The 60,948-nt window shown below is 34.3% G+C and overlaps 1 protein-coding gene across 1 annotated transcript; it reads right to left on the reverse strand.

The window, feature by feature from the left end:
* Positions 1–7,674: 7,674 nt before the first annotated feature.
* On the reverse strand, positions 7,675–57,571 carry DICER1 (dicer 1, ribonuclease III). The gene is made up of 29 exons (XM_070931537.1): positions 57,483–57,571; positions 50,520–50,624; positions 46,817–46,880; positions 44,539–44,728; positions 42,296–42,458; positions 41,618–41,748; positions 40,588–40,722; positions 38,485–38,645; positions 38,053–38,221; positions 36,520–36,992; positions 34,502–34,634; positions 31,673–31,915; positions 29,984–30,138; positions 28,421–28,553; positions 27,337–27,412; positions 25,873–26,012; positions 24,220–24,399; positions 22,687–22,900; positions 21,783–21,936; positions 19,977–20,159; positions 18,974–19,079; positions 18,702–18,877; positions 17,342–18,119; positions 15,921–16,076; positions 10,089–10,968; positions 9,689–9,957; positions 8,926–9,088; positions 8,767–8,842; positions 7,675–7,918 (listed from the first exon to the last, which is right to left on the reverse strand). Exons 4-29 carry the CDS (start codon positions 44,680–44,682, stop codon positions 7,753–7,755), a joined length of 5,757 nt encoding a protein of 1,918 aa, XP_070787638.1. The 5' UTR covers positions 44,683–44,728; positions 46,817–46,880; positions 50,520–50,624; positions 57,483–57,571; the 3' UTR covers positions 7,675–7,752.
* Between the last annotated feature and the right edge of the window lie 3,377 nt (positions 57,572–60,948).

Consider the following 60,948-nt stretch of genomic DNA (forward strand, 5'->3'; position numbering starts at 1 on the left):
ACTGCTGCTGCTCCTAGTCTTCGATTGAGGGGGTTTTCTGAGTCAAGAAGGGGAGATGCAGCTCCCCTCAACCTGCAAGGCGGTCCCCCTTTGCTTCACCACCCCTCCAGGGTGGCTATGGCTTCGAATGAAGCCCCCAACAGGGAGAGCTCGGAACAGGGCCACGGAGCTCGCGGTCCTTGCTTCCGAAGGTGCCAGAAATTCAACCGGAAGTCCAACCAACACCCAAATTTTGATCACATGACCATAGGGGCACTGCAACAGGGATAACCCTTGAGGACTGATTGCAGCTGTCATTTGTTCAGTGCCATTGTAACTTCAAATGGATGTTGAATGATTGGTGAGAATTACCTGTATGACTGTTTCTACCTAGAAATGCATCCAATTTATAAGATGTGGTGGTAAGAATTTTAGCTTCTGTCCACACATCTGCAGTGTATTGTTTACAATAGTAATAATAATAAAAGTAATCATTGTTGGTGCAGGTACACATTTGTATGTAACAGAGTATATAATAAAGCCTGGCATTTTTTTCAGCCTTCTAATTCATTATATTAAGGATTGTTATATGCCACTTTGAAAATCCAATAAAAATATTATAACATTCAGAGTATAAATTCAGCAACTCTTCTTCCTGTAAGCAGTTGAAAGGCTGCATTTTGTATAAAAAAATAATCACAAAATCAAGTCATAAACATGTATCATTAACTAAACTGTGGTGTGTCATCACTCAAAACTATACACAGAATGCTCAGAGTATTCATTAGCTATGAATGGAATTGCATTTTTTTTAAAAAAAGTCTGCATCATTCTACAAAACACGTACTCTTTTTCTCTTGTACATCGATTACTCAAATAGTTTTATGTCCCATTTCAAGTCACCCGAAGTGCCAGAGAATTCAAGCAAGAACTATTTACAGTGCATTCAGAAAGTATTCAGACCCCCTTCACCTTAGTCAATTTTGTTAAGCTGCAGCCTGATTCTACAGTTGTTGAAATTCTTTTTTTCTCACACTATCTACACTCAGTACCACATAATGTCTAAGTGAAAGCAGAATTTTAGAAATGTCTGTAAATTTATTAAAATGAAAAAACTGAAATATCACATTGACATAAGTATTCAGACCCTTCACTCAGTACTTTGTTGAAGCACCTTTAGCAGCAATTACAACCTTGAGCCTTTTTGGGTATGACGAGACAAGATTTGCAACCCTGGATTGGGGGATTTTCTGTCATTCTTCCTTGCAAATCCTCTCAAACTCAGTCCGGTTGGATGGCAAACAGCAGTAGACAGCCATTTTCAGGGCCCTCCAGAGATGTTTAATAGGGTTCAAGTCAGGGCTCTGGCTGGGCCACTCTAGGACATTCAGAGTTGTCCCGTAAGCCACTTCTGTGTTGTCTTGGCTGTATGTTTGGGATTGTTGTCATGTTGGAAAGTGAACATTCAGCCCAGTCTGAGGTCCTGGGTGCTGTGGAACAGGTTTTCATTGAGGATATCCCTGTACTTTGCTCCATTCAGCTTTCCTTCACCCCAGTTTCCCAGTTCCTGCTGCTGAAAAACACTTCGACAGCATGCTTCACTGTTGGGATGATATCGGGTAGGTGATGAACAGTGCTTGGTTTCCTCCAGACATAATGTTTAGAATTGAGGCCAAACAGTTCAATCTTGGTTTCATCAGACCAGAGAATCTTGTCCCTCAACCTGAGTCCTTCAGGTGCTTTTTTGCAAACTCCAAGAGTGCTTCCATGTATTTTGCATTTAGGAGAGGCTTCTGTCTAGCTAGTCTGACCAACCCTTCTCCTAGGCTAGGAGAATGAAATATTCTAGGAAATATTAGAAAGGCAGAATATTATATTTCCCTGGATATAGAAATGGAGAAACATGTTTTTTTTAGGCAGGAAGCAGACTCACTCTTAATAGCCCCCACCCTCCTCAATAGCCCACAGCAGATGTCAGCACTTAAGAGATAAAGAGATGGCTAGGTCTATTCATAAGCAAATACCCTCACCCAAGATCCAACAAAGGAATTGCTCTTCATTACATCATCACCTAGCAAGATTCAACCAAGTCTGAGACTCAAGATAACCTACAAAGTTACCCCTGCATGGCCCCATGGGAGTCTGACAACCAATCAGAACACATTTCTTTCACAGGAACAGGAAGCAAGTTCAAAGTCCGAGAGAGGGCATAAATATCTTTCTCTTTCTTCCATGTGCTCGATTGCCCAGGACCTCAAACCATGTGGTTCTGTCCACCACTAAACCATCTTTCCAAACAGCTTCCATGTTTCCAGTGTCTTTCTCCCCACTTGGAACTGAACCCAGATGGGCATTTCTTCCAACAGTCATTCCTAAATGGGGAGTAGTTCTGATTACTATAGAAAGTAAAGATATTTTTTACAACTATGCTTTGTGAGTTAAACTGAGGACAAAATATTGCTACTGTGGAAATGGGGTACTCTAGTATACAGATTAAGACATTGGACACTCAAGATTTTCATTGTAGTGAAGACAGCTCATCTATCAGTTTTGATCTTTTAGTCACAAGTGATAATTTTTAGAGATCAAACAGTGTTGCACTGTATTTAAACAGAAAAGTTTATGAAGAATTATCAATTAGATTACCCTGCTTCCAAATCAAATTATTTATTAGCAGACAAATTCTGGGGTAAAATTAGGCTTAAGAGCTTTGCTAGCTCAGGCTGAAGTCTCATCTATTCCAGGACTGCAGGTTAGTTTATCTTTATTCTTAGAATTTTATCCTAAAATCTCAGTTTCTGATAAGGTAGATGAAAGTGTCTCATAGAGAAGGCTATTTTTGTGGGTGAACTATCTGTCCTATATTCTCATGATGATTTAGGAAGAAGACTTAGTTCCTGGATAGATAAAAAATTCATATACTATTTATTGTTCAAATGTATGTGTGAAATCAGAAACTTATTTGTGTATGCTAGACTCTTGAAGTAAAGGCAGTATGTTTAATGAACAATAATCCAATTTGATATACTCATTGCTGTGTTAAATACAGAAAAAACACAAGAATGAACAGAACATAACTTTATTGGGGATAGATTCAGCTACAATTTTACAAAAAAAAATATTAAAGGTAACTGTGATCCATAAGGTGCAGACTGCAAATTCCTGCAGCATGATTACAGTATGAATGAATTACATTTTATGTCCCTTAAGACAGCTGCAGCATGTGACGGGAATCTTTTATTGTCCATAAAATTATGTTATTCATTCTACTTGATTTTAACCATTTTCAAGTCAAACTGTTAACAGTTTAAAAGCCTGCAATTTTCAACTTTTTTCCAACTTCTGTTTCTCCATATAACTTCCTTTTATAGTAAACCAGTTACATGAATGACATCAGTTTAAACAGTCTATGGTTATCCAAATTATAAAACACAAACAAGTAGAGGAAACCTATAAGCAGACTTGGAGACAAACAGATATATGTAGAATTATTCTTTAAATACATTGTGGCTACTGTTTTGTATTCTACACTGACCCCCTGGAGATCTGTTATCAGATTTCTGCTGGTAAATGCTGTTAGGTTTCGGTTATATTTTATCGCTGTAAATTATACATTTTTAAATAAAAATTATATAATTATCAAATCTTTCCTTACTGAACATGACATTTGCCATCAATATGATTGATTCAACTTTGATTCAACCTTGTGTTCATTAGTCACATACAACTAATTCTACTATGTTCATTGAAGAATATAGAAGAATAGTGCATGGCTTTAGTATGGTCAAATAACTTCCAATTTGAAAAGGCCTTTACCATTACTTTATACCACTTATAGATGTGGGCCTATTTAGAGCAGAACAGAACCAAGAGTTACACTGAGAAGAACTTTTATAAAAAGTTACCAGATCCTTTCACATCCAAAATGAAGGAGAAATGTAAGTGACCATCATGTAGACAAGTGAATTTACATCAAGGAGAGTAAATCAAAGTTAAATGTAACATTCAACCGTTTTATCAAAAATAAAAATGTGGTATAAGAAATAAAAAAAATAAGTGATATAGAGGGAAGCATTTAGCAAGATTCTGTTCATGCAAAGGTACTCCTCTCAACTCCTTTCCGTTGCAGCCTCCTGTATCAACCGAAATATATACTCCTATGGAGATGAGAAACTTCCAAAAACTATGGCATAAAGCATCACCAGCTGCAACTGAAAGAAATCTTATAAAATGCAGGAGCACACTTGAGGCAGTATCTTCTAATCATACAAAGGGCTCCATGGAAATTTTTCACTAGTCAGTCATTTAAATGAAACAAAAATACTAACATGCCATAGGAAACCAACACCAAATGGCCTTTTTCATTTCTGTAAGTTAACTGACATACTGCAAACACTCTAGTGTTCTTATTCAAATTCAGTAAACCAAAACAGCAGCAAGCCCCAAACCATATTTTCTGTTTAAAGGGTATTTCTCCTTGAAATGAGGTAAAGCATGGTACCAAGTGCAATGATTACTTGTGCTACATGAACAGAATAGCACAAAACAAAGCCATAATAAAAATTTAAAAATGCAACATAGTTAGGAGGACCGTAAGCAAGACAGTTTAACATATAGGCAAACATCTGAAAATACATTTATGCCATTTAACCCCTCAGTTGTCTACATGACGAATCTGTGTTATACAATTTGAAGACAGGTTTGCAACAGTCCCTTTCATCTCATGCTTGCGGTGTATAAAAAAATATCGGTCCTAATTTTCAAATTTAGGTTTCAAAAATGCCACCCAAATACCCAATTGTATTTTCTAGGAAAGGAAAAACAGTTGTACAAGATCAAAATTTTGAGTGTGGGTTTTGTGTTAAATGTAACACGATGAACTAAAAGACAGAACAGAGACATTGCGGTACTGTACACAGACATGCACAGCAGCAGGACCCAAAATTATAATTGGTCTCTACTCAGTAATTTCAATTACATGGCTTGTTGCATTATGGAGGCACTGAATAGCTTTAGATTAGGGAATTTAATTATCAGACTTCAATTGCCATCATGTAAATATCCTATTCTTTGAAAGTATTCAAGTATGAAATGTGTTTATTGAATATATTTGGATTGTATTTTGGGTATGGCATTTTACAAAACCGCAAAAGTTTATATATGTGATTGGGATAATACATGTTATTTTTTTTAAAAAAAACTGTATGAATATTTTTAAAAGCTAATCTGGAAAAAACCAGGAAAAAGATTCCTGGAAAAAACCATTTTAGTAACAATTATTTACTACTGTTATGTTTACTCTGAGCCACAATGGTGAATTTAACAATATTTATTTTAAAATCATCTTTACAGTGTTATTGTTCCATAAAGAGATCTTATATGAAACCCTTCATTGAAAGGGGAAATATGATACATGAATATGGATATAACCAACTAGAGAGTCAGAGGCAGTGGGGGAATTAAGTCTTGTTTCAATGCCATAGCATATATCCATAATCCAATATACAGTCTCACTCTCTCTCTCTCTGGGGAGGGAGAGGGAGGGAGGGAGGGAGGGAGGGAGGGAGGGAGGGAGGGAGAGAGAGAGAGAGAGAGAGAGAGAGAGAGAGAGAGAGAGAGAGAGAGAGAGAGAGGGAGAGATTTAACTTTTTGAACAAAGTCAATGGTAACCATTCATGCTGAAATGAAGAACAGACTATTATACAGCTGAAAAAAACCCTGCTTCTTCATCTGTCTGAAATGGTTGTGCTGTACACATACTAAAACTTGTATGAACTTCCATGCATTTTATTCTCTCATTGAATTAAGCTGCACACAAATATTATTTTGATTCATTATTATGAATTTAAACAAGGTATCTGTCACTCAAAATTAAATCCTGAAATTTAATTTAATTTTTTTTCTCACTAAGTTATGATTCTATTCTTCACAAAGATAAGCCAGATGTTTCTCCTCTTTACAGTTTGAATGAATATGCTTGTGTGGAAAGGGGTGTGTGTGTCTTTAAATGTGGAGAATAGGATTATCTGTAATTTAGCACTTAAAATAGTGTCAAGAGTAAACCACCGTGCTGGAAAACATTAAAAACTCTGCTCAGTTTTCTCAAACTTCAAGCATAATTAACAGGGATAAAATTGCAGCAAACCTCTATTGATATTGGTGGGAGTGCAAGATGACCCACAGCTTTTTATAAAGGTAAATTAAGAGGTATTATAGTTACAGTGCAAAAATTAAAATTTCAAGCATAATACATACACATAGCACCAAAAACAAACAAACAAAAAACGATGCATGCAAAAAAGGAGAAAAAAGACATAAAAAGAACAAAGAACTGAGGTATTTAAGTGAAGGGTGCCTACAAATGTATAAAGAAATTGAGGCATAGCCTAACAATTTACGATTTCATATCAACTTAAACAACAATAATAAGCTAGTCACTCTACATTAAAGAACCTAAGTCCCAGATGTATCAAAAGTATGGCAGTTTCTCTCACACAACAACTTCCATGGCATTTTAACAGCACAGCTTTGGTAGGTGAAATATGCATGCAACTCTGAAAAGTACAGTAAGAATTATGTGGAAATTGCTTTTAAAGGTGTAAAGGTGCTCTATTTGTTAAATAGGTATCCAATAAAAAACTGCAGCATATTTTAGGTGCGATATGTCAAAGGTTCTTATTTCTTTTTTAAAAAAGCAACAGTTCACACTGTGCAATTATCATTACTAAGTTCCAGTAAATCATGGCAGTAATCCACCAAGAAAATCTCCTGCATAAGCCCCTTGAAGTGAAAGGAAGTTCTACAAGAGTAATGGACACTGCTCAGTCTAGACTCTGGTTTCTTAACAATGTAAATTAAGAAGAAACATTTCCTTTGCAATATCAAATAAACTCTGTACTAATAATTTCCTTTGAAATGTTAAAAATAACCTCACTACGTATATATGAATACAATTCTATTACTTGCGTAATAAGTTAAGTCACAGCTAAACTAACAAGTACTGTAAATACAGAGATTTATCATTGCAAAATGCATTCTAAAAGTGGAGGAAATATAATACAGTTTGTTCCAAAGAGATTAAAAAACTGAAAGTTTTCTAATTTTGAGGGTGTATGTATTTTTAAGGCAAGAACCTTTAATGCAAGACTATGTGGCATCAATTTAAAATTCTATTGAATGCAAGACATTTCAATTAAAAACCTGTCCCTAAGAAATAAGTGCAATAATGATTAGGAATGCCATCTTAATGCAAAGATGACATGGAAAAGAACAAGGACAATACTGGCACACTTATTTTTACACCATATTATCCAGCACAGTTTATAACTGCTTTGTGACTGGCACTAGTGCACAGATTAAAGGAATTTCAAGATATATCTATATTTCTAGATAGAAGTAGAGATACAGATATTTATCTCACAAGAGACATGGCTCCCTGGCCTTTAAGCTAAGCAAAGCAAACCTGTACTGTAGTGGAAAAGTAAACCAAAGGACCTGACAATTGATTTGAACATTTGCTAAATATTAAAGCACTCTTGTGATTAAACAAAGCAGAAGTGAGGAAAGAAGACAAGATTGTGTTTGCGCAAAAAAAAAAAAACAAAAAAACCCCACCTTATAACTACAATTAGTTCCAAAATTATGTATACATGTTAATGTTGTTAACTACTTTATTACCAAAATTTAATTGCTGTCTTCAGTTTTTTCCTCTCAACACATATATATATTTTAAAAATTTCTCTTTATGGTATATTTGTTTTTTAAGAAGATGTCTCAGCTATTCGGAACCTGAGGTTGATTTGCTTTGAGGCTTCGTAGAGCTCTTCTTGCTGCTGCTGATTTGGCAATCCGATAGCTTCTTCCAACACCTTTGAACTTCCCCTTTCCTACAACTTCCACTGTTACTCTAACCTTTCCATCATAAGTTCTTTCGGCAGGACTACATGAGTAGAAATTAGAACAAAAACAAAAAATCAAATTACAATGAAAATAGTAAACATGAAATTAATTCCAAAGAATAGTAGTAAAAGAATAACAATACAAGGAGTTGAGTTCAACTCAAGAGAATATTTAGCAGTCCTGGTAAATACAGATATATCTATTTAGTCTTCTTGGCAATAATATGATAACTGTAGGAGATGATCTGGCAGAGCTCGAAGGCAGGGTCAAACATGTCATTGGTTTGGAGTCGCTATACTCCCACAAGAGACCAAAAGCCACCCCTCCCCCGATGAATTCTGTTGACTTTTATCTAGCATTAATTTGCCTTGACCATTAGTAGATCAGTCTTGTGTAAAGCTAGCATGTAATTTAGAAGGCCAGATCCTGAAGATGAAACTGAAATACTTTGGTCACTTAATGAAAAGGAAGGACTCACTGGAAAAGAGCCTAATGCTGGGAACGATTCAGGGCAAAAGAAAAAGGGGATGGCAGAGAATGAGATGGCTGGATGGAGTCACTGAAGCAGTCGGTGTGAGCTTAAATGGACTCTGGGGGATGGTAGAGGACAGGAAGGTCTGGAGGAACATTGTCCAAGGGGTTGAGATGGTCAGACACGACTTTGTCACTAACAACAACAAAATAAATTTCTGTTTCTGGTTATTTGTGCCTGACAATAACCAATTAAAATCATGGACCTTATATATAATTGTTAGTTAGTTATACATATAAACTAGTATCTGGAATAGGAAAAAAGAACTCACGTTTACCCCCCCCCTCTCTCTCATACAAAGTCAGCATAAAATTATTATATGGGTTTATATAGATATGGAAGATGGGAATTCTTACCTAAATTTGGCTGTCTCTGGCTCCATTTCCAACAGCTCTCTTACTGGCGAACGGGGCACATTTGCCGAGAATTTTTCTATAATAAAATATATAGAAAATTGTGATCTTCCTGATCAAAATAATAAGCAGAATCTTTTTTTCTGAAAACAATTACATTACCTATTAATGGCCTCATCATTGGATAGTACACTTGCCAAACCATTTCCAGAGACATTTCACTATCCATGTAAATTGCACCAGCAAGGGACTCAAATATATCTCCCATAGCCTTTGGTACTTCTATATCTTCTTCTTTTTCTTCATCCTCTTCAGATCTTCGAAGCTAAAAGTCATCAGAAAGAGTTCCTCAATAAATGCCATTGCAAAGTTTATATTAAAAACACAAGTGTATTGTATCCTAGTTTGTTTGACTGTGATAAAACTGGTTTACTTGGCTACTTGCACAGAACTAGGGAGTTCTGTGGGAAGAAAAGTTTTGGCAGTGGCATTATCAGTATCATTACTAAGAAGACTGCTAGGTGAGACATGATAAGATAGGAAGCAGCAGCAGTGAAGGAAAGCAAAAGTTTTAGTGAATTTGCCTTCTTCTCATGGGTAGAATCCAAGCCTCCTTGTAGTACAAAGAGTAGCTCAATTTTCTGTTGCCTGGGAAGTGAAATTTCTGTTTTATTTTTTACAAGGGGTTATTTGTAGCCATATGCATACAAGTGAGAGATTATCTGCTTTTATGATCTGTGGATTTGTGTATGAATGATTTATTTGAACACATATTCATGTAATTTGTAAATATATATTACAAATGGTACCTTTGAATTATGGAAGATTGTTTATTCTTTTGTTGCTATTTTTCATGTCCTATGCACGAATCCATATATTTTAAATGATACTCAACATCAAAATTATTAGCATTTTTGCTACTAACCTCAGAATCCATTCCTTGCATTTCATTCTTTTCCATTTGAAACTGTACAAAATCATCAATAACATGAAACAGCTCAGGAGAAACAGCTTTGAAATATTTGTGGTAGTCATATTTTACAGCCAGTGAGGCAAAGATGGTGTTGTTAACGAGAGCCGATCTCAGGTCTGTTAGGACTCCTGGTGAATGCTGTCGTGGGTCTTCGTAAAGGTGCTTAGTTATGAGGTAGTCCAAAATTGCATCTCCCAGAAATTCTAACCGCTGGTAACAATCTTGATGAATAAGGATTGAGGGATAAGAGAGAATTATATAACAATACAATACAATTAACACCTCTTTCAAATGATTTCCATTCCTTCAAGTACACAAGCTTAGAGAAAAGGAAATATTTTATGTGACTCACCAGTAATGGTGTTGTAATGATACGAGGCATGAGTAAATGCCTGAAGTAGATAAGCCTTGTTCTTAAAACTGTAGTTAATCTTTTTCTCAAAGTTTTCAAAGCCTGATATAAGATGATTTAAAGTTGTCTCGGCATCTGGATGATCAAACATGCATCTTGGAGGAATCTTTAAACAGCCATATACCAAGTCTTTATAGTGAGAAGATTCTTGATTAGCTAAAGAGGCAGAAATGCAGTTTGCTGAAGAATGCTTCTGTTGGCTATTAAAATGATCTCTGTAAGAGTACAGAACATTGTCCCACTCAGTTTTTTTAATAACTGGAAGCACTTTCAGACCCAATGAACAGAGGAAAAGCTGGGCAGCTCTTTCCCCACAGCTGGTCAGATAACATCCCAAAAGGGCTTCTACACAGTCTGCAATGCTTTTGTCAGCAATGCACTGTTCTGTATGCAAATCATATGAGATAGATTGTTTTCCAGCATCAATACCACAGTTTTCCTCTGATGGATTCCAGAAACCTACAACAAAATCATCCTCTTCAACAGCTTTGCTAGGATCTAAGTAGCACATTGCATCCCATGAGCTATAGTCAAAATCATCAAAATCTGATGAAAATTGAACATTAGTCAAAGATGATTTTTTGGGTGCTTTCCATTCGTAACTGCTATCAGCAGGTGAAAATGGAGACAGTGATATTTTCTTCACAAATGCTCCAGAACCCATTAACATATTGTCAATAAATTTGATATGCTCCTGATCATATTCCAAAAAGTCATCTTCAAACTCAGTTTCTTCCTTGGGTACTCGCCACATTAAGTCATCGTCATCGTCGTCATCATCATAATCATGTTTTCCATTAGACAGTAAGCCCTCTTTTGTCTAAAAGTAGAAAAAAAAAACCTTTTGTTAAAAAGTTTGCAATAATTTTGTAATTTCATGTAAAATAGCTATAGATAAAATTTAAATGCATTAAATGTCTTGTCAATCAATATAGAAATATTCTTGGGCAGTGTTTCTGATTCCTCTTAGAAAGTAGATCTTGGAACAAACATTTCTCCCACATAGTCTTTGCTGCATGATTTGCTGTTAAATTCCATAATTTCATCCATGTTTTTAACATCTAAATAAATCTACTGGTAAAATATCCCGGGTATTTTTGATTTGGGAATCATTAGGATATAGACTATGCTTATTTTTGTCTCATTTCTAATGCCCAACTTTGAGGAAGAAATAAAAACTCTAAACTGATGACAGTTTTAGCTGGATGAAAAAAAAGACAAGAAAAAAAGTACTATATAGGTAGTCCTCGACTTATAACCACAATTTTGTGCCCAAAATTTATGTTGCTAAGTGACAAATTTGTTAAGCGAATTTTGCCTCATTTTACAATCTTTCTTGCCACATTTAAGTGAATCACTGCAGTTGTGAAATTAGTAACACAGTTGTTAAGTGAATTGACTTTCCTATTGATTTTGCTTGTCAAGTCAAGAAAGGGGATCACATGATCCTGGGACACTGAAACAGTCATAAACATGAGTCAGCTGTCAAGTATCCGAATGTAAATCACATGACCACGGGGATGATGCAATGGTCGTAAGTGTGACAAATGGTCATAAATCACTTGTTTCAGTGGTGTTGTAACTTCAAATGGTCACTAAATAAACTGTTGTAAGTTGCGGACTACCTATATATCAAAACATTTAATTATCAAACTGGACTCCTACAAGTTATTTACACTCCGTAAATTCTAAGATGGCAACCTTTTCAGATACCATCACAAGATCCCAGAAGGAGATATGGGTACAAAATAAATAAATAAAAATGGCTAAAATATTTGAGATTTCTATGATTTTGCAAATATGCAAAAATATTTCATCAGACTTTGGTAATTCAAATGTTTTAAGTGTTAATTAAGTAGTTTTCAGTATGCTTTAATATCTACAGACATAAAAAAGTGCAGAGTTTATGTGGTCTATGGTGCTATCTACCTAAAGAAGGCTAAAAAATGGTAACAAACTCCACATCCATGGTTTTAGATTTGGAAATTTACATAGAAAGAAGACTTCAGTTTGTTTTTGCTGGGCTATATTTTCCATTCTATGACTGATGCCACATAGAAATTGAAATTACCTCCAAAAGAAACCAAGTGCCCTGTTGGTTTCTTTTCTGCATTTTCTCTCCTGCCACAATAAAGGAAACTTTGTATATCATCCAAGATAAAAAATGAGGAATTCAAACAGAGGATACATATATTTTTCTTGTCCTTTTCCTAACTAGCTTTGAAAAGATTTAGCTTGTAATCCAGTACTACCCTGTACCAGATAAGACCTTATCTGCTCAGCTGGAGGTTCTATCAATGGATCTATGAATACAACTCTGTACCTACAGTGCTCCACTGTCATTTTCCAACCACAATTTTATGTAATGAAAACTTCTGAGAAAGCTGAAAATTTACAATTCTTAAAAAAACTATAGCTTGTGATTTTAGATTTTATTTCCCTCTAACATAAAGTAAAACAATCATGACAAAGTAGTCATTGATTTGTCTAATTCCCTTTTAACGCCATGCATAGCATTACAGTCTGATGAAGCATTTCTTTTACACAACCACAAGTCTTCTATGATTGAACTTAATTGGAATTTTTTCTATTCCAGACTAATAAAAATGAAGTCCTTTTAATTTTAACTAAAAATCCTTGAATACAACCTCATAGAAGAAATGGTTAATAATTTTGATTATCTTTAGGCACTTTTTTCAGCCGTACAATATCAATTATGTGGTGTGGTAACCAAAATTGTTCACAAGTTCAGACCCCAACAGATATTGTCTAGAAATGTTGAAGTATCAGCAGCGTTTCCAAAATTATTACCAGAAACTTTGCCATACGCTAAATAAAATAAATAACCAGAAATATAAAAGTGCATAATTTTGCACATTTACATTGTTCATATGAAGGCATTTATTCAGTTTAAAAAGTTCAGGACTTCTATACTTTTTACTCAACTTAAATAATTAGGTATCAGCAGCTAACTTTGTCTTTTAAATTCACTTAATATTAATTCCTTTTTTTAAAAAATTGGCCATGATATAGTTTTTGAGGTATTCTGATGCTTTCAAAATTTTATTAGGGTAATTATCCATTGATGCTTTCAGGCTAGTCAATAATGCTGTTAGCAAATTCATTTTTAATTACTTCCTTTTTTTGTATAAATTTAGGCAATCCTTTAAATATTTTATGCTACAATAATGTTACATTGTAATATTTTTATTGTGCCCTCTAGTGGTTTTGTAGTCAAAGTATGAATCTCAGAAAACGGATACACACAAAAAAATTCCTTCTGATCAATCTCATCACTTTTTAATGGAGAAATACTAATTCTAAACCTAAAAGACCACTGTGGACTTCTGTTGTAATTATTGCAGATAAATTCAAGGGAAAGTAAGTACAACAGTATCATTCTGTTTTATTCCACCCAGAAGTCTGGTAATAAAGCTTTTTGGCAAACAATATTCTTTATTATACCGTAAAGCAATTCATAGTAATATAAGAATCCAGAACTTGGTCTAAAATAATCTGCACTGAAGAGCTATAAATAAGCATTTTAAGATTCCATTACATTTATTTTTACAACAAATATTCTGAGAAAGCAGGGGAAATATTAGTTCAAAGTTGTGATTTTAGGAATTCAGATTCTGTAAGGCAATATAACAACCTGTGGTTAAATAGTAAACTATCAGAAAACTTTGTCAAGATCTGGTTCTATTCTGGAATAGTAAAAACAGAATCCTTATTACAATAACGCTGAAATATTTTTCTTAAATTACAGCTTCAGCTGTAAATTCAGGAATTTGGGGCTAGTTATTAAAGAACCTTAGGACTAAAAGGACATCTGATTCCAATACTATCAAATATATTAATTTTTCTTGCTATGCATTTGGATATTCCATAAGAAAGGAAATCCTACGTGTAAAATTTGCATACATATAATACAGAATGAAATAGATCTCCAAGAAAAAGCATTTCGTCACAAAACAAAGCAAAAAGTTACTGAGAAGTAAGAGCTAAAAATTAGTGTGATAAAAGCCAACCTGTATTTCTTATACTAACTCTTACCCTTGTTTTTTGGGACACTTTATCAGCGAAACTGAAGAGCCAGGAAAGATGATAAAATAAGGAGTCATAAATTCCTTTTTACATTTTTATATTGGCAGATTAATAGAAAAAAAATTGTTACACAAGACACTGCACTTATATCAAGAGTATAATTTTTATATATATAAATCCATCTCAGAGATGACTCAATGAAAACACATACACGAAAAATAACGATTAAGAAGTCTGACATAATTCAGAAGATAAGATGATATTACTTTAGGTTATCTGCTCATAAATATTTTTGAAACATTATAGATGAACAATTGAATATAATGGTTAGGAAAAAAATAAATTATGCTGAAGACATTTAAGCTACTGGTATCGGAAATGAACTGCTCAGATTTTTTAAAAATTTGCATATGGTTCAGACAGATGTGTTTTTTTTTTTCTTCAGGCACCGATAAAGCAAATTTGATTGTGTGAATATTGTGCCACATTTAACTAGCTCTGCAATATAGAACTACTTTATTCTATAGCCTGTAGTGTTTCTTTGAAACATATTTTTATTCATTTATGATTCCAAAAAGCAGAGTATGTCCTCAAGGAAGTTAGTATTCAACACAGAAGGAAATAAACAAAAATCTCTGTACACCCAATAATTCTTTGGCTAATAGTTGAAAGCTGGGGATGTAAATAATTTTTTTCATAATGTTCTTTGAGATTATACAAATACTAAACTTTATTTATCACAATATATCTATAATATAAGATGGGGTGGATAGGGAGGAGATAAATTTCCAGCAGTGTTTCAGCTATAATTGGCAATCTTACGTTTAAAAGGCAAGGAATTTAGACACTGTCTTGTTTATGGGGGGAGGGGGTGGCTTATCTTAAAATAAGATTCATATTCTTTCAGCTAAATAAGGTTTTAACACACAATTATAATTCTTGCATGAAGCAAATATTTGCGAATACTAATATGCATTCAAGTTGAGTTATTTCTGAAGAGAATATTTGCATTTTCATATAGTGTCACATAGAAATTAATGGTCACGAGATGAAGAGGCTCCTAATTGCTATTTTGTGTCTGATTCAACTCTCCAAAACCAGAACCGCTTATGACTTTCACTAAAAACTAAATAGGCGCAGCTTACACACCTTCAATACTGAATTATTCATTCCTCTACGCTTACAGGTAGAGGGAGGAAAAAATCTTTTCAAGATAGGGCAAAGGATTTTTTTCCCCATTTCCATAAAATGGAAATGCTTATTTCCATTTTATTATTTAAAACATTTTCTTTCATAAGTCTTCCAATATAATGTTTCATCCTTTTATTACAGAGGCTGTTTTAAGAGAAATAAAAAAGTAGCAGGCAATATTTTGGTAGTACAGTGGTCTAAGGCACCCTGTTATTAAGCTGGTTATTAAGACCAGCTGCCTGCAATTACTGCAGGTTCGAATCTCGCCAAGGCTCAAGGTTGACTCAGCCTTCCATCCTTTCTAAGGTAGGTAAATTGAGGACCCAGTTGTGGGGGCAATAAGCTGACTTTGTATAAATATACAAAAGGATGAAGGCTATTGCTGAGCACATTGTAAGCCGCCCTGAGTCTCCGGAGAAGGGTGGCATATAAATCAAATTAAAAAAAAAAATATATGGAAGATTGCAAGGGCTTCTTGTTTGGCTTGCAACAACACATTTGTAATGAAAACATGTAATATTTCAAAAGACTTACCATTTCATCTTTTCCCCATTTGTCTGCATTACTCTTGTCTTGGTTTACTATGTAACCAGGAGGAAGCCAGTTCACCGGAGGATCAAATATAGACACTACCATGCGACTAGGAAGCCCTTTCTTTTTTCCAAGACGATACAGGTTACAATTGCTGACCTTTTTTTTTGGGGGGGGGGGAGGAGTTTATCATAAACAAAATATTCAAAAATTCAAAGCATGCATTTACAAAGGTAGATAGCAAAATCTGCCTCCATTAAATTTGTAAATTTTGAAAACACAGCTGAAATCCATCAGATAAGCTCAGTATAGGTAGCCCTCACTTAAGAACCCAAATTAGGATTGGAATTTCTGTGGCTCAGAGAAGCAGTTGTTAAACATCAAATGACCACACCACTTAGCAACAGTAGTTCTGGTAGTCCCTGTTGCAGTTGTTACAACCACATCATCATTAGGTGAGGACCTCATGCTTCTCCTGCTCTGTGTAAAGTCTGAGGTTCATCCTGCTGCCTCCTCCCCAACTGGGTCCAGCGAGCCCCCCCCCCCCCCCAAGCATATGAGGCTTTGTCATCCTGCTATGCTCACGCCTACTTCAATTCTCCCCACCCGCTGATCTTCCCATCTCTGCACTCTGGCCAACCACCCAGTATTTGAATTTTGATCATGTGACCATGGGGTCACTGCAACGATGTAACTTCAAGGACCAGTCATAACTACCATTTATTTAGCACCACCATAGCTTTGTTGTAACTTTGGTCATTGCACTAATGGTCATTAAGTGAGTAGTACTTGTACATTATAATACCGTTTCCAAAGTGACAAAAAGGCAAATAAAGCTATTCTTCAGTTACTCAAATTACTTCTGCGAGCACATACAGCACACAGGGTACAGACAAAAGTCAGTACAGGTAATCCTCACTTTCTGATCACAGTTGGGACTGGCAACTCCTTCACTAAGTGATGTGGGCATTAAGTGAAACTTCATACCACTGTGCCAGTTATGGCATGTCTGCTGCGGTTATTAAACAAATCACTATAGTTTCTTAAGCACAACATCTTGTGACTGACTTGCAACTTCCTGCCAGCTTACCCATTGACACTGCTTGTCAGAAGCAGCTGTGAAGGTTGCATATGACAATCCCATGACAGTAAGATGTTGTGATCGGCACAATGTGTGCCGGTAACAAAGCAATTGAATCACAAACATGCAATCAAAAGAACACTGTGATGATCACAAGTTTGAGGACTGGTTGTAAATCTATTTTGTCAGCACTGTTGTAACTTTCAGTGGTCAGTGAACAAGGCAGCAGGCAGTGGGAACTATGAGTACATACTCCCAACAACACTGCTACATGTCACTGGATTCGCTGGTTTATACACAAACCCAAACTCACAGAGTTGAAAATCATGGATATACTACTTACTTTTTTGCTTCTCATATACGACAGGCGTCCCTCATGAGCATCAGGATAAGTGCAAAACAAGTATGTAGTGATGGCATGTTTTAAAAATGAATCACCAAGCATTTCAAGCCGTTCCAGATTAAATCCATCACTAGCATTTGAAAGAGTCAATGCCTGAAGAATGAGACCAGGGTTTGGACCAAGGGTTCTTGAGGAATAACCACTGGAAGAGCTTGTTACAGAATCCATGCTTTCTTCTGAAGGCTTGCAACATTCCGAAGCATTGGTGGTCACTGCCATTTTGGGACAATCATCTGAGGTAGATTTGTTAGCATTTCCATCAAGATATTTATTACTCAGAGTACATTCATTGCTGAACTTGAGCTGGTTCTCATTGTTGTATAAATTTTGAATAGGATACGAGGTAGTTGATTGTACAGGTATTTCTTGCCTGCAGTAATTTAGCTGATTTTCTTGGCAAATCTCTCTGTTAGGTATGTCACAATTGCCGTTGGCAAGTTTTTTATTGTAAGAAACACCGTTAGTTGTTGTCAGTTCTACTGAGACATCCTTTTGGAGTTTGCTAGGTGACTCTATCAATGCTCTATAGTTCACAGACATTTGGTCATGCTTATCTGCGGAGGAGGTTTGAATAGCACCTTGATGTGCAGCATTTTCAGGGACTATAATTGCACTGTGCTTACAATAATTTTCATTCTCTTCTAGAGAGGAATTAGGAGCAGAGATGAAGGATTTGCTATCAATTGATTTTTTCCATCCAAAGTCCAGGTTAGGATATCTGAAAAATAAATTATTATGTAATTAAAAACTGTCTAATTGATACAAGTACAGAAGGCTTAGTCTATAATGCTGATACTTGATTTTCAATATAACCCTCTCCCATGGCACTATAACTATATTGCTTTGCAAGCTGCTTTTAGACCTCATAAAATCCAAATCAATTAACAACTGTTTGATAGAATTAAAAGATGGGAGTCCTGCTATTCTGTGAATTCTGGATGTTATTCATAATATTAGCAGCAATATAAACCTGAGAACAAAATGAACTGATTTTAAAAAATAAACAAAGAATATCCTATCACTGTTCTGCAATATTTATGTAGGTATAATTTTAATAATTTGTACTGTGAAAAGTTATCTATTCTTATCCAAGTTAACATCAGCAAGTAAATCATTAACTTCATTTTAATTCTTGGAAAATATACTAGTAAAATGTAAACATCTTTTTTCTGTAAACTGAAAAACACAAATTTCTGATGGGGCATTTATGGAACTACTGAGAAACTATGTGAAAACATGTTAAATTGGCCTAGCTCCAGACTAGTGTTCCTACATAGTTAAACTATAATGTATTTAATACCTGAAATCCATAGGAAGTGACTTGACTCCTACACCAGCATCAATAGCTGTTTGAGATCTGAGTTCCTCAGCTGTCAAAAGGCAGTGAAGACGATAAAGAATACTAGGGAGACAAACTGCTTTTCTCCACAGTGATGCTGGAATAGGATGTATAGCGCAGAGTTCTGGAACCAAAATCTTTAATAGAAAACAAGACAAAGCTCAATTTTAAAATCTTACAAATTTTAGAGTTAGCAAGGTGCTGAGCCTCTAAAATAGAAAATATACTATTACCTGCTTATTTTGCAGACTTTCCCACTTTGCTTTCCGTTTCTCTGCACTGCTTAATGGAAGAGCTTTCCCCTTCTGATTCAAATGCCGAGGAGTCAAAAGATTAAGTCTAGAACAAAATGAACAGCCTTCTTTAAAAGGCTTACTATAATATTTCAAATTCCATCTTGAAAGATGGAAACAAGAAAAAAATTTGATTTACAAGATTTAGTAGTAGGGATGTGATTTGTCCCTCGTAGGCTTTTTTAGCTTCTTTTGAATTTTGTTCATGTATATCGTAAACTGAAAAATATGGAGATTTTTCTGTAGGAAAAAAATCTAGCCATATAATTGATTTTTTCCCCTGAGTCATTGATTTGTGCATTAATTCTATTCAGGAGGTGATTAGAAAAAGTAAATAGAGGAACCATCTTATTTAGGTGGGAAAATCTAATTCAAACTCCTTTGACTTTACCCAGCTTTTATTTTAATTCTATTTTAATATTTTCTGCTTATTGTACTCCCCAAAAGATAGAATAAACATGTTTCTGTTTATGGACTATGAAGGAAGGGGACCACAGCCCCTCCCCAATAAGTTTTTAATCTTCTCTTATACAGTAGGTTTTATATCAGAACAACCTATATATATGTGTGTGTGTGTGTGTGTGTGTGTATGTATGTATGTATGTATGTATGTGTATATATATATATACATATATATATATTGCTCCTGGAAGCACGAAGCCGAGAACACCAGCCTGAAAATGACGAATGAGACTTCGTCGAAACGTCGCCAAGACACTTCCAATTTTACGTGGGAGAAGACCCAAATAACCAAACACCTACATACACACACACACACGTATTGTTCCATTATATATATATATATATATATATATATTTCTTTTTGAAAAAAGTAACTTTAAATGTGTCTAAAATCACCATCTATATGGAAACCTGATGCCATATGTTTATAAATCACCACCACAAGGGGAAAAAATGTGTAAATTCTGATAGTTGACTTTACCTTGAAGATGTGTGGTCCACATCCAGCAATGGCTGGTTGAGATTGGTCAGATCAAGGTTGTACTTTGTTTTATAATATTCAGCAAATGTTTCATATTCTGGTGAAGGAAATTTGCTCAACGGTGTAAGATCTGTGTAGACATCAGCAACATAGAATCGATGAGGCTGGTCAAAATTTCGATACCTGGATAGAAACAGATATTTTGATGCCAATGTCAAACACTGTGCCAAATAAATTTTCTACCATTTCCAGATGTGGGATTTAATTACAAACCAGTCTGAAATAAAATATAATTTTATTTAATTTTATTTTCAAAATAATTACTGATCAAAAACAATGAGCTATATCTTCCAGTAAGATTTTCCGCAAGATGTTGATATTCCCAGATATTAAAATACAATACAAATACCCTTCCTTTCAATAGGTAGAACAAAATTAACTGAATAGTTATTTTGATCTTGGCTATTGCAACTTTAGTGAAATAAGGAGGAAAATTTTCCAAAGAAAAAGAAGCATTCTATGTTTAAGCAGGTAAATATAAAACAATATATTTTATTATTATTCCATTTTTAATTCAGAAATTCCATAGTTTTTTTTTACAAGTTTTGCTTAAAATATGTCATGTTTTATTATATATTTTTCCATTGGAATTTCCTATCTATATTAACACAGCTCTAAAAATTTTCTTTATTGCTGTCAAAATGTTGTGGTCCACCAGCAGCCTGAGGAGCTGGCAGCGTAGTCAGACAGTGAGGAGGCTGGGGAGGAACATGGGCCAGTCCTGGAGGCTGGGGAAGGCTTGAACGAGGGCTCTGTGTTGGAGGCAGAGGTGGGGCTAGGGCCATCTGGGACTTATGCACGGACTCCAGAGCCTCCAGAGTCAGACATCAGAGGCAGAACAGGAGGAGCCTGTTCTTACTGCGCGCATGCGCAGAGCTGCCAGAAGGCAAGAACAGCTGAAACAAAAGGGATGACTTGGGAGTAAGGCCTGGAGATGATTGGCCCCTCCCATAAGGCTTAAAAGAGAAGCAAAGGCACGTGGGCCCTTTGCAGGAAAGCAACGTTGTTAATTCTGTTCCCAGTTGGCATCTCTATTTGATTCTGGACTCTGTGTGGCTTTGCCAAGTAGGTCTTTGGCAGCGTGTCAAGGGAGATAAAGGTTGGTGATTATCCCAAAGAACTTTTTGCAACTAATTGGGACTCATCTGTGAATGAACGTAATTCACAGCTGTCGCAATAAAAGAGGTTTTTGGGACTACTCTTGTGTTTTAATGACTCAGGAAGCCTAGGTCACAACACAAAAATCCTGAAGAATATTCTGCATCCTACATTTATGTGATCAAATTTCCTTTCTTTTTACGTGATGCCACATCTTGTATTAGGAAGCCTCGTGGGTAGCGGTATGCAAAATATTTCCATTTTCAATTGTCTAAAAGTTAAAGTATCTTATTTCAAGTTTGAAATGTTCTCATCTTAAAAAACTTCCTTCTGATTTTGAAACAAGGTGTTTCCACTTAAACTTGAATTAGTTTAGTTTGAAACATTTTACATATTATTCCTGATGGGCACTTCTTCACACTATGCAATTATTAGGATCAACGAAAGTGTTTTAATACTCTGGATACTTTTTTTTTTTTTTACTTTGACATGTAACCTTTTCTAGAAATCTGGAATCCAACTTCTGTAAGTCAGACTTGATCACTATAGAATGTTCTAATGTTTGCATTAAACTGTTAAAAACTGTAAAAATACTAACTACTTTTAAATATAAACAGATATTTGTTTCAATTTTCAGAAAATACTCACCTTGGAATGATAACTGCATCCTGGTAATCCTCCAATTTAAAAATGAATGGTGATTCTTTTGTATATTGTGTACTGGGAATGCCAGTACGAGCTTCCGATTTCTCAATATTTTCCATGAATTTAAAGTCAATGTCCAAAGTGCTGGAGCCATCAACTTAAAAATAAAATATTATATTTTAATTTCAAAACTGAAAATATTTTCAGATTCTTAGCACATATTTTTAAATGGTAAATAGTTCCCAATAATTTTTGTCAAAATCAATTTCGTAAGACCACAGGGCTTTTGGTGGTAATCAGTATTTCAGAAGAAAAGAAGTCAACCTGAAATACTGTTCTAAGAACTAATGTTTATATACTATAGTACTTTCCAAGCTTCTGCTTTTTTTTTTTTTAATTTGATTTATATGCCGCCCTTCTCCGGAGACTCAGGGCGGCTTACAATGTGTTAAGCAATAGCCTTCATACTTTTGTATATTTATACAAAGTCAGCTTATTGCCCCCACAAACTGGGTCCTCATTTAACCTACCTTAGAAAGGATGGAAGGCTGAGTCAACCTTGAGCCTGGTAAGATTCGAACCTGCAGAAATTGCAGGCAGCTATATTAATAACAGGGTGCATTAAACCACTGTACTACCAAGGCTCTTTTACAAGTAATATTCAAAATCTAAAACAACTAAAAGGCAAAACCCCTTTATTTGTTAATTTTTTATGGCTGTGTTGCAAATCAGTTTTATTTCCCAAAAATGCTCTAACATAAAGGATTGTTGTAGAATGTTAAACAATTTAAAGGATATTAAACAATTCCTCCACATGTGGGAAGACTTTTGTGTATGAAAATACCACTTAAATATCCCATCAACTGTATCTAACGTTAATCAATAAATAAAACAGCACTTTTCTCACCAACATTAAGAGGTAGAACACAATAGGCTGAATCAGCATCAGTGGGTCTGAATTCTAGTGCAGGTTTTTCAAGTCGAAGAATGTGAGAGAATATATATTGGTGAAGTCGTGTGATTAACTCAAGCATTTGTAACGATAAAGTGAAACTTGATTTCTTTAACTCAATAGATATAGTCACTTCTCCTGAGCGGGTATATACAGGAAAATGAGGAATCTAGGTAAACAAACCAACCAACCAAAATAAATGTAAGATGGTTACAAGAAGGCATTGGCTAAAATTTGTGTCCCTTGTTAATAACCAAAGTACATCTAATATTCAAACCAGCATAAGGATATATATATTTACAGACATTCAATTATAGATCGCAAACACACAAACAAACCCATGTTAATGTCAGATTAAAATTGAAAACTGTCAGAAAAATATAATAGATTCATTCAAGAACCACAAATGGTGGCCATGCAGGAGCTAATATTATAATCTGAATATTTGTGCAAATACAAGTCCATGTATTTTTATACACTTTTCTTGTAAGACTATCACAATTTCTCAAATAACTATAATCTTTACTTTTTTTGTTTTTCTTGTGCAATGTTATTATTTATAAGGTGCTACCTTAGAAAGGCAGTTCTTGATGCAAAGTTTTAAGGAGTGTATGTGGACTGTACATAACTAAGCATAAACATTTATTAGTATCCTTTATAGCCTATTCCAATCCTAACCTATTCTGGGAGGAATACAAGAACAACAATATAAAAACATCAATTTTATCATAGGTCACCAAATAAACTAAGGGCTGAAAGCATGCTGACATAGTATTGCTTTAAGTAGGTCCTGAAATAAAAGAAATGCTGGGGTCATGTGAACCTCTTGGGCAAGAGAACTCCCTAAAGTTCCCTATTGTAGTTAAGTGAGAATGTTCACCAGCAATCTTGCCACCCCATTTTGTATTAGCTATAGCTTCTGGATCGTGTCCAAAGTTATACCCTTGCTTGAGAAATATGCTTGCTTTGGAAGATATGCAGGAACCATAAAAAACATAATGCTGGCATACATTAGTATGATTTGAAATATTAATCTGGATTTAGTTTAATTCGTGTATATGCATTCTGCAATAGAAGGCGTTGCTTAAAATAAGTATCAATTATAGAAAATAAGAAAGCATAGGGTTTAGAAAGTCTGTCATAATATAAAACCATTTTCTTTCTATGAGCAAGTTATTTTACAGAGAGACAATGTGTGTAACTATATTCTCTATTTCACAAGATTCCCATATAAACTGCATCACTCTAAAATAATGATGCAAAAGAAACAAGCAACTGAGGTCACTGATCTGGATCATTTCAAATTATTTCAAACATTTCAAAACATAAATATCAGTCCTTTTAAAAAGTTAATTAGGTAACTCTGACAGGTAAGATAAGCAAGAATCATTGCATAAATATGGAGTTCTACATGTAAGACACTGGCTTGAACACCTAAAAACAATTTTAAAAAGAAAGAGAAATGCATGTACGTGTGCGTTTAATTACCTGAGGTATAGGTTTGGCTGTCAGTATTCCAAAACATCTTGTAGTATCTTCGGGAGGATATAGCTTTCGTCTTCTGAAGTTGAGCTCATCAGGTAGAGGAGTAGTTAAGACCATACCAATTACATAAAGGTAACAGGGTTGATCAGGTTTGGGATAACTGTTCCTCAAACATTCTGGAATCTATAGACATAGTGTAACAAACATGCTTTTTAAATAAAAATTGTCTTTAGTGATGCATAGAAACAATACAGTTTTTAAATAAATTATCTCTGCATATACATATTTTTTTAAAAAATAGAATGCAGGATTAAATTACAAGTTGTCAGTGATTTATTGATTTATATAACTAGCAGCTAAAAAGTTGATGCATAGTTTCTACATCATGAAACCATTTGAAACCAGTTTCTACCCAAATAGATAGATAGATAGATAGATAGATAGATAGATAGATAGATAGATAAAACTAAAAAACCAAAATGGAATGAAGTAAAAGAGGCTCCAGTCTAGAAAATAATAAAATTCAGAAAGTTAATGAGCCTTTTCAAGGATGCTATATAAGCTATTTTGGACAAAAAAGTAACATAATTAAAATTCTTGTAATTTACAAATTCAGTCCTGGTTTCTTCAGGTAAGGCTAGGAAAGGCCTCTTGCTTGAAATCTGTATTATTGCTGTCACAATGCTGGATAGACCAAGGATCTAATACGTTATAGACATAACTTAATCCTAACTACTGGTAAAAGTAGCTTCAAATTTGACAATGAGATTTTACACATAAGTGTTATTACCTGATGTTTCCCATTTGTTTGCAACACTTCAAAATCCAAAAAACACATTTGCTTTAATTTGTGCCTCTTTTGGATTATACCATGTTCTTTTCATTCCCCTAGAATAGCATTTGAATATTTCCTCCAAATAGTATACCATTCTAGGGACTAGGCAGCAAACCAGATTCAAAGGGACAAAAACTCAGGCTCAAGGCAGATATTCAGATAGCACTAGTTGGCAACTCTTTAAATATGATGTCTCTTCTCCTTGGCTTGTGGAGCTGACCTCCCAAGATTTTTCCTAATTCTAAAACAAATGCATTTGATTTGAATTGAATTGCTGTTAACAAGTGCTATATGTTCAAATACAAATTAGTACAGTCCTCTATTCTACAATTTCTTCTTAACCACATTATATCCAAAGCTGCAACTATCATGTGGCTGCAATACTGGACTTCAGTATAGTAATGAATGATTAAATACTGATTCTGTATCCTATTTTTTATCCAGACATACTGTCTTATCACATATAAGAAATCTTACTCTATCCTTCTTATTGTGATGCAGAAGTGTACATGCTCTCCCCAGTCCACAACAAACATTTTTTTTCATTATTACAAGATCCTCTGATTAGCACAGATGCTAAAGAATCAGTATACTCCTTCTATTCAAGTCAGAACAATCTTAAACATACATAGGGCGTGTCAAATTTTTCAACTGTCAATTTTGAAACATTAGGGGTGTTCAAAAGTTGTGACATTAACACCTTGGGAATTGTAAAGATCTTTTGGTTACTTTTTATGTGTTTGGTAACTACATAATTATCATAACTTACAACATTTTGTTTCATACAGTCACATATAGCAAAACCATAGAACTATACTAACAGCTTTAGGGTAGCACTGCCTTCGTTTTGTAGAACCTGGCCTTCCTGGAACGCTGGTTTCTTCTTCATCATGCAAATCAAGTTCCTCTTCATATTTTACTGTTTCTTTTCCAACAGGCATCAAGTGATCATCTAGTTCACCTAAAATATAAATAAAGAACAAATTATAAATCAAGTAATTCCATAATTAAGAAATAATTTCCTCATCCATAAAGTAACTTTTATCCAGTCTTTTATAATATGCATGTATAAAATCATGAGGGACTGGTCTAAACTTCCTCGCCTGTTTTAGACAAACATATACAAAGTATAAATAAAAGAATAAAAAATAACAATCTCTTCATTAAAATGGAGTTACTGCAGCAGTAATTAAAGGAAACTGCCTAAGTTTAAATTAATGAGGATCTTTTTCAAGATTCTTAGAACATTAAATGCAATATACAAATCAATATGTAGTGTTAAGTCTGAAAGAGTCAATTCAGCTTGATTTTATTCATATTTAGTCTGAAATAACTCACTGAAATTCTCAATGAACATCTTACCACCTATAAACATATATAGGATTTTGTCCTCTCTGAGACTTGAGAATGCTGATCAGTGTGCAAAACTGAGCATTCTTTATCCCTTCTTCTAATAAGAAACCTGAGCCCCTCAAATAATTAGATATTACTAAGTTCCACAGTGGGATCTTAATAACATTAAGTATCATAAACAGAAGTTGCAGGAGGAGAAGGCAATTGGGAAATGGTCAGGAGAGCTTGACATCACAGTGGTTAAGGCATCAGGCTAGGAACCAGGAGACTGAGAGTTCTAGTCCTGTCTTAGGCATGAAAGGTAGCAGGGTGACTTTGAATTAGTCACTGTCTCTCAGCCCTTGATGTCAGGCTTGGGAGACAAATCAGTCTCATATTTAATGCAATTTTTGTATTGTGTAGGATGAAAAGAAAGTAGCAAATAATGTGAAAATTAGTAAATAAATGTGGAGCTACATAGCCATATTAGCCAGTTAAACAATTGATGGAGGTCGAAGGTGAATCTATATGGAAAATACAGAGAATTAAGCTTATCGCCAATATTGTCAGTACAGTAAATACTAGACTTTCTTGATACTGGTTATTATCGTCTGCCAGGACCAAGAGTGTGAAAACCGAATTGTGTTAAGAATTCAAGTAACTCAGCACACATGATACTAGATACTCTTGTTATAATTACATGCGTGAATTTCCATCAGAGAAAAATACTAAGTGCAAAGGTTGGATATGAAAATGATGGTTAGTAGAAAACTATAAAAGTGACTTTAAAGAAGACCATTAGTAAAAACTAACTCTGCCAGTTCCAAAAAAACTAAAATGGCATTTTCAGATATTTATTTCCCTCTACATTAAAAAAAAAACCCACAATAAGTGTCAAGATAGTATCAAACGTTCTTTAAATAAATGATATTGTTTCTAAAAGTTATACTTACCAATTTTATGCAATTTTTCACAACAAATAAGAGCGACAACTCTTTCTGCTAATCTCGCACAACTCATTGGAGGACCCTGGAAATAAAATTTGAAGCACATCTTTAAAATTTTCCTATCAATAAATAATAATCAATTTACTTTTTTCATTTCACATTTTAGTTATTATTTATTAGATTAATATCCTATCTTTCCCTCTGGAGTTCATGGTGAAATGCATAGCATTTTTTTCTTCAAGACCCTCCCACCCACCCATCCCTGGCAATAGCAATACTGGGCAGCAGCTTAGCCTAACAGGCTCAAAGTCACCCAATAAGCATGCATGGCTGGGATGAATTTACACCTGGACGTTCACCTTAACTAATATGCTATACTGACTCTCTAATAACTAAGAACTGTCATGCATAAAAAATATGTAAGTGTTGTATAAAGGACAGGTTTAAGAACATAAAATAACATCTCTACATAGAACATTTATATTTATATATTCCAAATATAGCCAATAATTGTTTTGCAAAAAATATATTTCAGGTTATTATAAATGTCAAAAAATATCACTATTTAGACTGAATAAACACTAAGATGCTTCTCTACTGCTAATAAAAAAAATATATTAACTTAGCCCTAGAGTTTCTTATGACTTTTGCACATAATCTTTTGTCATTCAAGTTTTAATACTCTGTTTCCCCCAAAATAAAACATCCCCTGGTAATAAGCCCAATCGGGCTTTTGAGCACATGGCAATAAGGCTAAGCACTTATTTCAGGGTTCAAAAAAATATAAGACAGGGTCTTATTTTCGGGAAAACACGGTAGTTTAATTCAAATAGAGAGAAGAAAGTAAACCTCCTTCTTTGCAACAGTATATATATTTCAATGCTTTCAAGACCTCAATTACTGTATATCCCATTTGATTGATCAACTTCCAGTTGAGATACCTGGGAATATTGTAGTCATATAAATTTCATGGACCAGCTACTTAACAGAGTAAACCTTTCATATAACAGAAAGTTATGCACTTCAAGAAAAACAAGTTGCAAGCCATGTCACTCAAAATTTATTTAGTCTAAACAAACAAAATACTTACGACTATTGATGCTCGAAGAGGAGAATTGATAGGCAGATAAAGTGTTGCATAAAATGTGTTATCAAGAAGCTCTCTAGTTTTACACTTCGGAGCCAGATGAGTAAATGGATCACTTGGTAATCTAGCACAATATCTATTTGACACATTTTAAAAAATAAAGATCATTTAAAAAATCAAATGACTTTTTATGGCTATTCACAAATTAACAGAAACCAACAGGCAAATGGATAAGTCAATAGTTTGCAATTATTTCTAAGATTCCATCCACAGTTAAATGGTTTGATTTAAATATAATACTGTACAAGTCTCCCAAGCAGACTGATAATAAAGACAATAAACAGGAGAATCTTGGAATGTTTCCAAGACTGAAATGGATATCCACTGGAAAATTGTATCTGTTAATTGAGTAATATCACATTAAACCAGAAAAAATATGGCAAGTGTCTATACAAGATCAGTTTTATTGAATATACCCAGAACCCTCTCAACCTAATATTCTATTTCTCATAGTGGTCAAGCAGCTGCCTCTAAGTTGCTTGGAAGGAGGAAGGAGGCATACCCTTCTTCTAACATTGTTCCCTTTGAAATAGTACTTGGTGGATGCTCCTCACAACTTAGATGCAACAAATTCAAGATCAATAGCCCTTCACATCTCAATGAACTTAACCCCTTTTTAAAACCATCCAATTTAGAGGCCAACACATTAAGTATGAATTACATACTTCATATAGTATATAATTAGGAATTAATTATATCCTGAATATAATTATGTATGTTTGTCCTGTGAACGGTTGTCTTAAAATTATTTTCAATCAGCCACAGTAAATATTTTTTTGTATTTTGAGAAAGGGAGGAAAAAATTCTGTCTACTTTTTCCCATGTCATGAATTGTTTTATGAAATGCCCAACATGTACCCAATATTGTTCTCAGCTAAATAATCCACTAGTCTACCTTTTTTAGTAAAAATGTTTCTTATAAAAAGTTCTTAATTTATGAACATAATTCCCATAACATTAATTGTAATATTTTTTTATTTTTTTCAATTAGTCATAACATGAACTACTCCTTTTTCATAGCTATTATATGCAGAGCTGACATTCTTACTGTACTATCCACTATTATCCCAAGATTTAGCTAAGAACAATGACGGGGAGTCCTTTGGGCTCCCTTAGTTTGTTAGTTTACTTGCAGACGTTTCAATACCCAACATCATTAGTGCAGCACGGATGATGTTATCTAATCATGTAATAAAATGTCTACAAGCAATCAGGCAAGCTCAAAGAAATAAGAACCCCATATTACAGAAATATTTGCTTTAAAATTACATTGATACCTTTCTTCCATTTTATTCCCTCCCTATTCTCCAATAATAAATATATTTCAGAAAAAGTAATAATGAATCAATAAATGGATTTGGTTGTCTTACTTCTTGTAAGACATAAAATCCTTAGTTTAACCAAAATAGACAAATGCTTAAAACAGATAGTTACCAGCACTTAATTAAAGACTGCTTTATATCATATAAAATATAGAGCTAAATAGGGAAACAATAGTCACCATACCGATTAATGTGCCCAATAGCAGTGTTTATTGTGACTCTTGGACCACCATCTTCTTGCCTCAACACATATGGTGGGAAGATGTCATCATCATCTATAATAGGCTCATTTTCTGTTTCACTAATATCAACAGATTTCGAGCATTTGTTCCTCAGAATCTTTTAAAAAACCAATTAATAGAGAATGGTAAGAACATTATATAAATTCAGCCTTGAGATAAACATTATTAGCATTATTAGCAAAATTGAAAGATACAGAATATTTAAGAATAATTAAGGTAGAATGGGATTATCTATGGGCTATATCTTTAGTAACTATTAGTTCCCAGCCCTTTTAAGGGAAGAATTATCACAATCACTAGTATGGAAGAGGTCACACCAACATTACTCAGAGGGGACCGCCTTCTGCCGTCGATAGCCTCCCACCGACCAGTACGCTCCCACAGAGAGGGACTCCGCAGGGTGCCGTCAGCCAGGCAATGTTGGCTGGCAACCCCTAGGGGGAGGGCCTTCTCTGTGGCAGCTCCTGCCCTCTGGAACGATTTGCCCCCGGAGATACGAAGAATATCGGATCTCCGGGTCTTTCACCGTGCCCTGAAAACTTTTCTTTTCCATCAAGCAGGGCTGGCGTGAACCCCCCACTTTTTTTTTTTTTAGTTTTTTAGCTTTTAATTTGTCAATGGGTTTTAATTCGAATTGTTTTAAATTTGGGCCAAAGTATGTAATTCTTTTAACAATTTTAAATTTTGTATTGGTATGTGTTTTAGTTCTGGCTGTGCACCGCCCTGAGTCCACTAGGAGAAGGGCGGTATACAAATTGAATAAAATTAATTAATTAATTAATTAATTAATTAATTAACAGTACATTCCAGCTAAGAAAAAGAAATCAATACTGATTCAGCGACAATTAATGTTCAGATTATTTGGCTTCTATTGGAAAAAGGATAACTGATAGATCAGAATCTTTTTGTGTACTATTTTATGAGTATTAGCATAAAAATTAATTTCTGTAATTTTTATAAATATTTCAGTTCTCTAAATGATTCAAAAGAACTGCTTTGGAATATGCAGAAACAATATGAAGTACTATTTTACAATAGTTAAACCACTTGTGTCTTTAAAAAGGCTGGCATAACTGCTTCAGAAATTACTCCCAGCTATCTTTCCAACTGGTGCATGCACAAATTGCTGATTTCAAAACACTTCTAAAGCATTTACACAGAGTATGCATGTGAATAAAAATATGTTTTAACTTTATAAATATATAAAAAAAGATGGAACCAGTATACTGATGTCTAATAACTAGTTATTAATTCATCTGAAAATCCTATATCTCTTTCTTACTGTATTTAGTCATCTTTCTGTGGATCTTCTGGTGTGAATCTCGTTATTTCTTTGCATTTCTTCCACTTTTAAGAAAAACTGATTGATAACTAAATTCCTGAATCACTATTTTACATTTTTAGAACAATAAAAGCAGGTTTTTAAAAGCATTTTGGGATGAATAAGATCATATTACCTTGCATCAAGCTAATTGTATCAATTGATTTTTGTTTCTAATTTTCTAATATTTAATACTGTAAGCCATTCTGGTATTTGGAAGTGGAAAAGGATAACACTTGTACAAACAAACAAACACCCCCAACAATTCCTTTATGAGTCAGTGACATACATAGACTTCTTTGTCACATACCTTCTCAATTGCTTTATAGGTTTTAAGATCTTCTTCAAAACATTTGATTTTGTCTGAATCAGCTAACATAATGTAGTTTGAGATTGGTGCCCTGGCTCTTCCTTTGGATTGCACATAGGAACGATATTCTGTGGGCAAATCAAAACGAACCACCAAATTGCATTTTGGTATGTCAACACCCTCTTCTACAATACTAGTTGCAATTAGCAAGTTGGTTTCATGTGCTCGAAATTTTCTAAGAACCTACAAAGTAACCAAGAAGACATATTTCTAAGACCATCTGTTGTAAAGCCATTATCTTCACAAAAGTTTAATATTCCAATACTTGCAGAACTCTACTTATACTCCAATGGTTTGGTATAAAAGTTATAGTTTTAAAAATGTATTTTGATTTTCTTCCTCAATAAAATTAAAAATTCCAATAAAATTATTTTTAAAAGAATAAAAATTATAGAAATACAAAGATAACAGGTTATAATTTTAGAGAATAGTTAATTTTAGGAAAATAATTTATAAATTCTTTAGTTCACATCTTAATATCAGTTTTTGTTTTTGTTCCCCAATTTATGCTACATTATCTTTAAAACGCTTGTGTAGAATCCACTTAAGTGTCACTTGTCTAAAATTCAATATATTCTAAAATGTAAGCCCAGGACTCTCCAGATTTTCTTGTCATTGAAGACAGAGAAAGCATTCCTACAATTTGATCAAAGTGCAGCTTTAATTCCAAAAAGGTGTTTCAAGCACCGTCTCTTTTCCTGAGATTTCCTGGCAGCTTTAACGAGTAGCAGACTAGTGCTATATTCTCATCTATGAGCTAAGAATTACCCATTGGTTCTTTCACTTACTGTCATTTGCTTCATTTGAAAAATAAAATATACCAAACGCTAAAATACATTTCTAGTTTACTGAAATAAGCTCATTTAAAGAACTGCATTGGAAGTTTCTGCCATTAATGATAACATTATTAATAATGGCAATTCTGAACTGTATTTAACTATATATGAACAAAGTCTGGTTACAGAAATATAATTATTTCAAATGATTCATATTAGTTAATACTAAAATATTAATCATTTCCATTTTCCAGAAAAATGGAGCAAAATGAGCAAAAATAAATTCCCCAGAAGCAGTAAAATTAAAAAATGCTGCAGCCAATGTAGATCTAATATCCTTAAATTTCAGTTCAGTGAACTAGCAACTAAGAGTATTTAAAGTAATAAAAAAGCAAACAAACTTAGTTTTCTAAACATCTACTCATATTTTATAAAATAGCATGTAAGTCTCATTCAAATGGACACTTAACACTCAAGTTTAATGGTTTAAAAATTCTTAGAGCTGATGCTTAGCTAACCACATTTTCTGGACTAAAAATGTCAGCCTGGTAGCTATATTTTATTATATGTGACACGAACAAAATAGAGTTAAATGAATGAGTTAATTATTTGGATAAATAGAAAATACATGAACTGAAACAGAACTCTTCTAAAATGAATTGAATCGGAACATTTCTGGTACTTCATTTAGCATTGGAGGACTAGAGTCCTACGATAATTATTCAAAATAGGATAGGTTTCTGCTTAACCATTCTGAATAATGAAAACACTGGAGGAGGAGAGGAGGTGGAGGAGAATTATAGGCGTAGATCCTATCGTTAATCACGATTTTATTGATGTTGTTTTCTATCACCAGACCATTTCAGCACCTAGTCCTCCCCAGTTCAACTCCGGTATCATGACACACTGGTATTCATTCTGATTCTTCTCCTTCCCAGCAGCAGAATCATGAGAAAAAGTTGAGGGGGGTCATCAGATCTTGAAATGTAGAACTGGATGCTTGTTAGAAAAACGTTGGAATTGTCAAGTCCCTCTGTAAGAGCTCCACAGCCACAATCCATTCAAATTTGATGCCAATTGGAAAAAGTAAGATTTTATAGATTGTTTGCTTTAGGGACAAGTGAAGATAGAATATTTTAAATATATAATATACCCCATCAAAAGGGACTATGACAGAAAGGAAAACAATCGATCGCACATGTCAAAACTCTCCTGAATTATTTTACAGCTTTCTATTCTGTATCTGATCTTGACCATTAAAAACATAAGAGTATAAAACCTCATCTCAATAAGTGAAATTGTCAAGCTTGATCTCAGCAAGGAAAAGTTTTGTCTGCAAATTGCATCTGGTTCTCTCAAGAATAGAAAATTGAGATAAAAGAGCCACGTGTACTACAAGCACAGATGTCCGTACACACACACACACACACACACACACAGAGAGAGAGAGAGAGAGAGAGAGAGAGAGAGAGAGAGAGAGAGAGAGAGAAAGAGAGAGAGAGACAGAGAGAGAGACAGATATTCCTAATCTTAGTCAATGGGCTTTCAATATGAAATCAGAAATGGAAGATAGCTCCAAATTGTCCTGAGGCTAATTCAGGAACCCATATGGATTGTATGGTTGGTGCACAATCCACAAATTGTGGGAAGAGGATATTTACACTGATTTTACAGGAACAGCAAATTGGATTACAGAACAGAGGAGGAGAAACAGCAGCTATTTCTGCTAAAATATTTGTTTTACACTACAATATTTCTAACAACAATCTTAATTCTTAATATTAAGTCAAATGCTATCATTAAAGAAGGTATGAATGCTTGTTCTTACTTTTCTATTTTTTAAAATACAGATATACAATTTATTTCAGAAGCTTTAAATACATTCCTTTTATATACTGATATTCACAACATTCAAGATGAGGAATTTTTAATGAAGGGTTCTAATGCAAGAAAATACACCACATTTATATACAATTATTTTCATTAAAGTTACCTCTTCCTGCTTTCGGAATTCTATTTCCATCTGTTTGCTACGGGGCTGATTCTTTCCAATGCCATGTCCAGTTATGAAATTGCTGCTGATGTAAGCCAGCTCTGGGTCTTGTTTGCCAGCTTCTTTTATCAACCTAAATATATTACACATATTTTGGAAGATGCATAAAGTTGAAAAAAAATATAAGAATTTTTGAGATATACAATACTGAAAAAAGAAGTATGGTAATTGATCTTCTTACCAGGATATATACACAGGTTGCATTCATTCTTTTAAAGTTATTTAAACTCAAGTCCACTGACAAAGAATGTTTTATATGTCTTTCATATCTTATATGTTGAACATGTTTTTCATATATCTTACAGGTGAAACAAAAAAGTTAATATAAAAAAGCATGGTTCATGTATGTTAAAATCTTCCTAAAAATCTAGTGAAGTTTTAATTTTTTAGATTAAAAAATTATGGGAAACTGACAGAAATAGGGTTTCTTCAGAAATAAGATACCTGACATCTTTTAAGAATTTTTCTGATTTGTGGCATAAAGTGAACAATAAAAATACATATGCACATTTCTGCAGATGTTCATAGGTATATGCACACAAACGAAAGGACTTTCTCCAAATTAGATAATTTTTACTTAAAACAAATCTTTAAAATATTAATTTTCATACTTTTTGCCTGAAATACGGATATTAATAACAGTTTCATGTAATTCACAATAACTGGGTTTAATCAGGAATCGGGGAAAAACATACATTTGTTTAGGCCAGAATAACTTCAGAAAAATAAATATAAAATTAAGTAGAAATTAAAACAAAAATTACATTAGCCATTTTATAATTAAAACTTGTTGTTGTTGTAAAATTATTGTCAAGATGATGAGGATTCTGCATGAACTACATAACCCTGCTACAGATACTCAGTTCATTTGCTTTCTTCCTTGTCTACCATTTAGCATTCTTTTGTGACTGAACATAGTCTTAATTGGTTCTCTTTGGAGTTTCCTTTAGGACTTTTTTTTTTAATTATGAAACAGGCTTGTCCTCTTACAGGTTCTCAGATTTTTCCAAGCTTTCTGGTTGTTTCTTTCATGTGAAACAAATAGAATACTACATATAAATATCTGATTAATTATCTGGCTTTTGAGAAAATGCATATTGGCTGAGCCATAAGGCTGACTATATAAGGGGAAATTTTAGCAACCAAGAGAGCAGAAATGAGAAATATTCATTATAGCAATTTATTTGTTGTCTCAGCCAAAGAAATAAGATAATGAACTTGAATATGAAACAAAACAATTCTTTGTAGGAATGTAGAACATAGCAGAGATCATCATGGCCATTTTTATCCTGCTTTTATTATTAAATATTAAATTATATTCATTTACATTAATTATATTATTTTATTTCTATATATTATACTATAGTTATATTGATTATGATTAATTATATTAAATATGATTAAATAATTCAAGACAGTAAACATATCTAATACTTTCTCCTATTTTCCCTACTAACACCACCCTGCAAGATGAATTGGGCCAAGTAACTGGCCCTAAGTCACCCATCCAGCTTTCATATATAAGGTGGGACTAGAACTTAGTCTCTTGGTTTCTTGCTGGGTGCCTTAACCAGTTGAAGCTGTTGGCCTTTTCAAATATAAGGCCAAGGTGTTTTTGATAATAATGAACAAAATGAGCCATAGAAAGCTGGAAACTAGAATTACTATGCTGAAGAGAAATAAGCAAAGAATGGTAGTTTTCTGCCCTAGGGATTTTTCTTAAAGGAAAATTTAAATTTTAAGTTCAATTTTTAGTTTCTTCAGTGTAGGAATATATCAAAATAGGAATACCCACCACTAAATGAGATTTTAAAACAATAAACAACATTTCTGTGGGTCTATGTATCCTTTTTTAAATGATTAGTATGTGTATTATTGAATGGCTGAATAGTTATTCCAGATTACTACTATGCCCTTTTGCTACATACAAAACTTTTTGTTTTATTAAAGAGATATACCTGTTTAAAACAACTGCAGTGTATCTTCGTTCCACAAAAATAATTCCACATAAAATATTGGTAAACGGAGAAGGAAAGTTAGTCTCTGTCTTCTCTTTCTCTTCTATTTCTTCATCCTCATCATCATCCTCAGAATCACTCCAAGATACATAATTATCTTGATTCCTATTATTATACCACTCAACACTTTCAAATTGTTGCCGTTCATAGGGTTTATATTTGCGCAAGATTTCAAGCAGTTTTATTACTTTTGGGGTTACAAATTTCAGGTCAAGTGAGGCAGGTGAGAAGTGCTCTTCACAGAGTGCATGAATTTTCCTTAGGAAAGTATCTGTAAACAATAAAAATTTCCTGTGCAGCTCCTCTTGCTCATGCTTAATGTACTTCTGTAGCTCTCTCACCATCATCCCAGCTACTTTATCTGCACACCACGGTCCCAGAACAAGCAACACTGCCCGGCAGTCTGACAGTATCTGTAACCAAAGAAAAATATATCAATTCAATATAGCACCCAAATGCACTTGTATATATTCTCTATTATTAGTTTAATCAGTAATTAATTTCATAAGCATTCAAAAGGATATCAGTAATGAGTATATCTGCATATTCATTTCTCATGAGGTTGAAATTGAGTAAATTATTACTAATACAAATCAAATATGACTCACATCAGAGTTTTAACATAATTTTCAACCTAGTATAGATACTAGAATAAACAATGAATATGCAAGAAAAAAATGAGGAAAAATACATCACAATACTGGGGTAATGAATGGATTTAGAATGTATGAATATCAAATAATTTCTTTTGTCCTCCTAGTTTGGATTCCTGCATGTTTAAGAGAACTCAGTTGCCATAGTTCGCTTATATAGATATTTTTTCCTTCAGTTTTCCTAAAGTGCAGTCTGCTTTTTTTGGGTGTGTGTGTGAGATAAACTGGGTGTTGATCCATTGGTTCTGACAGGAATTGACTGATTGGCTTTTCACCTGAGCCTCATGTTTTGAGCTAGATTCACCAGATGGCTTCATGCCTAAAGCAAGATTAGAACTCACAGTCTCCTAGTTTCTAATCTGGCACCTTAACCACCAGGCTAATTATATAAATAACTATATATGCATATCCTAAAATTAATATTTAAAAAACAAGCTAGCCCAACGTGGAACACATTTTACAACAACTAGTTAAAAACAAACAAGAGAATCCAGTTTTTTTTTTTTTAATTCACCACCAAAATTAGACATTTCATATTATTGTTTCTTGACCACTTCTAGTAAAATATTAGGAGAGAATTCTGCAACTTGTCTCTAACTTAATCTTAAGTACAATTCTTACATATTTTTTAAATTCTCAGGTTTGATCTTTAGGATTTACAGAGTTTATCTTAACTTCCTAAAGTAATTAGCTATTAATACAAAAATCATGATGTATAAATGAAGAAACATTTATGAAGATGAAAATTGATGTGAAATTATATGTCTTAAACTATAGTACAGCAATTTTAATAATACAATGATGCATAAATTGTCTATACCTGCTTAGAAATTAAAATAGAATCTTTCTCTCTACAATGTACAGATATGTTGCAATCATTCAGAAAGCTAAGCGCATCGTCCAACTCTGTTAACAGTCTTTCATAGAGCCCACTTTTGTCAGAGTATGGTCCGCAATCCACCACAATCTCACATGGCTGAGAAGTATATCTATACCATAAGAAAAAAAAATTATAATTGTTTAGAGTTGATAAATGCAAAACATTAATAATTAAGACATTGCATGGTATTTAAAAACTATGAGACTGTGAAGATACAATACGCAAGCTGACATTATCAAGAGATTTAAAATTCCATTAAAAAATAATCAAAACCAAAATGCTGACATTCTAGATATATACAATCATTTCATCCTTTCCATATAAATGTTCATGAATGACATTCAACATTCAGTCAAATATGTGGCAAGATACCTGTCCAAAACTACTAAATCAGTTGCTGTTTCCGCACTGCTCTTTAAAATTTTCTCCAGTTTCTGAATCTTCTCCTCTAACTCTGCCGGATCACATTTTCCATTTAAAATGGAAGCGGTTAATCCCAAGATTCGAGGACAGGATGGACAACTCTCACAAAGCTGAAAGTAAATCAGAAGGAAATACAAGGGTGCATTCAAATACAAGGATAGGATAAGAAAGAATTCAATAACAAACTGAAATTCTATAGCTCTTTTTCAATATGAAAAGGAATGCCAGAGCAATATGAGAAAAACAAGAAACTGATTTACTGTTTACACATAGATTTAGGTTTTATGTTTAACCCTGTGCTGATATTAAAACATAGTAACTTTGGCATACACACTAAATCTGAAGTTAGAATTTTGCAATGGCTTTGTATCCATTCCACAGGTGAACCCACCCCCCCAGCCTTCCTAATGAGAATGCATTAAAATAATACAGCTGTTTTATTCCACTGTGTAGTCCCAAAGGAGGAAGTCCAATTCTTATTTTAAAGTTCCACAGATGACTTTATAGATTCTGCAATATCTTGGTTACTTAAATAAATTCCCTACATCTTTTTATTTAACATTTGGCAGTGAGAAATCATATTCTCCAAATAGATAATTTTAATAAAGCTTTCAAACATCAATTACTAAGTATAATCAACAAAATAAATATGTTTATTCCATTTTATATTACCCCTAAAACCCAGAGCAAAGAATACTCCCGAGCATTTTTTTTACTGAATTAATACAAAAATAACTTTGTACACTTGTAAAAATAGCTTGCCACTGGCCATTCAGCTCAGATAGACCCAATTCTTCTTTCATTTAGCAGAATTTGCTGAGTAAATGCATATGCTCTATTCACCTGTGAATCTTAACAGGAGACAGACTCTGTTAATTTCTTCAATGGAAAAGCTGCTATCAGAATGAACAATATATTTTTACTATATCAGTACCTAATTACATAAAGTCGAGAATGAAGTAAAAGCGGTCAGCAACTATTCAGTGAAGATCGCCCTCTCCAAAGGTACTTACGACTCAGTTCTGAACACCTAGGTCCCCCATGGTCATGTGACCGCATTTTGGGCTCTTGACAATTGGCTCACATTTATGGCCATTTGTAGCACCCTATGGTCATGTGGCTGCAATTTATTATGCTTTTTGGCTAAAATTGGTATTTACTTCTAGCTTTCTGCAAAAATGCCCCATAGTGAACAATGGTTTCCTTAATGACAGCAGCATTCAATTAATTACCAGATTCACCTAATGAGTGATTTGCTTAATGATTGCTATAAAAACAATCATAAAATCAGGTTGGTCATGTGATGACCTGTTTCACAACTCTCACGACTGTAATAGGCAGTCACCATTAAAGTTGTAAGTCAAGGACTACCTGATAGTAAACAATATTTGCTAATTACTGCAATTCTGTATTGGAAGGGTGCTTCTTCCAAAATTTATATCCCACCATAAGTGGTACATAAACACTTGAAGGGAAGGCTATGAACTTTTATATAGTTAGGAATGTAGTCCTTCGTATCTGAAGACAAAAATGTCCTCCGGCATAGACAAAGGTGCTTTTGCAAAGAAGAACCAACAGTATGTTAGTAGTCTTTGACTTAGAACCAGTCACATAACCACCATTTAAAGATGGGCCCATAAAATACTTCTGGCTATTATAAAATGTCCCATCCCCTGCAGTCAACAGACTGCATTTTAGGCTCTTGGTGCAGTTTCTGGCACATAAACACCCTTCAGAAGAATAGACTTCTTATGTTCACTTAACCATTGTGTATTCACTTAATAACTACAGTAATTTGCTTAATAACCACTGCAAAAAAGTCAGAAAATCTGCTTTGCTCATGTGGGTGTTTTGACTTATGACCGTAATAACTTATCACTAGAAATCTGGTGTCAATGGTGACTGTAAGTCAAGGACTACCTGTATTCGTTGCCTGCTTCAAAGGACCTTTTCAGATTATTTGTAGTGCTGCACATCTTATAAATACTTTTCCTAACTGATGTACACTGAAAATTGAAGATTAAGTGTTCAATACCTAACTGAGTAATATACCTTCATAATTTCTCTATAAGGATGATCCTGGATTGCAAGATGGCACTCATCAAAAATAAGGAGATTAATGTTTGAGAGGGCTAAATGTTCATTTTTTAAAACATTCAAAGCGATTTGACAGGTCATAACCAGAACCTGAAAAAATGTAAGACAAAAATAAGATTATTGCTATGGAAAGAGCTAAAGGTTACTCAATTTAGTCAATATTAAACATTGAACATTTGTTTATTTCTACATAAAAACAGTCTGTAACACAGAATTTGGCCTTTTATTTAAACTTCTGGCTACATGAGGTGAAATGCATTGTAATCCTATTCAAAGGCTGCTCAAATTGAGTAACATCCTACTTTTTCAAATTAGACAGTATTTGTAGAGCTGTTCTATAATACTCATTCCTATTAAAGAAAGCCAAGGAAACAAAATAGAGATTGCCATTCTACAATTTTAAAATTATGTTATAAAGAAAACGAGACCTTAGATTAAAAAACCTCAAGACATTTTTGCTGTAACATCTAATTGACACAGATTCAGAGAAATACCAATTAAGGATAAAACCCCTTTAAAAATGTGCGTCTGAACCAACTTTTCTCTTCTTAAAAAACTGTGCCTAAGGTGGGACTAGAACCTAATCTCTAGCTTGATGCCTTAAGGAGTACACTACGCTGGCTTTCTAACAGATTTTAGGGCTTCTTATTCCTCATCCTTCAAATCCAGACCCTTGCTTCTGTTTATATAGAAAGAGCAATCTAGAGAACCACTAGGAAGTTTATCAAAGTAATTTTTATTTAAATATTAATATTTTTCATATAACATTATACAATAGAGTAAGCTACAGACTTTGACTGTATATCCCACGTAAATGGGTAAGACTATATTTAATATTGCCAGTTCTCCTACCTTTCCCGATTCTATTCTACCCATATTCAAAGAACATTTATGTTATGTTTTATTGAAATAACACACAATTCTTTATTAGATATAATTAATCATGGTGTCAAATTTATAGTATAAAAATATAAAGATACCTTACCTGATACTTTGCAAATTCCTGGTTCCATCTTTCTTTTGTCCATGCTTCTGTTATTTCCAAACTTGAATACTCTCCCACTTTGAGATCAGAATGTGTCTTAACAGTTGATACTTGCTGAGCAACTTGGTTTGCTTTATAGGGGACAAAAACATGTTAGGGATAGTAAAACAAACAGTTTGATGTGTAATCTCAAGTACACGTACAATTTTTTAATCTCTTTTGTTAAATGGCCTGATTCTTGCAGACTAACTGGACAAATCCCTGCTGTTTCCTTGCCAAGGTTTATCAAAAGTAGTTTGTCACTCCCTCCTTCCTAGAGCTGAAAGTGATTGGCCCAAGATCACCCAGCTGGCTTTGTGACTAAGGTGGGACTAGAATTCACGGTCTCCTGATTTTTAGCCTGATGCTTTAACCACTATATCAAACTGGCTCTCTTACACACATACAATTAGAATCATCCATATAAGGTCTATGAAAAGTAGACACTTTTCAGTTAAATTTGATTATTTCTCACAGAATGATTATATTCAATACTTAACACGTATAGCCATACAGTTTCAATTTCATCTTGCCTACTAACAAAACATTTTTTCATTTTGTTGTTTTAAAACTCCAGTCTACTTTTATTTTTAAATTAAAAATGATCTCCTTATTGATTAAATTACATTAAATCCATACCGGAATTAACCAAAAATACTGTTCTTTTTCCTTTTTTGTTGAAGTCTTCCCGGATCTGATAAGAAAGTTCTTTAATGAGTAGCACTGCAATAAAAGTCTTCCCTGAGCCAGTGTTCAAACAGACAATAGTATTGTGATCCAGAGCTGCTTCCAGGAGTTCCACCTAAAACAAACACACTTTTATTTTTTCCTTGAATAAGTAAGATTTCACACTGATCAATCAAGTCCTTTTCAAGTCATAGATCACTTGAAATACAATGGTTCGGCATTATGAGGATTTTTTCTGGATTCAGAGTCCTGCTCGCAAGGCGGTTGCAGGCTATGACTGGGAGGGCTTAAAACAATTACACCGTGTGCTCTTATTTCCAGCCATTTCTGGGACAGGAAGCTTTGCTCTTGGCTGTATCAGCCTTTATCACCTCATAGATGGACCAATGCAATTTGTTCTAGCTAGAGCTGCCCTTGAAAACCACTGGAGAACTTGAACTGGTTGACCATACAACAGCTCAGGTAGGTATGAGAATATTTTGGTTTATTAATACAGCAGTATTAATCACACAGTCCTGTGTGATTTGCACTGGCTGCAGTTAGCTTTTGCCAATGACAGATCTCGCAGTTAGATTATATTACAACAGGATGCCTTTTCAGGGGTCAATATATGTGGCAACCAGGGAACTTAAAGACTTTCTCCATGAATGATGAACACTTGTTTCACAAAAATTACTGGTTCAGGATAATAGTAGATGTCACGTCTGTTACCAGACCCAAATGTACGAGATGACTGGGCTCAGCCCGAGAGAGATCAAAAGCATCATCAGTCTTGAGTTCCTTTGCGCCCACAAGAGATCTAAGTCCAGCCTACTTTGAATTTCACTGACTCTTATCTACCGCCAGCTTGCTTTGACAGTTAGTTGTTCAGATTCTTGTAGAGAGCTTAAGCTTGCAATAAACGTTATATTTATTTGAACTGACTGGATTTCCCGATTTCCCTGGTGCATTAATTAACTACTCTTTACAAAAATTTTAACTGATATTTACTGTATTGAAAATTACAGCTGACACGTTTTCTGCCACTACCACTTGTCAAAATTGTTTGATAGGATTTCAACATTGTATTATTTTTCAATGTAGGCTGGAAAATAATTTTGATTTTGCAGATCTCTGAGAGGGTTTGTGGATCTCCATAAGTCCTAGGGCCACATCTTAAGAAACATTATTTCTAGACTATGGTTTTAGATACCAGAGTATTTGTGTGTTTGTTAGTGAATCATGTAATCTCAGTTCTCAGTTTACACCTACGTTTTGGAAGACTCTCTTTCACCTATTAGACATTCTGATTAATTTGCCATCCTTGAATGATCTGGCCCCTAATGGGCACTCAGAGAGAATGAACCAATATCAGAAGAGTACTTTAGGAGCCATCCCTTACAACTAGACTGAACTGCTGTCTCTCACAGAATTTGCCTGAGCAACTTAACACATTTCTCCATAGGTATGTCTCCCTGTCAAGCAATCTATGGTTTCCATATCCACTTCTTGCCCTCTGGAATTCCAGCATCCAGTGGAATTCTCCATATTTTAAAGCTGTTCTTCTCAGCTTTGGCAACTTTAAGATGTATGGACATTTAGTCCCAGAATTCCTAGCCAGAAAATTGTCAAGGTTGAGAAATGCCTTGGATTTTCTACAAGAAAGACAGGTTAATCATTTCTTCTTAAAGGAGTGCTTAGATTTAACGAAGGTTGCAAACAAGCAAGCTACCGATTCTGACTATTAGAATGGAACAACATTTATGATTAAAAATAGATAATGTATCTGAAATTATGCAACTCAAACAAAAGGCAAAGAGTCATTTTTATACTTAACTAAGAATAAAAACTGTTGATTTTCTTCTCTCTCTCTCCACCTTTCTCATTACAATAATAATTTATTAGGAATGGGCTATAATTCCCTGATGTCAAGAGGGAAATGGGAAAGCCCAATTGAAACATTATATTTTATGCATTGTTCTTTTGATTAAGGCAAATAAGTTGATATAATAGTATCATTTTCTAGATACTGTAGTACAGTATTCAACTTTGAAATTCCTAGACACAAAATGGTAACATAAGAGATGACTGTATCTTTTCTACTTCTAGTGTTAACAATTAGAGACAAAAATATCTATAATGAACACATAACTTAACAGAAATATAAGACACGAACGTATTTTCATTGTAAATAGCATTAACATTACATTTAGTACCTGATATTTTCTTGGTGTGTAAATGTTATCATGAATTGCTTCTTGTTGCCATGGTAGTCCAAAAAAAGGACCCATTGGAGAGGAAGCTGGGGTCATGAGTTGTAGTCCTGCCATGTTGAGGGGTGGAAAAGCAGGGATTTTCATTCATTCATCCAGTGTTTCTTTTCATACCATTTTCCTGCACAGTTTACTATTGTGGAAGAGAGTACAACAACATTACAACTATTTACTAATCATTTATGCACATGTACAGAAAAATATTTAAAAGTTTAAAAACATTTTAAAATAAAAACTGACACAAACATGGAACCCAAGAGACAACCCAAATAGTGAAAAGCATTATATTACCACCCTGATTGGGTAGCATTCTTCCAATAAGTAAAAAAGAAGTGTACAACCTTTATTTAGGTCAAAAACAAAAAAGAAAGAAAAGCAAAAAGGCTTTTAGTAGCATGCTGACTATACTTCAAAAAACATGTAGGAGCAGGATAAAGAAACAGGCAAGCCCCAGACTAAAACTAAAACCTGAATTGATTTAAACTAAATTATAATATATTACAATAATTATGGCTATACTGGGATTAGTCAGATTCTCATCTGTCAGATTAAAATTAACAATTCAATGACTTCAGGGAAACAATTGTGAACTAGCACATCTCTGAATGAGTTGAGATGATGACCATGGTAGAAACCAAAGAACCAGTGAGTAGACTGGTCCTAAAAACCTCTTTTGTCTATCCAAAGTGATAACAGAAATCCAAGACTAGATTAGAGGGGATTAAAGATTCCAGGAAGAAAATTTGCCCTTTGGTTTTAGTTTAATTTACAAAATGACACAAAATATTATGACATACGAAATATTGCAGATTGTTGAAGAATGGAATCAGAAATTAGCAGATAAAGTCCAGCAGGGGATTAGAGTAAATCAGCATTCAGCCAGCCAATCAATTTTAAGACAAAAAGCAAAATAAAACAATAAATTCACAAAGTTTAAGTTAAAACCCAGGCATACTTAGAAAACAAACTGCTGAAAGGAAGATGGATTTGCCCAATGACTTTCCAACCTCTCCCACAATCTCCAAGATTCCCCTTCCCAGGTGGGTCCATGGCCATTCAAAAGTTGTTTTGGGTAATTCCTAAGTGCTCCCATTTAAATTCAGGAAGCAGCACTGCCAGAGAACCAACTCTGGCAGCAAAATCAACAGATCGTCAGAAGGAAAAGGAAAATTTCCCACCATTCAGCAGCCAGCTTGGGGAGAAGGACAAATTTTAACTTTTCTTATATTAGCATTCTAAGCATCTCTGGAAATTTCTATGACAAAAAAAAAATATGAATCACTTTCACACTAATTTGAAATTAAACAAGACAATTCTTGTTTATTTCATATTTCAAAAAATATTCTTTATTTCAGTAAAGAGCATCTGATAAAATCTCTAAAAATAACATTTACAAAATAGACGACTGATTTGCATTTTATGTACAAAAAAAAAGTACATCCAAGCAAATTCAAAGGATTTACATCTAGAAATTTTTTCCTAAATTACTATCTGTAATCTTATAATGTGGCATTCATAGTTGTCTCTTAGGAAACTAAATTCTGCTGAGTAGAAGTAGAAGAGAGATATCACTGAGTGCCTTCTTATTCTTACTATGCATTGAACTTTTTCTTTTTGATTAGTAGTAATGGAGAAACAAGAACTACATTATTGGGTCCAATGTCCAGGAGCATTCAAGATACACAGGGTATATTATGTGGCATGTCTAGCTTTAATCTTGACACAAATATTTCCAGGCTGTCAAAAATCTATTTTGTTTATAATTTAGAGACCATATTCAATTGCATGAACTAGTCTTCTTTTGTTATACATTTTGCACACTATTCTGAAAAATGTTGAAAAAAATGCCAAGTAGTAACAAAATAATTTTGATACCTGTATATATGTGTTGTATATACAGGTAGACCTCAACTTACAAAAGTTCATTTAATGACCGTTTGAAGTTACAATAGCACTGAAAAAAGGGACTTATGGCCGTTTTTCACACTTATGACCCTTGCAGCAGCCCCCCATGGTTATGTGATCAAAATTCAGATGCTTGGCAACTGACTCATATTTATGACAGTTGCAGTATCCCAAGGTCATGTGATTACCTTTTGTAACCTTCTGACAATCAAAGTCAATGAAGAAGCCAGATTCATTTAACAACCATGTTATTAACAAGTACAGTGATTCACTTAAGAACTGTGGCAAAAAAGGTCATAAAATGGAGCAAACTCACTTAACAAATGACTCGTTAACAACAGAAATTTTGGGTTCAATTGTGGTCGTAAGTTGAGGACTACCTGTAATAGAGAACATAATAGATAGGTTACAGAAACATATCCATTTTTTTCATTATAACTTTTAAAGCAACTTTTTTTTTTGTTGTTTAAAAGAAGGTAGCGAGGGTAGTTATAAGAAGAAACATAATAAGCCTTACTTAATTTTGTTATGCTTTCTATTTCTATTCTTTTCTGCCAATTTGCAGCATTGCAAGAATTATTTTGTTCTAAATACTCCTTGAAAAGAGAGAATCTTTTATTTTCTGCTATTTAAAAGAATCTAATAAATTTATAAAGAATGAATATTTAAATACTAAGTGACAATATTCAGACAATGCGAATTTAATTGAATGGAAAAAGTAGAATGTAAATGAATATGTATCACCAGTAAGATTCTCCATGAAACTGGCGGATAATAAGAACTTGTGATAGTACTGTATTACTTTTCATCTTCCAGGCAATCTTTACTGTTCAGAATGCAAATTCCATTTAACATCTAATACTAATTTAATTCAGGGGCAAAACAACAACAACAAAATAGTGTGCAGCACTAATAATATTTAAATGGCAAAAAAGCCTAAGTCAAGGTCTGGCATGGGAAAAATGTGGAAGGGATTCATGTTTAAGAGAGCAAACATAGTGAAATCATGCAATTTCAGAGCTGATTAATATACAAATGATAAACATTTTCCTATAGGCATATTAACTGCTATCAAATGCAACATTCATTTTATACAAACTACAAACTTTCTTTTTTTTAATAAGAAATTTTATTAAATTTATAAACATATATAAAATAACATTTCCATTAATATTGGATGTGCAGTGTTTATACATATATACAGAATATATACCTGGTGTCACTTAGGCTACTTTTTACTTTTATTTAAAACACCTTTTTTCTCTTTCTTTCACTTTATCATTCATCCAGTCATACCACCTTCCCTACACGGTATAATATTCTGAATTCTCGTCATCGTTTATTTCATGGGTTAATTTGGTCATCTCTGCGCACTCCAGTATTTTCCTAATTATAAGCTCTTCTGATAGCTGGGTTTTCTCTTTCCAATATTGTGCGTAGGCCAGTCTAGCAGCTGTGATTATATGTATTATTAAATAATTCTTTTCCTTTCCATATGGCTTCTTTACTATTCCCAGGAGAAATATTTCCGGTGTCAATTCAATGTCTTCCCCAATTATTTCTTGTAGCCATCCCCTAATCTTACTCCAATATCCTTTCACTTCAGGGCATGTCCACCACATGTGAAAGAAGGTGCCCTGGCCATAACCACATTTCCAGCAGTTTGGGTGTACGTTAGGATACATTTTTGCTAGCCTAGCTGGCACTAAATACCACCTGTGGAGCATTTTATAATGGTTTTCCTTATACGTCGCAGCTCTGGTCAATTTAAAATTCTTATTCCATGCCTCTTCCCATTCATTAAAATTTATGCCATGTCCAATATTTTTCTCCCATGCACTCATTTGGTTCTTTGTTATATCCTCAGCTCTGTCCTCATCTAATAGATAATTGTATAATTTAGCCAGAATCTTTTTACCTGTTCTCATCAGGACTTTATCCAGCCCATTATATCCTAGGTCTAAGCCGCATTGTTCTTTGACTTTCTGGTACCTGGATTTTATTTGTAGATAGGTCCACCAATCTAAATTTATTCCTAGCTCTCTCAAGGCATTGTTAGATTTAAGATTTCCTCCTTCATCTAAAATGTCTTTATACCTACACATTTTCTCCATTCCCCATCTATTGGGATTGATCAGGGCCTCCATCGTGGAGAGTCATCTTGGGACTTTTTTGTAATATCTCTGCCTAATTACAACTACAAACTTTCTATTCTTTAGTTCAATTCAATCTTTATGAAATACCCATATACGAATTTTACATTTTCATTTTTAAAAATGAGGATAAAGTCTAAAGCAAACAGGCAGTAAATTCTTAATTACATTGTTCCTATTTTTAGAAATAGGAATATTCTTTATTGGCCAAGCGTGATTGGATGCACAAGGAATTTGTCTCCGGTGTATAACTATTTTTGTACAAAAGATGGTCCTCATTTATTTATTAAACAAATTTATATGGCCACTCAACTCATACACAGTTACTGGGCAGCATATGTGCTAGAAAATTATGAATGAATGAATTTAATTTAATTTAATTAATTAAATTTATATGCCGCCCCTCTCCGAAGATTCAGGAATAAAACTATCTCTTTCAAAATTCTATACAATTATGTGCATACTGAAAATCAAAAGCTATTTCTACTACCCAATAAAGCTCCTTAAAAATATTTTCACTTTGCAATCTTGTACATAACTGAGCAGAGACCCCACTGAACTAAATGGAAGTTGCGTCTTGGTAGACATAAATGGGATTGCACTATTGCTAATTTATATTATAACTGATACTTGAGTAAACAGTTGTAGAAAAAATAGTATGATTGAGTTGCCAACAGCTGTAATTCAACACTTTAGTTTTCTTACAATAATGTCATGCTCCATTTATACAAAGTCTTATCAAAGGTATAAAGAAGAGGGGACACTAAATGTGAGGGTCTAGGCAGAATCATGCCCCATGTTCATGACTCTGAACCATAGATTATGATTGTGACTTGGGACTGCTCAACCCATAAGAACATAGTTGACACTATGTTGCAAGTAGAGATAAGGAAGCATACAATTATATTAAGAAATGGCTTTAGGAGGATTTTATCTTTGAAAATAAGATAGTACTTCTTTTCAGAGATAGAATAATTTCCATAAGTATATTAACTTCACATACTTGCATATTGTGATTTTAAATTACATCTGGCATTATAGTAACCTTGATTCTTCACTTGAACTTCAGCGGCTTTCCTTGCCAATTCAGTTAGTATAAGGATATTCAAACATTTTGAATCTTAAGGATACGAGAATTAAAATTCTGCTGTCCTTCTAATGTAAATATTTTAAATCATTTGACTTAAAACTGTTTAACATAAAAGCCTATCTCTTAAGGCAGGTATCTGACTTAGTTAATGTTAAGGAAGTACACATAGGAAAAAATATTAATCTTGTTAGTATTCTGGGTGGTTTACAATACTGTAAACTTCAGTCATTTATTTATTTATTTATTTATTATTTATTTATTATTTATTTATTTATTTATTATATTTCTATACTGCCTTTCTCCCGTAGGACTCAAGGCGGTGTACAGTCAAGAAAAATATAGACACACAAATATCATAAAATTGCTTTAGTAAAATGGATGATATAGAAATGTGATAAATGAATAAAATAATTACAAAAAATTATTTTGTCTTACAGTCCTTTGTATTTCAGATTAAAATATAAATTTATTTTTTATAAATATTCAAAGTGATCAATCCACATTTTTCACAATAAATTATACACAATTCAATATGGGTATATGGCGTATAAAATTTCAAAACACACAATATAGATGGCCGTTATTGCAATAAACTTTTCAACATTACAAAATGTCTCACGTTAAGTAAGAAGGCAATTTTGAAATAATAGCTAATTAATTTATATTCTCATTTCTTATAATAATTTTCTCTATGATCTATTTTTTCCAAATTATTTTCTAAAATGTAGTAATGAATAAATTATTAATTTTGTGCAGATTAACTATCATCAACTTACTGTATTAATTTCTGAGATCTCTGCGTATATGTTTTCTGAACTGCATTCTGACACCATTATATCTGCATGTATGGTGTGTATGGTAATCACATCACTGCCAAGCTCCTGTTCATTTAACAGAAGAAAGAAAACAAAATAAAATAAAAAAATTCAACTGCAAGATTATCATTGTGATTTCTTCTTTGACTAAGATTTCGACTAGTTATATGAAGTTAATTTAAAACTAAAACTTGATTTTAAAGGAATAAAGGCTCAAAAGAGTTGATTACAAGCATATTTAGATGCATTCAACTATCTTTAAATACAATCAAAATTTTCAATTAATTTTTTTTTCTTACAAAACTCCAAAGGAGAAGTAAACTAACAAAGTAAACAGAATATATTCTACATTATAAAGCTGAACTTCAAATCAGGAAAACTAATTTAGCAGCAGATTGTTTTATATATGTATATTTTTTCTCAATCAATTACAGGAGTGGTGTGTTACTATTTGTCTTACTGGGCCTCTTCAATAGTTTTCGATATCATTGAGCACAATTTCATTGAGCAAAATGGAACTCCCTGGGATAGGAGAGGTTGTTTTCTAATAGTTTCACTCTTTGTTCAGGGTGGAAAGTTAAATCACTTCTTGTGGGGAAACAGGTTGGCCTGTAGCTCTTGCTATGAGGGGTACTATGAGTCAGTCCTATCTTCCCTGTTTTTAGCATCTGTTGGAATACCGTGGGATAGGTCATCTGGCTGTTTGGGATTTGGTATCATCAATATGCTGCTGATACTTAACTATACATCACTGTCCTTGGCCTGAAGGAGATGCTGTCAATATCCTTTCCAGTATCTAAAGCATGGTTGTTCAATCTTTTGGCTTGACTGGGTCACACTGAGTGAAAATGAATTGTCTTGGGCCGCATATAAAATATATAATATAGTTAATTTCAAAATATATTTTTATTATTTTGTGGGGGCTGCATTACTGTCTAATGTTGCATGAAGCCCAGGTTGGATATATCTGATCTAAACACTGTCACGGTCTGAATGGGAGAGAACAGAACTCAAGAGTTGCTGCCAATACAATGATCATTGGTATGCAATCTCTACCTATCAAAGAGCATGTTTGAGGGTCGTTCAGGATTCATACCACCTTCTTGAATAGAAGATGAAGGCTATGGCCAGAGAGACCTATGACAGCTTCAGCTACTGCACCAGTTGCAATGGTATATGGGGCAAGAGACCTATGAGCTGGACAATCTCAATAGACAAATATCAGCTTTATAATTTACTGTGTCAAATGAAGTGAGAAAAAATTGAATCTCATTTACTTTTCAGATATTTATATAAAGCACTTCCTTGCATTTTGAACACATAGTTACTATTTGTCTAATTATATATTTCACTGAATGGAGGGGGGGGGGGAAAGCAACTGACCACGGCCATGAAACACCAACAATTGCAATACCAGTTTTTCTTGATTTCTGAATATAGAAGTCTCACTAATGGTTTTTTTTTTTTTTTTTTTTTTTGCCTATCTTTGTATGATATCTAAGAAAGTTAGCTTGGTCCAATGGTTCAAGATCAGAAGCCAGGAAACTAATCCAGCCTTAGTCATGAAAGCAGACTGGGCAACTCTGAGCCAGTTGTGCTCTCTCAAGGCCAACCCATCTCATAGGGTTATTGTTGTGAAGAAATTAGGAGTATACTGTGTGTTTGTCATCTTATTTATAAAAATAATAAAAGCAGGATATAAATAAAATATCTCAGCTATTTTAAAATATAAACAAATCTAAACATGATTAGATAGTACTGATGTCAAAAGATTTGTCAAGTCCAGATCTAAATAGATCTTAAAATTTGTAGTTATTAGAGTATTAGAGTTCTCAGAGCTTATGGGTTGGTTTCTGAACGTTTCTTTACCAGGCTAAGTAACATCTTCAGCGGAATTTAGGGGATGTCTATATTTTTTTGAATTGAAGAATGATCAAATCCTAACACTGATTTTTTAAACTATTTAAACATGCTAAATCTGTTGGCATTTGTGTTTTTTTCCTACAGAAATACTCTGATTGAAATTTTTCCAGCATCAGAACAATCTAAGACCAAGACAGCTTATTAAGTGTGTGTTTGTGTATACACAGAAAAAGATAAATTGTAGACAGTTTATTTTGAAGAATTTAATAACCTCAATCAGCTGATCTAAAAAATCTTAGTATTTTAACAATTTGACCATGATGATAATGGAAAATAAAGAACAAAAGTAACTGTATATGCAGATCATTCTGAGGAACATTACACTGCTAAATCCTGATAAGAAATATTTATTATATTTTTATGTTGATACAACTGTGCAGTGTATACATAAAACAACAATATAAAGTATATATAAAGTCTAATTTCCATGGGGAAGCTGTTCTATAATGTGGAGCTACCACAAACAAGCACTTCCTCCTGGCTTCTACCCCTCTCTCATATCCCAATAATTAGGAATTAAAAGCATATTTTTCTTGCAATATTTATATTGGATGAGTTAATTCTAGATGAAGAAAATATCCCAATACTTTTTCTTTACTTCTTCAAGTATCTTAGATTAAGAATAATTTAATCACATTTCTTAAGATTACAAGCAGAAACAGAGCAACAGTTAAATATCACTCCTCATCCATTGAGGTAGACATTAACAATATACAGCCAATGTGCTGTACATCTTGCAACATATACTGCAATTCTCAAAATTTTTTGCAGCCTCAAAAGCCTTTTGCAGCCTTGCAGGATGAACTATCAGTTTCTTCCAGTTTGCTGAATGGACAAAGATACTATGAAAAAGCACTCAACAGTGCTGAAAAAAAGCATATTCCAACATGTTTGGCAGACATTTGGAATTGCACATTTCATTCCCCAACTCCCAACCAATCTTCTGCAGATCACTGTTCCAAAAGTAACCCACAGAAATATCACAAAGAAGGACAAGGCTTCTTCCCTGCAATTGTGTTCAAAACCTGGAAAGAAAGCATATCTTTTTATATGTGCATATGTTTACAGAGAGAAAGAAATGCCTCACTGCTTTATGCAAATCGAGGGGCAAAACTGTTTTCCAAATTGTATCTGCTGTATATTTTCTACAATTTTGCCACTGTTCAACACAGTATTACTCAAAAATGTATTATCAATTCTCCAATTTTGTTCTACTAAACAAAATCTGTTAAACAATATTTGAATTGTTCAATATTTAATTAAAAATATTTATACCATGTGAATAATACTAGAAGACTGCACTGCTTTTAAGATAACTTGCATTGTATTATGCAGCCCTGAAAAGGTTATAGGATTCTCTGAACATGCTTCTCAAATTAAAAAATGGCTGTTCTACATGTGATAAAACTGTTTAAGAGATTACCTGTGTTGCATTAAGAATGCTAATAATTTTCTTCTGATAATTTGATCAAAATGAATCTCTATATTCTTTTTCAAGTTTTTGCCCCATAAAGAGGTCTTGCATAAATAAAGCAAGAACACATACATGTGGAAAACTAATTTCTGGTATACCCTGTGGACATATCCTTCAGTGTTAAGGGTACTGGCAACTTTACAACTAGGTATTTTAAATAAAGAGTGGATTGATAGAATCTGGATACAGTCATCTTGCTTGTTTTTTTCCACCTTGAATTTTCATCCCTGCTTTTAGATGCTGACATGAAATTTCATTGTTAAACAAAGAAGTTATAGCACTTTCAAATTTCAGTCAAACGTTTATTTTATGGTTTAGGCAAGCTTTTAAATTAAATTAAATTAAATTAAATTAAATTCTGCTCCTAATTAACTGCAGAAAACCATATTCAGATTATGCTATAAAGCAATGTCTTTACAGTTTAACTATTAAAACTAGGGGTTAGAGAAATGAAATGCAGAAAAATGCGTTCAAATTCTCTTTGATATTAAAAAGCCAAAACAAGTCTTTAGCCTTCTTTTAGTAGTTTGAGTTTCTCTGTTCAAAAATCCAAAATAGGATAAACCGGAGTAACATCTGTTAAAACTAATCTAAAACAATAATTAAGGTATTTTCATTACAGCAAAAGATGGCAGTTCAATAATGTTTCATACCCATCTTAAATAAACTTGTGGTATAGTATTAGTATTAGTATTAGAAGTTGTCATTATGGTACACATCACCTCCCCTTTCTTCTCAGTTAATATAACAGAGAATTTAAAAAGATGCCATCCTAATTTTCTATTTAACTGATAATCAAAATGGCTGTTTCTGATTATGATGCTATGTCTGCAATTATTCATTTAGCACTCCAAAAATTGAACAGTATTATAGCTGATAGAATTTTGAGTTTTATTGAATGGTGTACATTTGCCTTCATTCGGTGTACATTTACTTTTTTTCTCAAAACCCATTCCAGAGAATAGAGATGTAAGAATGAACAGAAGCATACTTGCATGGCACTGATTATATCCCTTTGAATTACTAATGACTTTTCAATTCTGTAAACATTTTCACTATATATTAAACACCTGCTTCAGTTTGGGAAGGATCTAATCATACAAGGAATGCATTCATATTATTAGATGTTAACCAGTTGCAATCTTTTGTTTCTCTCAATTGTTTAATAGGACTATCACATACATTCATTTCTCTGCAAATCTGTGTAGCAGGTCCAGTTTTTATCTTGAACACAAATGCTTGTGCTAAGCACATACTTTGCAGTATCTTGTTTTGCAATTCTGTATCTGCTTTCCTAAACCACTGATTTGACTAAATTCCTTGGCTTTGAAATGAAAAAACAAAGCATTGCATTCAGTTTTAGTATATGTATATGTTCCTGGTTTAGAGCAAAGTGTAATCTGGTAGTGCTGGTCTGTATCTCATAGTGTACAGATTAATAGATGTCACAACAATGCCAGGTCAATCTAACCTGTAGTCTAATATGAGAAAACTAGCTTCTTCTCACTAACAGAATTACAGAATAACAGAGTTGGAAGGGACCTTGGAGGTCTTCTAGTCCAACCCCCTGCTTAGGCAGGAAACCCTACACTACTGAGACCCAAAGTAGTTGCAGATAAGACAACACATACTGTACACTGCATTTGCATTAATAAAACTTCCCTAAGAAGGTATTCTTCCTACATTGCTCAAAAATCAACTGAATTCAACTTTAAAAATGTGTTTATCTATAAAAAAATACAACCATCACAGAGTATTTATGGAACTTTCCCTACAAATCAAATTGAGACTATGAGAGTTTACGTTACTTGAAGCTTGATTTATATATTAAAAACATCACGATCAAATTCAATCTCCTAGGATTTCCCACATTTTTAAAACACAATTTGAAGCATTAATTCAATATATAGCATTGACATATAGCATTTCAAAAGATAAAGCATTTTTAAAAAATTCTACAGCAGACTGTTATTTCCATTGTGTTAAGGGGTCTTGTTTCCAATTTGCCAAACAGACAGAAGGCAACTAGAAATCAGAAACAACAAAACTGTTACACTGATAGGCATATTTTGTTCAGTGGCAACTTGAAAACGATAAAGAAAAGTTAGTTTAAGAAATACAGTGGGGGGAAAAACAATACTTGCAACAATGTCCTGACCTAGCCGGGTTTTTTTAAAAAAAGTAAACAAATATGGGGTTAGTAGATGTCCTTACATCTATTTCAAAGCTATCAAGATATAGATGGTTGGGGATTGCTTTAATAAAATCTCTGTAGTTCCACATGTTATATTGAGGCATTCTTATTTCTCGGAAACTACACCAAGAGGAGCACCAAAGAACAACCCGGGGAGGAAACTGAAAAAAAGGAAAAAACTAAGGGGGATAAATGTAGAATTTTCCTATGTTCTGGCCCAGACATTGCAGGAAGAGAATCTAAAAAACGGCAGCTAATCTAACCCTGAATGAAAGGTGATCTCTAAATTCGGTGTCGAATGTCCCTCTTCTCAATCCACTACAAAAGATTAACTTCACATTGCAAATACTGTAGGTCCTGATGCAGCCTTTCAGAACTCTTTTAACAAGGCTATTTACTCCTGAGAGTTGTTAACAAAACCGCCTCGAACTTCAAACAAAACGGCGGTAATTGTTGCCTTATCAACCCCAATTCACCGCACCCAGATGGGCGAGATCCGATATGAAAGACTAGTATAACTGGCAGAGGTTAATGGGTAAAAAAATTCATAACCCCCCCATTCCCAAATTTCCTTCAAGAATGCTCAACGCCAACTTATTATAACACAAAGACATATGTACCTGGATTAACCGATTTTGTGATTTAAAAAAAAAAAAAGAGGAGGGGGTGGTCGTGGGGAGAAGAAAAAAACCACGGAAGCTCTTTCCAAACCGCGCCACCTCCGGGGGAAAAAAGAGAGAGGGCGGCGGGTAACTTAAGGAGAGGCCTCGAGTGCAGCCGCTTGGATGGAAGACAAAGGCTGCTGCTTTTTCCACACGTTTTTTTCCGACCCGGCGTTCCCAAGTGGCGCCCAGCTGCCCTGACGAGAGGAAAGAAAGGCGAGTCCAGCCAGCATCAGGTGCTGGGCCCTCGACCCTCACGCCGGGGAGCAGAACCTGGAAAGCTCCAACTCGACCCAAGGAAGCGAAAACAGAGGCGGGGAGCAAAAGAAAACGGTCAACGGCGCCTCCTACCTGCCAGGTGGGACAGTCCGGAGTTTACCCGGTTTACAGGCGTCGCCTCATTGTGCCGCCATTGGTACCGCCGCCGCCATTTCACCTTGGTCGCCTCCTCCTCCTCTCAACTGACAGGTTCCTCCATTTACCTGGGGCCGGCTGCGACAAGCTTCCTCCCCGCCCCTGCCTACGCAAAAAAAAAAAAAGGGTTCCACCCCCGCTTTCGTCGAGAAGGCCCAATGCCACGCCGTCGCCGCAAAACCCCAGTCTGAAAAGTCAACGCCTCTCGCTCGTCCGGCAGCGTGTCCAAGCGCGCGGCACCCACGCGACGAACTCACCTAACATCTCTCTCGAGCGCGTCTCTCTCTCTTCCTCTCTCTCTCTCTCTCACCGCGTGCCCTTTTCTTTCCCCCGTCCGCCTCCTCGCCGTTTACTCAATAAAATAAAAGAACAAGCGCGATTGGCGAGGAAAGCCGGGTTAGAGGTCAAAGGTGGAGAGATTAGCCAATGGGAATGCCGGAGACGGCCAAAGAGGTTGGAAAGCGGCTGGGAGAAGGAGGAGGAGTTTGCTGGAGAAATTCACGTGCGCCGATGGCCGGATCTTAGTCCTTCGAGTGCTTTTCTTGCCCTTTTTTCCTTATTGCAGAAGCCGGAGAGTTTGCATTCTCAGGCTGTGTTTGCGCCAACGGTGTGGAGTTGGGTCTTCTCGGCGAAAGCGAGGGTAGTGCCCTTCGAATGTATGAAGCTGCAGTCTTCCTGCATGTAACTCGTGATCACAAGGGAGTTTCAAAAAAGCTCATGGGTTATTCCAGAGGCAAAATTTAGGCTGTTCGAAATTAACAAAATTAACTGTATTTATCTACTGGTTATGCCGTTCCCTTTCAGGGTAAGCAACATTATGCAGAACATGGAAAAACTGTAGAAATAAGCCAAAGAAATAGATAAGAAAGATACCTAAATTTAAGTGTCTATGGAGATTCTCAGCCATCCAGGTTGGCACAAAGATGCTTTTTCAAAAAGCAACGTTAAATTGCTTTGAGAATTTACTCTGCTGAAAAATGACTGCTGTATGTATAAAATTAAGTTCCTTTTTTTTCTTGAGGAAAAGAACAATATCTAATATTTTTCTGTGTTCAAAACTAGAAAAGGAAACCCAGAATACAGGAGAAAATGCACTTTCGTTACTTCGTATGTAGGTTGGTATGACTCAAAGGTACAGTTTTGGAGTCCATCAAAAAGGGGTTTTTGAATCCAGCAGATTTGTATCCAGCAGACTCCCAACACCCCATTTTACAAGTCTTATATCAATCTCAAAACTGCCACCAGTAGCTTTACATTAACATACCTCTGTGTTTACAACAGCATGATAGGCACAGAAAACATATCTCTAGAGAATTCATTTCTCCAGTGATGTGTCAGTCTCTGATCTACTCAATAGATTTTCAGTAGTTACAATTGGGATATAAATCTGTGATCCTATGTATTCATACAGACATCAAGAGTAGCAGCTGATCATAACCCAATCCAACTGAATTTGTCTTGCTTCTTTTAAAGCCGTGTCAGTCTACATGCTCAATGAGCTTACAGCAGTTGAAGTTAATGTTTTGTTTTCTTAGGCTCAGGACTAAAGATGGATAGTGTAGTGCAACTTGTTTTTAATTTAGGTAAGAGACTGGTGGTTCAAAATCAAAGTTATTCTGTGTATTCTGGCCTATCAGAAAGATAACAGTAAATGGTCAAGAGGAAAATAAGATGTAGAATATTAAATACTATAAAGTTGCTATATGAGATGTTAGTAGAGAGGAGGAGATATGTTTTTGGCAAGAATGAAGACATTTGAGGTAGGGAGAGAAGGCATCTGAATCATACATAATTGAAGTAGCTGGGCTGATTTTTTTTTGTGGCAGATATTGAAAAACTAAAACTTTATAAGCAGTCCTTGACTTACAAAAATTCATTTAGTGATCGTTCGAAGTTACAACGGCACTGAAAAAAGGGACATGACCAGTTTTCACCCTTACAACTATTGCAGCATTCCCATGGCCACATGATCAAAATTCAGATGTTTGGCAAATGACTAGTGATGGTTGCAGTATCCCGGGGTCATGTGATCATCTTTTGCGACTTGACAAGCCAAGACAATGGAGAAGCAGATTCACTTAACCATGTTATTAACTTGACAACTGCAGTGATTCACGTAACAACTGTGGCAAGAAAGGTCATAAAACTCACTTAAGTGTTTCACTTAGAAACATAAATTTTGGGCTTAATTGTGATCATAAATTGAGGACTACCTGTATTAAATAGCAGGCTAAAAATTAATATAGTAGCTGATGTGAGCCAGATTTGCCCTGTAGGTCATTGTAGACCTATTCAGGCTAAACTGAAAAATAAAATCAGAGCTCATAATCTCTACAGGGTTCCCTTTTTTTCTGCTATGAGGAGGAAAAAATTAGGAGCAATATATATAACCACTCATTGAAGGAAATATTTATCTGACAACTTGAATTAAAAGGTCATGTTGCTTTGATTGTAAATACTTCAACATTTGAAATAAGGAGTTCATAGCAAACGGAACAAAAGATAAGCTACTAAATTATTTACTAAATATTAATATTAAATATTAATTACTAAATTATTTTTGAGAGCCAGTTTGGTGGCTCTCAGAAATAATTTAATGGTTAAGATGCTGGCCAAGAAATCAGGAGATTGAGTTCTAATCCAACTTTAGGCATGAAAGCTGGCTGGATGACCATGGGCTAGCCACTCTCTCTGCCCACAACAACCCTGTGAGGTGGGCTGAGAGAGTGACTGGCCAAGGTCAGTCACTCTCTCAATTGGTCAGTAGAGGTAAGGAATATTAGGTATGTTTACCACCTTAAATTATTTATAAAAATGTGGGAAATAAATAAATATCTGTTATAGTTGAAAGTGGAAACATCAGAGAATGAAGCCAGATATTTGTCTCTCTGGTGGCTCACATACTCTTTCTAATGGCTTAAAGGCCATTTGATTGCAAAATATTAGCATTTCTGTATAAAAGCTAAAGACTGCATTTAAGTTGGCTAAAGCTCTTTTATGTTTGATGCTTATTAATAATATGCAATCAGAAATGAAAATCATTGTGTTGTGGAATTGACTTCCAAGTAACTATAAATAGGATTGCAGGCATATCCCTTGAAATTAATTGTGAAATGTCACTTGTTTATTTGTATGTCAAATTTAGGAACTATCTATTTTCCTCATAGAGGAATTCTGGATGATGTACAAGAAAAATATAAAAATATAAAAACTGTATATAAATACAGTATTCTATTTGGAGGCAAAGTTAGTTAAAATTCAAAATTTAAAAAGTGGAAAGAAGGCTTTCAATGTGCTAACGAGCCCCATAGCTTGGTGCTATGTGAGCCCCAAGCAAGATGGCAGAGGCAGTTCTTCAGACATTTCCAAAAGTCCAGGAGAGTGGAGGCCTGTCTCATCCTCCCTTATGGGGGTTCGCACTAGTTGTTTTCTGTATGCCTGTTTCAGAACGTTTTACCAAAATGGTAACAATGCATTTGAGTATAAATGCTAGAAGAGAAGAGTACATTAGCTAGATGAGGCAGCTAGCTAGCTAGATTGATTGATTGATTGGCTGATTAATTTAAGGAATGTAATTATTGGGTAGAGGCTTTCATTATATATTCCTGGCTTCAGATTTATGTCTTTATCACTGTTCCTAGTCTGTTTCATGTGATTTTTCTCTTCCTTAATATAAGCTAAACATTTAATTATATTCAGAAGTAAATAAGCAGATAGAAACAA

Source organism: Pituophis catenifer, unplaced genomic scaffold (genome assembly GCF_029215685.1).
Source record: "Pituophis catenifer annectens isolate HBS135680 unplaced genomic scaffold, rPitCat1.0.hap2 SCAF_1, whole genome shotgun sequence".
NCBI lineage: Eukaryota > Metazoa > Chordata > Lepidosauria > Squamata > Colubridae > Pituophis > Pituophis catenifer.

What these genes read in the sequence shown, in the direction of transcription:
- DICER1 (XM_070931537.1), bottom strand. Translation starts at nt 44,682, where the DNA reads ATGAAAATCCCTGCTTTTCCACCCCTCAACATGGCAGGACTACAACTC. An exon ending in GGCAGTGCTACCCTAAAGCT is followed by an intron (nt 24,400 to 25,872) that starts GTTAGTATAGTT and finishes CTATGTCTATAG; the next exon opens with ATTCCAGAATGTTTGAGGAA. An exon ending in AAAGTCTGCAAAATAAGCAG is followed by an intron (nt 18,878 to 18,973) that starts GTAATAGTATAT and finishes TTTCTATTAAAG; the next exon opens with ATTTTGGTTCCAGAACTCTG.